Source organism: Myodes glareolus, chromosome 22 (genome assembly GCF_982192425.1).
Source record: "Myodes glareolus chromosome 22, mMyoGla1.1, whole genome shotgun sequence".
In the NCBI taxonomy this organism is placed as follows: domain Eukaryota; kingdom Metazoa; phylum Chordata; class Mammalia; order Rodentia; family Cricetidae; genus Myodes; species Myodes glareolus.
This window is the reverse complement of record NC_142047.1, coordinates 56703765-56774777: the sequence shown is the minus strand read 5'-3', so window position 1 is coordinate 56774777 and position 71013 is coordinate 56703765. Positions and strand designations below refer to the sequence as shown.

The 71013-nt window shown below is 49.6% G+C and overlaps 3 long non-coding RNA genes across 5 annotated transcripts; 2 read left to right on the top strand and 1 right to left on the bottom strand.

Moving 5' to 3' along the window:
* Positions 1-29113: 29113 nt before the first annotated feature.
* On the bottom strand, positions 29114-31694 carry LOC146890235 (uncharacterized). Its single transcript, XR_014998953.1, has 2 exons — positions 31584-31694; positions 29114-29549 (listed from the first exon to the last, which is right to left on the bottom strand). It is a non-coding gene; the product is annotated as an uncharacterized LOC146890235 (long non-coding RNA).
* Positions 31695-31804: 110 nt separating this feature from the next.
* Positions 31805-49026, top strand: LOC125410548 (uncharacterized). 3 transcript variants are annotated; one of them, XR_014999115.2, is made up of 5 exons: positions 31805-31979; positions 32176-32454; positions 47082-47218; positions 47866-47918; positions 48775-49026. It is a non-coding gene; the product is annotated as an uncharacterized LOC125410548 (long non-coding RNA). The 3 variants fall into 3 exon arrangements; XR_014999116.2 differs by lacking the exon at positions 32176-32454 and having other exon boundaries at positions 31820-31979; XR_014999118.2 differs by lacking the exons at positions 31805-31979; positions 32176-32454 and adding an exon at positions 44207-44506.
* A 7926-nt stretch (positions 49027-56952) lies between these two features.
* Positions 56953-60071, top strand: LOC148118618 (uncharacterized). The gene is made up of 2 exons (XR_015736040.1): positions 56953-59351; positions 59453-60071. It is a non-coding gene; the product is annotated as an uncharacterized LOC148118618 (long non-coding RNA).
* Positions 60072-71013: the final 10942 nt, after the last annotated feature.

Here is a 71013-nt window from a genome sequence, read left to right as displayed (position 1 = left end):
ATGGAGTCACGGGAGAGAGCCTCAGGCCACAGGCGAGGCATCTCTGGTCTGTGAACAGGATGGCGCCTGCCTGGAAGGACGAGGGTGTTGGTGACAGAATTCGCCCCGTGTTTTTTTTCCCACGAGGTCCCAGGTAAAAACGTCCTGGAGCAGGTGGAGCGTGAAGAGGAGGAAAGAGGGCCCAGAGCTGCCAAGTTCAGTCACAGGCTAGAGCTGTGGGACCCAGAAGAACACAGAGCCTGAGGTCCCAGCAGGCCTGAGGCAGCGGAGGGTGGGAACCAGGGTGGCCAGGCAGGAAATGCCCCAGTCTCTCCGGTTGCAGGAGAAGGAAAGTCTGGCTGTTCTGAAGGGGAACTTAGAGACCAGGGGCCGGATGTGAGCAGGGACCAGGGGAGGGAGGAACAATGGCCATTCTTCTGCCACAAGCTGACCTTCCCCGAAACAGGAAGGGCCTGCCAGGAGGGGAGGGTCAGGCTGAAGGACAGGAAGGAAGGGGCCTGAGGAAAGCCAAAGGCCTGTGGTCTGTGTTTGGAATTTTCAGGCCCCTGTCTGCAGGTCCCAAACAGTCAGCAAGCTCAGCTCACACTAGGGGGTGTGACTTTCCCAGGCCCTGCAGCCTCCACCTCTCCCTCTCTGGGCCTCCTCAGGAACCTCAGTATGAGTCTTCCTAGGCTGCCCAGGGCCAGGGTCTTGCACGCTGAGTGAGTGTTTGTTACAGGTCCGTGAAACCTACCATCTTCATACACAGAGAGGAGTTTCCAGAAAAAATAAAGGAAGATCGCCAAAGTAATCAAGGCGCACCGACCTCCTCCTCCCTCAAAAAGGCGCCTATCTCCAAAACAATCGAGGCCGCCCGGTTAAACAACACTTGTTCAGTACAGAGGAAGGGTAGCGTGCCGGATAGCTGGGCTTTCCAAAGAAAACACTCCCAGTTGTCCGGCAGGCAACAATGAACAACAACAATAAAAAACCTGAATGACATTCACATGGGAGGGTGGGGAGTCTGGGCCAGGCCCCCAGGATCCTCAGCTGACAGTGAAGGACTCCCAGGATAGACATCCTGTCCAGCACATTCAGGTCCTCAGCCAAGGAGCCGTCGTTCTCTTGGTCAGCACGCAAGGACACAACAACCAGGTGCTTCTGCAAGCCAGAGGCAAGGCCTTTGCTGGGAACAGCATCAGCGGGCACTGTGGTCTCGGGCTCGTCGCCTTGGACCATGAAGAATAAGCACCTCGTGTTGTTTAAGCTACTGGGCTCCAGGGATATTTGTTATAGCCTTCTTAGCAGACTGGCAAATTATACATCAGGTCCAAAAGATGAGAGTCGGGACTACCACATCTTCTCAAGGATGTCGAGAGTAGGAAGATCATTATGGTCAGCTGGGGAAGCGGGGGTGGGATCAGGGTGGGAGAGGATAGTTAACTAAGTTAGGGTGCAGCTGATAGGAGAGATCACTTCTAATGTCTTGTAGCGTGGTAAGGGGACCATGGTTGAAAACAATGTGTTGAACATTTAAAGATAGCTTAAAAAGAGGGTTTGGAAAAGAATCCTATTGCACAGAAATAAAAAATACTTTGTGTGATAAGTGGGCCCGTGGCCTGGCGTGTCATTACACCATACATACAGGTACAGCCACATGCTATGTCTCATAAATACACACAGTAAGTATGTCAATTCAATAAATATTAAAGGGGGTGTGAAGTCTCTGGGGCCCAAAAGCCCTAACGGTGTCGGAAGCGTGCCTGCCCAGTGACAGTGACCACTCTCTGAAGGCCACACTCGACATCCTGATAGCTTACAGATCCTAAGTCTTTCTTCTACCAACTTCCAGGGCTTCTCGCGGAAGTGGGGAGCCTGGGTCCTCCCCTCCTCCGTGTCTTCACCTGGGATCCCTCCACTACAGGCTAAAACCAGTGTTACCCCTTCCGGAGCCGTCACTTTGCCCACTGTGGGTCATCAGTATCCACAGCAGGGGGAGGTCAGCTCCTCAGAAACAGGGTCGCATGTGCCTGCAAAGACCCACGGATGACGTCAGACAGGCAGGGCTGCAGCAGGCCCACAGCAAAGGGAAGTGGGAAGCGGCAGTTCCTGGAAGGTACTGGGGCTTTTCGTGGGGAAGTGGCTGCTCTGTGGACCAAACCAGCAAGCTTGTCACCACGGGCTGAGGAGTCCATGGGGCTCTCTCTGTCCCCTGCCTTGGGGATAACCAACCCTGGCCACTTCCCCACAGTGATTCACCTTCTTGAGGGCCCTCAGGAGTCCACACTGTCCTTACCGCTGCTCCTCCTGTGCCCTTACCTGTGCCGGGTGCCTTCTTAGGCTTCCAAAGCTTTGTGCATAGTCTTGTATTCCCTGTACCTTTCTTGAGACAGTGTCTTAGGTAGCCTAGGGTGGCCTTGAATTTCTGGTCCTCTTGACTTTACTCCCTGGTGCTAGGACAATCTTGCTCCAGGTTTACAAAGTGAAGGGATGAAACCCAGAGCTTCTTGCATGCTAAGTCACCCGTCCACCCACTGAGATACACTTGCTGTTTTCTTCCCTGTCCATTTATGTATTTATTTATTTATTTAGTGAAAAAATTAAGACGCTTATTTTAGACAAGTTGCAAGAATAACAAAAGGCACAGCATGTCCAGTCTACTGTGATGTGTAAGGGGCCTTCTCGTCCCTGCCTCTGGTGTGGCTTTTGGCTGGTAGGTTATGGTTAGATGGAACCATCAGTGACCATCAGTGCTGCAGCCTAAGAAGCTTTAGTCACGGTCGCATAGGAGACTCATCTTCACATCTGGCCGGGTGTGCAGGGCCGTCTGTTTCGTTTACTGTGGCAGTTTCTGTAGCCTTTTAAGATCTAGAGAGATCTGTAGCTGGTCTTGAAATTTCACAGCACGGATGCTGGGGTGAGTCAGCATCTTCAAGGAGAGGGAGAATAGTCTCGGACCCAAAGCAGGAAGGGATGGGTGTGAGGGGCTCACGGGGGACTTGCAGGTCAAGTTCAGAGGAACATTGCTGGGGATCAGAGCGAAGGTTCCTTATGAAGATGGCCGGGCAGGGTTAGGACCTTGTTCACCTGTTAAGTCTGGAGCATCTACAGGTCAGCAGACAGCAGTTGGGTGAGCATTTAAGGGCAAAGTGGTGCCCACGGAGGCACAGTGGCTGTGACTGTCCCTCTCTCATGGGTAGGAGATGCTGGCAGCCTCCACCACACAGGTGCCGTGAGTTTGGAGAGGAGGCTCTGGGCGCAGCCTCTGCTCACAAGGAGGTGATGAAGCAGACAGAGACAGCGGGTGAGTCACAGAAGGGCCTTCCCTCAAGCCGCTCCGCGTCTATCCTCCCGGTCTCACGCACGTGTCTTCCAGCTGGCCTTATTGACCTGTATAGTCTATAAACATTCCGCCTTCCCATGAGAGAAAGGCTGACAGGCAGGTGTGCTTGTAGGCTTTCCTTTGGGAAGGTGCCGACACAGACATGGAAGCCCCACCAGACTGTATCTCCACACCAGGCTTCTACAGGTTTCCGTAAGCCTCACCCCCACCCCGTTGCCTCTGCCTGTCCTGTGTTTCCTCCTGGGGGTCTCAGCTTCCCCCTGAAGGATGAACCCTTGTAAGGAGACTCAAGATAGTGAGGACCCACGAAGGGCCTGTGGCTACATTTCAGGTTTCCTGTTTGCCCTTCCTACTTCCTCTGTCTGAGTTGTGGGTACCACCGTCTTGGACCGTGAGGATGAGGATGCTCCTTGGGAGGGCAGTACAATGCATAGGAAGTCCATTATGGATTCATCTCTAGGGTCCCCCACTCAGGACAGTGTGGACTGATGGGTGAATGGTACTTTGACTTTCCAGAGAACCCCCCGGAAGCCATGATGGCATGAGCTTCCAGGCTTTGGCTTTGATGATGTCTGTGTAGCTGGATCTTGGCAACTTAGCGCTGCTTGAATTCAGCCATCTTCAAGGTAGCTCTGTTTGGGGACAGAGCTGTTGTCAGGTCGGGTCTAATGTATAGACAACCCAACACAGAAAACAAACAAACAAACAAATAAATAAAGCGCCGTGGATGTTTACATCTCTCACAGAGATGGAAAGGAAGCAGCTCAGTCCTCTAAAGCTTTAGTCTCCTCCAACATACTGTCCCACCCTGCATAGGAGAGATCTCATCCTAGTGTCCCAAGATGGTTGCACCCTTGCTTTTTTTTTTAAAAAAATATTTGTTTATTTATTTATTATATATACAATATTCTGTCTGTGTGTATGCCTGCAGGCCAGAAAAGGGCACCAGAACCCATTACAGATGGTTGTGAACCACCATGTGGTTGCTGGGAATTGAACTCAGGACTTTTGGAAGAACAGGCAATGCTCTTAACCTCTGAGCCATCTCTCCAGCCCTGCACCCTTGCTTTAGACAGAGGAAGGGACATGGAGTCACAGACTGCCTCAATGGACCTCCACTAACTAGAACCTTCTACGTAGCTGCAAAGGAGGATGAGGATGCATCTCCATTCTGCATGGCCGTGTGCCCAGATGAACACGCTGCTACCATGGAGACCACTGTGCAGGCTGCATCAGACCACCTGAAGCCTTCCCCATAGCCATGCCTTGGGGTAACAGGAGGGTTACTAATATATCCGACAGGGAGACTTAAGGAAGGACAGATTTATTTTGCTCATGGCTTCCGTTCCTGGTCTCTGGATGCCTCGATGGACTTGAACAGAACACCGTGGTGGTGGACATGTGTGGCAGAAGAACGGTTTGTGGTTGACCAGGAAGTGGGCGGGGGAGGAGAGAGAGAGGGAGAGGGAGAAGGAGAGAGAGAACTCTTGACTACCCCCACCTGACGACTTACTTCCCCATTCCCTGAGTTTCCAGAACTTCCCCCAAATGGCAGTCCAAGCTGGGGAGCAGGCTTTCAGACCCTGAGTCTGGGCGACTTTATATAGTCAAGCCATAGCACCCTCCTTCTGTGGTATGGGAAGGTGGTCAGAACCCTCCAACCCAGCACTCTCTCGGGGGGAGGTCGGTATCCACTGGAGCTTCTACTAGAAGTGGGGTAGGGAGGTGGCATCTCAGAGGGACTGTTTACTGGGACGGAATGGCAGGGGGCTGTCCTCCATGCAAGCATGAGTGTGCACACACAGGCTGGGGAGGGGGAGCAAGGCAAAACTGAGCAAACAAACAAAATCCAAGTCACCCGAAGGCCGAGAACCATTTCTCATGACCTAAAGGCCAAGGTGAGGCTCCAGAGACCATAGCACGTTTATCAGCTGAACCGTGGGTCCATCATGGCATGGGCCATGCCGGTTGCAGAGTGATTGAAGGTTGCATTTACCCTAAGGTGGGAATTCAAAGTCTTGTCTCAGAAGCACAAGTCTCACGGGCGTGTCAGAGGCAGGTGATGGCTCTCCAGACAACTACTTCAAAACTACTTGTAGGGGTGTTTATTAAAGCCAAGGGGCTGGAGAGATAGCTCAGAGGTTAAGAGCACTGGCCACACCTCCAAAGGTCTTGAGTTCAATTACCAGCAACCCCATGAAGGCTCACAACCATCTGTAATGAGATATGGTGCCCTCTTCTGGCCTGCAGGGACATATGCAGGCAGACCGCTGTATACTTAATAAAAACAAATAAATCTTTAAGAACGGCCAGCTGAGAGTTTCCCACTATTCTCATTCTTTGGGTCCTGAGGATATGAACCAGAGACTTGGTCGGCCAGGTTCCTGGCAAGGCTGGCCAGGAGGACAGTACAAGGATCCTTAGGCTGTTCATTCCCCTGCTGTCTCTGGACTCTGGTGAATTAGCCCAGACTCCAGTGGCCAGTGTCGCGGGGGGAGGCAGAGGAAGTGGGGAAGACACAGCTGCCACTTGGCGAATGCATCTCAGCCCTTGAAAATGAAGTCCTTGTGTTTTTTTTCGAATTGATCTGATGACCTTGGGGCCCAGACTCTTCCTGTTATGGCCATCGATGCTGTCAAATGTCCCCGGCGTGCATGAGTCCAGGAGGGATGGCTGGACTCTCAGCGGCCCTCCCATCCCACCTCTGATGGACCAGTGCACAGTCCACCACAGCGGTGGTCTCTAGAAGCAGGCAGAGCAGACGTGGTGAAGATGAAGACTGTTTGGCTGGGAGGATCGGTCTTACAGTACCATCATCTCCTTAGGGCACCGCCACAGCCCTTCCGTCACCTTCGTCTGGGCCACCATGCAATCCTGATGACTGTGATCTGCCTGCTGTGCTCTGCATGCCTTCTCGTCTTCTCTCTTGCCAAGTTCTGGAGAGGGGACTGGTGGAGTTCAAACCCTCTGCTGGCATAGTACCGAGGCAGCACGCTTTGAAACGCTGAATGATAAAGCGCCATTTCCACACCTTCATGACCTCAGCGAGTGGCCTCATGGTCTTGTGTATTGGTTTCTTCTGTGTTGCCGTGACCAAAATATCCAGCCGAAAAATTTCAGGGAAGAGTGGTTTGATTTAGTTCTGGAAGATTCTGGCTCACTGCAGTGTGACAGTTTTGGTGGCCTTCTTAGTGACAGGCTCCTTGGCTGCTCCTCATATTTCTGTGGACCATGAGAATTCACCAGACTAGGAGCACGGCTGTATTGTAAAATGTTCAATTTTACATTGACTAGAAGCACTAGTCAAACTGCTTCTGTCAGTTAAACCTCAACTTCTCAAGGCCCCAAAGCCCCCAAAGGTGCATAGCTTGGGTAGGTAGGGTGAGGGAGCTTCAAAGGAGTGGGCTTCATGCCTGTTAAGAGTTGGCATGTTCATTGGGAGTGAGTCTGGTGGTACCCAGGGAGGCCGAGATCTCCCTTTACAATTGCAATGCTGGGAAACCTGGAGCAGGGAATAAATGATGGGTGGAATAGACCTGGGCATCTCGAGAAGAGTGTGACCCAGAAGGAGGGCATGGCCAGCCGCAGTAGGGAGCAAGGCCCAGCACCTGAGAGGAAGAGCCTTTCCTAGCAATGTGTACCTACCTTATGTGCTAATTGATATTCAGACTTCCCAGTTACTGAGCCGTTGCTGAGGGCCACTGATGGCTAGACATCTCTCCTTGGCCTGACTCTTTCATAGTATCAAATCTCCATCTGTTCACAGTTTGCTCCATAACCAGCCTCCTCTGGTCTGTCTGGGCTCTTTGGGGCCTCATTTCTTTCCTTTCTTGATCTCTCTCTCTCTCTCTCTCTCTCTCTCTCTCTCTCTCTCTTTGTCTCTATGCCTCCTATATTTCTTTCTTTTTCTTTTTTAGAGACAGGGTTTCTTTATGTAGCCCTGGCTGGCCTGGAACTCACTCTGTAGACCAGGCTGGCCTCAAACACACAGAGATCCACCTGTCTCTGTCTCCTGAGTTCTGGGATTAAAGGCGTGCGTCATCACACCTAACTCTTCTTTTTCTAATCCTGCCCCCTCTGTGTGTGTGTGTGTGTGTGTGTGTGTTTGTGTGTGCACGCACATAGAACACACACAAGTATGAGTGTGCCCTGGCATTCGTGTGGAGGTCAGAGAACAACCTTGAGTGTTGGTCCTGACCGTCTACCTTCTGTGAGGCAGAATTCCTTTATTATTTGTCACTGTGGACACCAGGCTAGTTGGCTGTGAACTTCTTGGAATTCTGCCTCCATCTCCCATCTCCCGGCAGAAGTACTCTGAATCCAGATACACACCGCCGACCCCAGTTTTATCTTATGCCTGGAGATCCAGGAAATGGGTGTATGTAGCTATCAGTTCATGTCCATCTTATCTGAGGGACAGTCAGGGGCAGTCATGGCCATAGCATGGATCGTGGGAAGGTGTCTGAGTTAGGATGACTACAACCCAATCTTACGAAGGCATTTTCTGAATGGAGGCTCCCTCCTCTCAGATGACTTTAGCGTGTGTCAAGCTGAAATAAAACTGCCCTGCACTGAGGAAGAGGGGAAGTCCCCAAACTGCTTTATAGTCTCCGTTTTCCAGTACCTCAGACCCAGGTGGGTGTTTGGCCTGTACTTACCCAGGTGACCAGTTGCCATGGTTTTCCATATAACTTTCCATGCAATGATCTGCTCATAAAAGATGTGGGCTGTTCCTGCCAAGGACACTGAGGTGAGAGGAGAAGCCAGAGAAGCCAGAGACCAGTTAGGAGGGGGAACAGGTCTGGGCTGTGGAGCTCAAGGTGGCAATGCCTGGGGTCAAGGGGGTTCAGGGAGCAATGAAAGCAGCTGCCATGCAGTTTGAGAACCTGGTCCACAGCAGTTAGAGACCCGCCGTTGTCTGCTTGGGGGAGCTTTCAGGTTTGCTGGTAAAGGCTACGCTTTGGGGTGAGAACAGCTCAGGAAACAAGCGTGTTAGATCAGGGCCAACACCTTGCTGAATAACAGCCACCAGGCTAACACTGGACGAAGTGGGCCAACACCAGGGCTGAGTCCATCCTTGGTGGAAAATGAATTCTCGGGGAGGAACCATGTCATTGGAGCAAGTTCCTTATGTTCCCTCAGCTGGTAGGAGCAGCCAGATGTTTTTCCATGTAGACTCCCAGTCCTTAAAGGCCCAGGGTTTGCCAGCCACGTCCCAGGCTTTCCGTAGGGACATTTTCTTGGCAGTGCCATCCAGAGTGGAAACAAGAAGTTCCCTAAAGTGTTGTTTGGTGCAAAGGTGATGTTCAATGGTGTCCAGTAGAGGCGCATGTCATATTCATGCCTGGGTGAGGAAGCCATGTTGGCTCCTGTGACTTCCTAGTTCCTCTCTCTGATTCTCTCTCTTTGTGTGTGTGTGTGTGTGTGTGTGGTATGTATGTGTATGTGTATATGTGTATGTATGTGTGAGTGTGTGTATGTGTATGTATGTGTGTATGTGTATATATGTGTGTGTATGTGTGTATGTATGTGTGTGTATGTATGTGTGTGTGTTCATGCGTGTGTGTGTGGTGTGTGTATGCAAGCATGTGTGTGGAGGTCAGAGGACAACATCAAGGGTTATTCCTCAGACACCATCAACTTTTTCTAGGCACAAGGCCTCTCACTGACTGGAACTCACCATGTAAGAAAGGCTACTGCTGCCTAGGAACCCCCCGGGATCTGTCTGACTCTCCTTCCCAGTGCTGGAATTGTAATCGTGAGTCATAAAGTCTGTTTTTAGATGGTTTGGGGGATCACACTGGAGACCTCTTGCCTACCCGCAAGCTCCTTACTAACTAAACTAGCTCCCGAACCCTGTGACTCATTCTTAGTGGAGCTGGCAGATGGAGAAGGAAGAAAAATCCCCTTTCCTGATAGGTCTTTGCTGTTGGCCCCTTAAATCTCCCAAGAAAGAAAGGAAATCCAAAAGTCTCAGTGAACAAATATATTCTAGGGTGTTGAGATTTCATGATTCATCCTGGCCCTGAGATGCCTGGGCTGGAGGGTCTGAATCAGGGGCAATTTATTCTGTCTCTTGGAATCTCAACTTTCTTGCTTGGGAAATGGGAATGTTGAAAACTTCGTGTCTATGCCCAGGTCTTCGTCACCGCACCTTTCCCGCCATGACTGTGTTTACTCAAACTGTGAGCCAGAGCCAACCCTTCCTTCTTGAAGCTGCCTTTGTCAGGTCTCTGGTTGCATCCATGAGATTAATACAACATGGTTTTCTTTTTTGACTTCTAGAACATACATTGAAGGGCTAGAGCAGAGGAAGAAGCATGAAGATGTGGACTGGTTTCAGATTAAATCATCCACAATCCATTTGACCCACACCAAAGCAGAGTTGGAGCCTACACTGTGAATTCTGAGAAGGGTGGTGGTGGCTGAGATGGAGAAAGGCCAGGAAACGATAGGTGCAGAGGCTTTAAAAACAAGAATAAAACCAACCTAACCCCGAATCTATGAATTATCATCACAGGACACAGGGGATGTCTGTGGTAAAATGGCCCTCTCCTGGCGAACAAATGGCTGCAGTTTGTGGAGTTTTAATAAAGCAGTTTCCTTCTAAGCATCTTCCTATTACTGACCTTTCAAACTGATGTGGGAGAATTGTCTGTATTCTGTCAATCATGTTTTAAATAAACTCTGATTGGCCAGGCAGGAAGTATAGGCGGGAAAACCAGACAGGAAGTCGAAATGATGCAATGAGAACAGGAGAATTCTGGGAAGGAGGAAGTTGTCTGTGGTAAAATGGACCTCGCCTGGCAAATAAACTGCTGAAGTTTGTGGAGTTTTAATAAAGCAGTTACCTTCTAAGCATCTTCTTATTACTGACCTTTCAAACAGTTCGGAAGAACTCCGTTATGTGGTTGGCCCACACTGTCCCAGCTGCACAGTTCATTTTGAGAATAAATTCAGAGTGGATCAAAACTTTCCTCACCTCGGAGGTCGTTCAAATCTATAAACCCCCAAACAACGTGTGGCTTTTAGAAATGTTCTACTGGGACTGGGAGATGGCTCCCCGGGCAAAGGAAGTGCTTGCTGCACAAACATTGTTTGGATCCCCAGAAGCTGTGTAAACGGAACAGGGCACCACATGACTGGAGTCCCGGAACTCCTACAGAAGAATGGCTCTCTGGAAGGTCGTGGCCCAGCTAGCTTGCCTTTCTCAGGGACGAACAGCGGGAAGTCTGACAGTGATGAGTGACACCTGTGATTGCCACACGTGTGCTGTGGTGAGTGTGTTCCCTCCCTCACACACAAATGTTGCATACACACATCGTACACACACGCCAAAGCTGAAAAAGTGTGGCAGCTGAACGGAACATTATACAGCCGTGAGTAGGAGTGAGGAGGATCAACATGCATTAATGTGAATTACATTATAACACACGGCACGCCATCTAATAATGCCAAGCAAAGTAACGAGCAAAACATTTATTATTTCTGAAACAGGGTCTCTCTGTGTAACTCTTACTGTCCTAGAACTCACTCTGTAGACCAGGCTGGCCTGGAATTTACAGAGCTCTGCCTGCCTCTGCCTCTGGAGTGCTGGGATTAAAGGTGTGTGCCACAATACCCAAATCACCTAAAATATTTTAAGAGGTGACCCATATGTGTGTGTGTGTGTGTGTGTGTGTGTGTATGTACACATAGACATGCCTCATACATGAACAAAGTTCTCTAAAAGGAACAGAAAGCAATTCTGAGGACAAATTCCTTCCATTCTGTCTTCCTTGGAAATTCTGTGAGGTGGTAAGAATTTCAAGACTCAATGCCACTGTTCATAATTTTTTGTTTCTTACATGAAGTGTTTTTGCTACATCCAAGCAATGTTTTTTAAACCCTGCCATTTTATTTTTCTCTAAATTGTCAATTGGTCATTTCAAAGTAAAAACACAAACAAACAAAAACAACAAAAACCACATCCAAAGAGTAGCTGTGTAACTGACGGCAGCGTGACTCCCCCATGGACGGCACGACCTACTCAGGGTGTCTAATATGATGCTAAGGGTCTGTGCTCTCTTCCTGTGCCAAACAGGACAAGTCCTACAAGGGCAGTGTGTGGGGGTGAGGGTTACAGGCTGTGCTTGGCACAGACTGAGATTTTCTTTTTAAAGTGAAGTCCACCAAAAAAAAAAAAAAAATGCTGACTCAGTCGCTTCTGTTTTGGGGTGCTGGGCACAGGACTTGAAAGACAAGAAGGGTTCCCGTCAAATCCAGGAGAACGTCTGTAAGCAAGAACGGAGGGTGACTAGAAATTGTTAACTTACGGTGCAATAGTGCCATGCCTATGAAGAGGAAGTTACAGTTTGTGTTCTATGTCTGTGATCAAATATCTGACTGAAACACCATAAGGGAACACAAGCTTATTCTGGCTCAGTTTTTGGGAATTCCGCTCTGTCATAGCCAGGAAGGCCACGAGGGAACAGTTTTCTCCATGACCGTGGGCGGAAGATGATGACAGCAGACAGGAAGCTGAGCGAGGCTCTCAGGACGGGAAGGCTGGTATCACCCCAAGGTCCATCCCTACGACCCACTTCGTTACCGGGACTCACCTTTGAAAGGTTCTGCAGGATTCAAAGCAGCACAGGCTGAGGACGGCAAGAACATTTCAGATTCACACGTGACAGACGAATAGCCAGGCTCTCTCTGCAGGCGAGCGTATGCCCCTCACATCTGATGACCTGGGAGGGAGGACAAGCAAACTCTCTTCATATATCTGGGGATTTGTTTAAGCATGCAGACAGTTATACAAAATCTACCCTGTTCCCATACTTTAAAAAAACACATACTCATATTTTTATATATTCATATATTTTAACGCAAGATTGAAAAACATAGACTAAAAATTGGCAGATGACAAAGATGACTGAATTAATCATTATGGAATATGTTTAAATGGATTATTTTGGTTCTGCCTGAATGACTAACAAAGCAAAGACACATTGAATTTATAATTATTTTATATTTCACTAAGTTGATTTTTCCTTTATTACTTTATGATCAAAAATTCTGTCATGATAATGAACATTTCCACATGATTTTATTGCATTTATAGAAATGATCTAAAGAATTTTTAAAAATGTAAATGCTTTTGAACTATGCAAATTTTGAATATATTTTCATAAAAATAATGTAAAAAGTCATAAAAGCATCCAAAAGCCCCAGGAGCAGGTGTGCCAATAACCTCACTGATAGAGCGCTTGCCTTGTGTGTGTGTGTGAAGCCCTGGTATTCAGTTTCTAACACTGTTAAAAATATATACCCTGGGGCTCGCAGGTGGCTCAGTGGGTAAAAGTGCTTGTTGTACAAGTCCGGATACCTGATCTTAATCCCTGGAACCCATGGAGAGGTAAAAGGAGAGACAATTTCACAAACAGTTCTCTAGTACACACACACACTCTCACACACTAACACTCACACACTCTCACACACTAACACATGCACACACTCACACTCACACTCACACATACACACCATGTCACAAAAGACCTCTCCCCCCACTCATGCCATGCACACGCACATAAATAAAAAATTTAAGCTATATGTATATATAAAAGCATTTTTTCAAAGCAAATCTTTATAAAATATGAAATTGAAGTGGGAGGCAAGACTACAAATTAGAATTCATAGATGTCAAGTGGCAAATGAAAACTGTTTAGGCACACCTGAGTTTTAAATTTAGTTTTGTGAGAATTAAATAAATCTCGCTAAATATCCTGCAATCAGCTCACACTTCCAGCGTTCCTCTCCCACCTGGCTGCCAAGGCAGGACCCGGATCTACAACCTGTGAGTTACGTTTAAATCCTCACGGAGAACAGTTCAAGGACAACGGGGTTGCTTGAGTACTGTACACTGTTCCCCGCTGTCACGTAGAGAGGCTGCAGGAGCCCCCTTGCTCCTTGAGCATCCCCATGAGCAGAAGTCTGAAGAGGAAGGGCAGCACGCAGGCTGAGGGGCGGGTCCGCTGGCACGGGCCATGCAAGACTCATCTGTTCATCTACGGCGTGGAACAAAAGCTGCATCGTGCTGCTTCTGGCCTTCCTCTTGCTTGTGCTGGTCCAGCCTTCCCTCATCCCGGAATGCCAGCTCCTCTGACGGTAAATGTAGGACAATATTCAGACTTTCCACGACTTTGGAATCACCCCCCAGCCACCTCTGCCCATAAAAGAAAAACATTGAGAAGAAATGATTCCCTGGGCCTGGGAGGTGGTACTTAATGAAGTGGGTGTTCATGCCTTGCCTGCACCAAACTTGGATCCCATGTAACTACAGGGTTCTGTGGACACTGCTGAAGTTTTGTGTGTGTGTGTGTGTGTGTGTGTGTGTGTGTGTGTGTGTGTGTGTGTGTCTGTGTCTGTGTGTGTGTGTGTGTTTTGAGTGTGGAGTTGTCTGATCCACAAGGTGCATGGTGATAGTACCCTCAGCTCAGGTCTTCTGATAGGCTGACAGTGTCAGGAATAATGTCCCAGTGAAGACTTCCCACTAGGTGACTCTTTTTGACTTCTGGTAGCTGATTTGTCCTGGCTCAGCCAGGGCTTGGGTCTGAACCAGTACCCTCCGTGGTTCAGAAGGATCTGTTCCAGAGGCATGGCCTGTTCCAGAGGCGTGGCCTGTTCCACGGCTTATTCTGTCCTGTCTGGTTCTTGGGTCATGCAGAAGTCTGAAGGCTGTGCCATCGGCCCAGAGGCAGTGTGTCCTTCGGTATCCAGCTAAATCCTCGGATGCAGGCCCCCAGCACGCTCACTCATCCCTCAGGGAGACTGCTGCCCCTATCTGGTGGCCTAGTCTTGGTCCTGATGAAGTCTGAGCCATGCTGAACTTGCCTTCCTGCCTGTGTCCCTGTCCTTCCTCTTCTTTCTTTTCTCTACATCCTGTGTCATCCATCCATCTATCAGTCAGCTCACCTGATAACCTTCCTGGACTCTTGTGACTGTGGCTGGCACAGGCGCTTCTTGCCTTTGCTCAATGGAGAGATGGGGCAAGAGAAATAGACCTGAGGCCCTGGAATCTGGTTCCTAAGAACCTGACGCGGTGAGATAGATTCTCATATACAATGAGTGCACACTCAAAATGTAAAATATTATTTTAAAAAGGGTCAATGGGCTGCAGAGATGGGACAGCTCAGTTCTCAGCACCCACACTGGGCAGCTCACAACCGCTTGTAACTCCAGATCCAAGAGATCTGATGCTGTCTTCTGGCCTCTGGACCGGCGCTCACATGCATGTGTGCATGATGCCTGCACGTACACATAATTTAGAAAAGTCAGGCTGAGGGGATGGTTAGCTGGGTAAAGGGCTTGACATGCAAGCCTAAGGGTCCAAATTCAGATCCCTGGCATCAGTGTGAAAATCTAGGCAGGGTGGTGCACACCTGTAACTCCTGCCTCGGAGGAGTGGAGAAAGATGGATTCCTAGAGCTGGCTGACTAACCCGGCCTAGCTGATCAGAGAGCAGCAAATTCTGTGAGAGACTATGCTGTATGTATGTATATATGTATGTATGTATGTATGTCAAGAAAGGAATATGCCCAGCATTGCCCTCTGACTTCCACAAGCACATGCACAGGCATGCACAACCACTCAAATGCGTATATACATACAAACATCACACACACACACAACTGTGGCTGATGGTGAGGCACATCAGGTTTCTGTCCATTGTCACTGTGATGCCACCAGATAGCATTATACGCTACCTGCAGGGAGGAAGGCTGTCCCAAGGTCTCTGTGTATGAGTGTGGCCATGACACGGTTCACTGATCTCCATAAATGGAGCCTGCTACCCAGGAGAACTAGGTGAGTCTAAAATCACCTCCAGAATGTATTTAAATCGCTCTGGGGCAGGATCGTTCCCAAGGACATCCGCACCTCTGGTTTTGCAGATGTTTTGATTGGATTTGACTTTTAAACGGCCTTAGCCAAAAACATCTCCCGGAGACAGCAGGTTTATTTCCATCCCACGTTTCACGGGGAGAATGATTGCTCAAGTCTGTGCAGCACTGCATGCTGGGACTCCATCTCCCTGAGTGCGTGCGATCTGCTTCCATTAGCGAGGGCGGCAGCCGAGGCAGACAGATTGAGGGTGAGGGGAAGGTGGACCCCCACGACTGCACCCTGGTGGAGCGAGAGGCTGATGCGCTTTAGCAGTCGGAGACGGTGCTTTGTAAGCCATATGCTGCCCGAGAGCGCATTTACGTGGAGACACACAGCATCTTGTTATCAGAAGAGGCCAGACACAACACTTGACTGCGGGAGATGGCAGACTCAGGGAGGGCAACGTCTTCCCCAGCCGTGCACTGTCGTCCGTTATTTAGTCTTGCAGATATTCCTACTAGAAGGTCATGGTGGGGGAATAAGACTGTGTCTCACGTCCTGAACCAATGAACTGCGGCAGGACTTAGGGGGAGGCTCTCACTGTGCCACAGCAGCAAAATATTTGGCTTTCTGGTATTTGGTGAGGTTATTTCTCAGGTAGGGCTAGAAGTTCTCCCTGATGCACCCTCAAGAGCTTCTCTGGGCTTGAAAGCCAGACTTGGTGGCACGTGCTTATAGTCCCAGCATTTCAGAGCTGAAAACAAGCAGGTCCCTGGGTCTCACTGGCCAGCCAGCCTTGCCACTTTGGTGAGTGCCAACCAGGTCCTAATGAGAAACCCTGTTACAAAAAACAGGCAGATATTATCTGATGAGTGATGCGCACGTGTGCACTTGTGCACACACACACAGAGACACACACACAAACACAGAAACACACACACAAACAGATACACACACAGACACACAAACCACACACACACACACACACACACACACACACATACACACTGCTTTGATGACAAATGTACTACAAAGATGAAGTGCTGGGGACAGTTTCCAAGCCCCACCTGTGAAAAGGTTTATCTGAGACAAGGTGGCTGAGAGGGATCCAGAAGCCAGGGCTGTCTGCACAGGTTGGCATGACGCGCTTTTGTACCAGGGAAGGCTGTCTCTCCCAGGGACTTGAGACCTGCAGATGAAGGTGTGTCTGGGGTTGGGGCTCAAGCAGAGCTGTTTGCATATCCTACACCTGGGTCAGCCTTTGTGACGCTGAGTTCACTGGCCTTACAAGTTACGTGAAGCTGAGTTCCATCCCTGGTTACCTGGCAGGTGCTTCTGGGAGCTGGCTTTTCAGCTGCTAAGCACCTGCTGGGGTCCAGGAAGGGGAGCAGGTCGGGGAGGGTGGGAGTCTTTTATCTGTCTCTGGTCACAGCTACCTCAAGCCATATGGACAAGGTCTTATCCTTTACAAAATTCTCATTGGCGGGATGATTAAGGATCTTGTGTGCAAGAGAGAGCCCTTTAGGAGGAGGTGGTGGAGTTTCTACCCACCAGGTCAATCTCCTATTGACCCCTAAAAGATGGAGTCTTGTGTTTGGGCTGACCGTCATTCACTGGGCAGGCATACTGTGAATCCTAATGGGAGAGCTGGATCAGAGGTCACTTTTTAAAATAGGAACTTATTTAATGCGTATGGGTGTTCTGCCTGCATGTATGTCAGTGTACCACACGTGTGCAGAGTCCTCGGAGGCCGTCGGATCCCCTGGAACTGGAGTTCCAGAAAGTTATGAGTGCAGGAAATTTAACCCGTGTCTTCTGGAAGAGCCGCACGTTCTCTTAACTGCCGAGCCAGGAGGTTCAGTTCCTGGACCAGAAGTTTTTGTCATCCGTTCTGAACCCGAGACTCAGAGCGGTTAGAGAGAGGGTGGCTGCAAACCGTGTCTTCAACGCCAACATGAGGCGTCTCTATTTCCCACCTCTGTGGAGAAAGTGAGATTTTGAAGTAGGAGGGCATAGTCTGGCTCTGATGCTCACTGTGGTCTGGGCAAGATTGCTTAACACCGATGCCCTTCAGTTCCTTCCTCTCACGAGGGGACCAAGGAAATTTTGCAGGGCTCTTGGGATGCGAGATGGGATAGCTGGGTGCCTGGCATGTGACAAGCAGTCCATTAGCTCGTTACTGTTTGGGGGTTTGACTCTGAGTAAAGCAACACATCGTAAAGGTCCCATGAGAGTATCTAAGGGGTGATTCACACTTGTTAATGGAAGCTTCCAGAAATAGAAAGCAGAGGCCCTTCCAGCAACTGCCTGGGACTTTGGTTTCCCACTCCACCCTGAGTTATATATATACCAGTGAGTCTCAGAGGGTGAGTGAGGGATGTAGGGCCGAGCTATGGTGTCCTGGAGAAATTGCTTAGCCTTTTGCCCAGCCCATAGGACTGCTCAAAATGTCGGAGGACTGTGCCAAACATTTTTTTACTTAAGAACCATTTATCTGGAACCAACTGACTGACATCCCCGAGAACTTTGGATCAGGAGTCAAAACCCAGAACCGGTCTTGATTTTTCCATATGATCTCATAGGTGGGTCACTAGAATACTCTGCGCCGGCTCTACAGTAGCAGGAGGGTAGGGCACGGAGCAGAGCGCCCAGCACAGAGTGTTGTGCACTGTCCAAGAAGAGCAGGGAGGGAGCAGAGAGGGGATGATTCAGTCGTAAGACCTGCCCCAGCAGGTACGTGAGCCACAGCAATCCACATGCCTGACGTTTCTGAGAGTGGGGAGCAAACCAGGCCCTCTGAATACAGAGCGCATACTCCAGGTAGAATCAGATAGACTATTTCTCAGTAGTAAACAGAAAAAAAAAACCAGGATAAATTTACAAAATCTTTTAGGTTCTTTACAACATGCTGATGAGACTTAAAAAAAAAATAAAACTATTGAAGCTTTTTTTTTTCCTGTCTGCGGTCATGGTAAAGTACATCCATCACGAAACCTTCCCCTTTAACTGTTGTAGGTGTGGTGTGCAGCTCTGTGATGGGAACACACACCCTATGGCTCTGCATGCTCACCACAGAATGAACGTCTTCATCTGTCTGTGCTGAAACTCAGAAACTGTGCGCTGATGTTTCCTGCGGCTGCGGCAGCACACCTGGCCGACTTGACAGAAGGGAGGGAGGCTTGGCTGTGGCTCACAGTTCAGGGGACACAGTCCATGGCAGTGGGGAGGCAGGGACAGTGGGGGAGTAAATCTTGCTTCCTGCTGCCAACCTGGAAAGAGAGAGCTCAGGTCAGGAAATGGAGCCCTCCCCCACAGTGACCCACTTTCCTCCAGGCATACCTCAGAAAGTTTCTACAATCCCCCCCACCCCAAAACAGCACCGTCTACTGGAGACCCAGTGTTCAAACACATTGACCTTGGGACCACATTATCAGCCCCCACGGGATACTACCTACTGAAGCCAGTGGTAACTGAAGTCTTTCCTATACGTCCCTACTCCAACAATATATTAGCGTTTGAAGATGCTATTTCCTTGATATAAGATCTCTGTTTGGCCTTTCAGACTTAAGAACGGCACAGAGGCACACGTGGAAATATCTTTGGAATATTCCTTCATGCCTTAATTTTTTGACTTCGGTGAAATAAGCAATAGACTGTTTATAAAAGCCCACTTGTGAAGAAGAAAGCCTTGGATGGGACGTGGGAGCCCTCCTGAGTCGTTGACAGTTGTTCTTCACTGGAAACCTCCATGCAAACAAAGAAACATGGCAGCATTGTTCATCGTGGATGTGAGAAGTGGCTCCCTTCCAAGGCGGCTGAGGGAGACTCAGCTCTGCGGGTCCCCGTGCCCAGGCTCTTGCTTCTTCCTCGGCTGCTCTTGACACAGCTGTGTGGAGGTCTGGTAAGTGTCACAGGACAGCCAGGGCTGGTCACCCGTCCTTTATGTCCCTATGTGACGTCTGCAGGGACAATGACTTCACTCACAGGCGAGTGCTGTGTGGAGGGGTAGGAAGACCCTCACGTCAGGTAGGATCACCAACTTTCTCCAAATCCAGCCTGTGGCCTCCAGCCTGCAGAGTTCCACAGAGACGCAGTGTGGTGGGACAGTAGGAAGACACAGACCCCTTGAGAGAAACAGAAAGTGGACACCCCAGAAGGGTGGGCATGACAGAAAGTGGCTACCCCAGAAGGGTGGGCACGCTTTCACATCTATCTTTTCCCTTTAGGATAGGGTGTCAAGGCACCCTACTTTAAGTTTTATATGCTGTTCCCCTGAGATGACCGAGGCTGCCAGCCAGCCCTGCTGTGTCACTGTGCGCCTCCATTTTATCCACCAATAAGACAGGGTTAATCACTTCTGGCCCGGCTGCCAAGCTCCAGCGAGAAAATGGATGTAAAGTAACTTGTAAGTCAGAGGTGCTTTCCATTTGGCACGTGACTGGTCTTGTGGTGTCCTTCAGGGTGGGCCCCTGGTCGGGTTGAGACCCAGCCTCTGGTGGGGTGCCGTGGCAGTGGGAACGTGAAGGGTCGGGACCACCTAAGCCTCTGGTGGTGAGGTAGCACCTCCTATAGATGCTGCTATTTTCCCGGGGCTATCACTGTTTACACCAGGATTTCCATGAGGCGTGAAGACCACTAGGCACCGTGGCCCAGAAGGACCGCTGGCAATAATCACAATGACCATCAGTTATGTGGCCTGTGTGCTCTCCCAAGCTCTCAGTTTCTTCAGGTATCAAATGGCTGACGGTCATGGGGTTGCCTCAAGCCCCAAAGAGATACATATGCAATAACAGAGATACTCTGACCACGCTTTGGGGGTGCCTAGAAAGGTGCTGGCATGGTGGCTCGTGGAGAAATCAGTTCCTCAGGGCGCACCACGCTTCTGCTGCATTCTATAACCCACGCTGATGGCACTCCTGATTTTTCTTTGGCTTCTGTCGTCTGCTCTCACTGATCTGTGAGGTCTTCGCTTTCTTGCTGCTACATGGGGACTCTGAGCATCTCTCCTCTGCAGCCCCGTAAAGGCAGGCCTTAGAGATAGCCTCTTGGAAGGACGCTGCTGTCTGAAGTCGCTCCTGTTTCTTGATTTATTGCTGTGGCCACGTTTGTTCTTTGTGAGTCCTTCCGCCTCAGCATCCCGGAGGATAGGTCCTTGGCAGGATGATTCCCAGCCCAGCAACCTTGGCGCTGACTGCTTTGAATCCATGTTTACTGATGTCACCAAGTTGATCAATGGGACCGATGGCTCTCCCTTCAGAACAAGGACATTTGACCAACTGCTTCTGATGCAGCTTGAGAATGGTGTGGGTCATGTGAGCTGTATTTAAATAAGCAGGTCTTCACAGAGGAGGGACCCATCTACACAGCATTGTTCCCAGAGAAACCAGGGAAAGAGCAACCTGGACAGATGGGCAGATGGCAACAGGAGCTGTGTGTACCTTTTGGTTCTCTCTCTCTCTCTCTCTCTCTCTCTCTCTCTCTCTCTCTCTCTCTCTCTCTCTCTCTCTTGCAGGTGTTATTCCTAAGGTGATATCCATCTTGGTTTTGCTTGTTTGCTTATTTTTGTTTGTTTGTGATGGTCTCTCATTAGCCTTTAGTTCACTGATTTAGCTAGACTGTCTGGCCAGGAACACCCCACCCCCTCTGCCTGCCCATGGATATGTCTGTCTCTGCTCTCAGAGCCACAACCATAACCCTGCGGTACCACAGTCAGTGGGTCAACCTCAGGCCCTCATGCCAGCTGACTGATCCATCTCCCCAGCCTAGACTGGATTCTCCGGGGTCCCCTCTAGCCCCCAGTCTGAGTCTGGGTCCTTCTGTAGATTCATCCTTGTAGCTTCTGAGGGAACATGGCTCCAGCAGGAAACAGTGGGAAGTGTGCCTTTTAATCCCATCTTAAAGTCTGGCGTCCCTGCAGGCCCAGCTTATTTTACATCTTATGTTGGAAGCAAAGCCTTGGGATGGCAGAAGTCAAGGCTGGAAGAGTGCTGAGCTCCTCAGCCAGAACATTCTGACTGACCCTGGGTAACTTGTCCTTCTCACAGGCAAGAAGCCATCCCGGGTCCCCTCTGTAGAAGGTCATAGAACTGGATGAAAAGATGATTTAATCTGGGGAGTATTTTGATGTCTTGGGTCAGTCGTCTCAGAAAGGTTGAAGACTCAGGGAGAGCTCTGCTTCTGGATTCAGTCAGCACAGGGTCTGAGAGTCATGACAGGAAGACTGACAGGCAGTGGGACTGTGGCCGGTGCCTGTACCACCATTGGCCACTTTCTTTTTCTTGTTTGTTTCTTAGAATGCTACCACCAACTTCTTCCTTCCTTTTTTTTTTTTTTAATACATTCTTTAACTCTTTTAAAATGTTTTGTCTGCATGTACATTGCATGCATGCTGTGCCCATTGAAGCCAGAAGAGGGCATAAAATCTCCTTGAACTCAAGTTACAGCTTGTTATGAGCTACCCTGTGGGTTCTGGGAATCCAGCCTGGGTCCTCTGGGAAAAAAAGTCAATGGTCTTCACTGCTGAGCCATCTCTCCAGTACTTATGGACCATTTTCTACCCATGGGGAGTGTGAATAGACACCACTTTGCCCTGACAGCTGTCACGATCACCACATGGGACGAAACCAAAGAAAAGGCATTATCAAACTTAACCTTTGCCACAGCCAAGTGAACTGGGTTTAGAGAAGGGCCAACTGGAGAGTGAGCTGTTTCGGGTCCAGTTTCCAGGCTTGGTTAGAGCCCAGTCCTTCTGGGTCTTTCCTGGGTTTTCTCCAAAGTTCTTTCTCACTGTCTCCAACACACTGACACCTTCTCTTAACGCCTGTTCCACTCGGAGATTTCTGAGGACAATAGTTGTTGCCTTGACTTGCACTTTTGATCTTTGTGGTTCTGGCTACCCCAAATCAACTAGAGTTCACAAATATCCCATGGAAAGTTCCAGAGACAAACAGTTCATATGTTTTTAAGTTGCATGGTGCTCTGAATGGCATGATGAAATCCTGGGCTGTCCCACGCCACCCCACTTGGCACACACATCATCCCTGCATACAGTGTTCCCACACAGGACATCGGCTACCCATTAGCCATTCAGTAGCCATCTTGGGTATCAGATCAATGGCTGCTGTTTTACAGTGTTTGTGCTGAAGCTGATTTTAGCTAGTAGCCCAGCTCTACAGCAAAGTACCTGTGCCACTGTCTTGTTTTGTTCCTTTTGTGGGCTTGTCCCCTTTGTGCACACGAAGAAAGAAGAGGAGCGCACATGAAGGAATTTGAAAGAGAGTATTGTTATATTTGTCTTGTTTTGCTATCAGCATTTGCTGTTAGCCCCTACAGTGGCAAGGATGTGAACATAAGAAAGGGCCTACTCGATACAAGGTTTGGTATGAGTCAAGGCTTTAAGTGTTCACTGGGAATGTTGAGACATGTACCTTTCCTCTGGTTTGACTCTGAAATGTCCCCCCACTAGCTCACATCTTAAGTGCGGGGTCCCCAGCTTGTGGTAGAGTTTGGACAGTTGTGGAGACTTTAGGAAGCGGGGCCTGGCTGACAGAAATTGGCCTCTCTGAGTTCATATCTGCTTCATGGTCAAGCTGTCATGTGAACACACGCAGACAGATTGGGACACTCCCTCTGCCACGTCTCCACCAACGTGATGGGCTGAAGTCCCTCTGAAACCATGAGCCGAAATAAGCCTCTCTCCTGTAAAATGTTACCATTAGGTCCGTTACCATAGCGACAAGGGAAGTAACACACAAGCCTTGTAGATGAGGGGACAATGGTAATGTGTCCTTACTCTCGGCTCTCCTAAAGCCAGGATTTCCTTTTAGGACCCTGTTTGGGGACAACCTTCTATGACATTCTAGCTCAGTACAGTGTGAAGTGTCCTGGATACCATGGTGTGCTGAGGCTGGGCCACCTGTACACATGAGCATCTTAGGACAGTTAGAAGCATGATGTGGCTGGATGTGACTTTAGGTTCTTAATGGGAGGAGGGCGAGAGACTAAGCCTTATGACCCTCCCAGGCTCCCCCGGGAGAGATGATATTACCTCTTCCTCTGTCCTTGTTGCACTGCCCTGAGTGTGTCTGCATTTCTCTTGCCCACCAAAAATCTCTTTGAGGACCTCAAATAAGCCCAGCATGAGAATGCTATGCTTGTTCATGTTTTTTTTTCAAATTAACATCTCAATATTTATTGCACAGAAGATTAAAAAGAGATACACCATGCAAGATGTTCTTAAATGTGTGTGATTCAAGACTGAACCTCATCTTGGATCATAGAGCAAGGAAGGCCTCACATCCCCTTTTCAGGTGCCTTCTGCTGTTGGTTGGAACAGGGAAGGTCATGGCTAACCGAGCGTGGAGGCTGAGGGGTTAATTTCCATTCTATCGCCGCTCCGGCCGCTATGTGTGCCAAACATCCTTCAAACATCACCTGCAAATTACTGGAGCTTTAAATCGAAATGTCACCCGGCTTTTCATTTGCACTTGCTGTGTGTGCCCCCTGGGGACAGATCGTCCCGTGGTTCCAAGAGATGATAGCCTTGTCCATAACTCTCCGGTGGGTGACGTCATCCGCCCAACATCTGCCGCACGACACCGGCCAGCGGGTAAGAAGGGCTTGGATCTTGTCCTCACATGATGTCATTTGGTTCCCAGCGCCTGGAACTCGGCATCAAAACACAACCCAAACAAAAAGGAATTTGTCCCTCCAAGCTTGGGGTGGCCTCAGGGTTCTTGGTGAATGGGACGAACCAGATGCCCAGGAGACTCACCCTCAGGGCTTGTCCTCTGAAACTCACAGCTCAGCTAGGGCCTTTCAGTGGAGAAGCCAGCATGGTGGGAGGAGGCCACCCTTGCAGTAAGGCTCAGTTCACGTTCTGTGTCTCTGCAGGATGGGGTTGTGCCTCCATTTCTATCCAGCCTGTGGGAGGCGGTCAGTTTAAGCCAACAGCCTTTTGCATTACCCAACAAGACGGTGTGCTCAACATTCAGCTGCCTGAAGGACAGAGTAGCCATACTGCACAGAGCCGCCTGCTTAGCTCATAACTTAAGACGAGCCCAGGCCATCCTTACACACATTGGATGCTGTGCAGTTTGCTGGCTTAGAAAACATACACAGGGGCTGGGGAGACGGCTCAGTCGGTGAGGCGGTTGCTGCATGAACATGAGGACCGGAGTTCAATCCCCGGCACCTACATAGAAGCTGGCGAGGGTGACTGTATCTGTAAGACTGGTCCTGGGGATAAAACGGTAACAGGCTGAGAGAGAAGGAGCCCTGAGGCTTACTGGCCCGTGATTCTAACTGAAGCAGTGAGGCCCAGGTTCAGTGAGAGGCTGTGTTTCAAAAGAGAAAGTAGAAAGCAATTGAGGGTGACATTTGACATTGATCTCTGGTCTCTAGACACAGCTCCTCACACGTATGCAAGTATACACACATAACTGCACACACGCACACAGAGAGAGACAGAGACAGAGAGAGACACAGAGAGCCCAAGCAGACAGGAGTCCTCAGTCACTGCCAAGGTTATTTCATAGCTTCCTTGGAAAGGCTTAACAGTCTCTGCAGGGAGCTGAAAAGGAATCAGCCACAGGTCACTCGCTGAAGGCTGAAGACATGAGAGCTTCCCTGGAGCCAGGAAAAGTGCTCAGGGCAGGTGGTCTGAGAGTCATGGCTAGTGCCTGGCAGGGGCAACAGGAGGCTTCAGGTTAGTGAAGAATCACACTGGTTTCTTGGACTCTCTGGTGGATCTCTGTCCCATGGGGTCTTGTGATGTGCAAACTGCTAACTCAAACATTCAAGGGGTGTGACGGCGAGTCTAACCTCACCAGCCAGGGCTCTCCGGGGGCTGCACAGAGGAAGTGGAAAGGGCCCTGCCAGACCTGCTGATGCCTTTCTCTTCCATGCAGGCTGACTATTCCTCTGAGCCCTGGGTGGAGTGCAGAGCAGAGCCAGGCTCCAGGCTTCATGTGTCCACAGACCTGTTTGTTCTGGCATCTTTGCAGTACTGGGCCCCTCCAAGCATGCACAAGAGGCTTCCCCCAAGCATGGCCCACCGGGGCTGAAAAGCATGCACATAATATTTCCCAGCCAAGTACTAACCAGGTCCGACCTTGCTTAGCTTCCGAGATCAGACGAGATCGGGCGCGTTCAGGGTGGTATGGCCGTAGAAGTGTACAGTGTTTCCATGGTGTGTTCCCTTGGGGCCAATGAAGTCACATATCCAGAATGTTCCAGAACAATTACTCAGCTTGTCACTCATCCAGGCACCACTATAATAATAATGATGATGATAATAAGAATAATAATACCCAGCAACAACCAAGATTTTTGCCATGTGTGATGGCTCAGGATTTTAACCCCACTCTTCGGGAGGTAGAGGCGAGCAGATCTCTGAGTTCGAGGCCAGCCTGATCAACAGATCACGTTCCAGGACAGCCAGGGATACACATAGAGAAACCGTGTGTCAGAGAAACATCTTCCCATCAAAACTGAAAAAAAATAGACAGCACTATTTTTCCCCTTCCTAATTCTTTCATGGTCCTTCCCACATCCCTTCCCACTCAACTTCATGTGTCCCCTCTACCTTAAAAACAAACAAAAACGAGACAACAGGAAAAGCAAGAAACACCCCCCCACACACATAAAACCAAAATAAACAAAAGACCAAGAAGACAAAAATATCCAAACAAAATGAGCCAAAAATTTAATGACAATGATCACTGACTTTATTTTGCGTTGGCCAGTTACTCCTAGTGTATATCAACCCGGAGTGTGGTTGATAGGCCCAGTGAGACTCCATTGGTGAGACAACATTTTTCTTTGCCAACAGGTGTTGCTTGCAGGTATCTTGGTTAGGGTTTGGAGCCCATGTCCCCATCTGCCCCTCAGCGCTGGGACCCCATCTCGCCTGAACCTGTGCCAGCCTTGCGTGTGTTGCTCCTGCCTGTCTCTGTGAATTCACGTGCACATCAGTGCCGTTGCGGCTGGGAGACCTGGTGTCATCCATCACCTCTGGCTCTTAAAACTTTCTCCTCTTACCCACCAATCCTTGAGTCTCGAGGGGAGGGCGTTGATGACGACATCCCACTTAGGGCTGCGTGCTCCGCAGTCTATCACTCTCCGCACACTGCCCAGTTGTGGGTCTGTGTTCCTTTCCATCTCCGGCAAGAAGCTTCTCTGACGAGACTGAACAAGGCCCTGATTTATGGTTATATCTGTATGGCGTTAGCAGTTGTTTTGTTGCTATATTCCTTTATCAAGATGGTAACATTGGGTTTCCTTTTAACCTCGTGACCTATCTAGTCTCAGATAGACCACTCTAGCAATGTCAGGTAGGGCTCTATTAGCAATTCTGGCATCGCCTAGCCAGCTCCAAGGTCCCACAGCTGTGCAGGTACTGGAAGTCTACAGACAAATAGTCAGACCAGGGTCCTATAGCTCTATGTCACTATATAATCTATGCATATGTGCTGTGTGGCTGCGTGAATCTCTGTCTCATGTGCTAAGCCCTTTTAAAAGTGGGCCTGACCTGCCTCCTCTCTCTCTCTCTCTCTCTCTCTCTCTCTCTCTCTCTCCTTCTCTCTCTCTCTCTCTCCCTTTCCTCTGCTGCTCCCATCTCGAGAGGTCAGTCTCCCTCCCTCCCTTCTCCTTTCCCATTCCCTTCCCCAATTAAAAAAAAAAAAACCTCCACGTGAGCTCTGTCGCATGATGGTCTCTCTCTTTCTCTCCTACTATCATTTTTTTTAAAAAAATTATACCAGGTTCCATCTCATGGAGTGGTCCTTGAATCCAAGTGGAAGATGGTTGGTTACTCCTTTAACATCTGTGCCACTAATGCACCAGCATGTCTTGCAGGCAGGGCATTGTTGTAGGTCATTGGGGTTGTAATGGGAAGGTATGATGATTGCTTTTCCTTCCTGGTAGTATGCAGTGCACCTTCTAGGACCATGAGTGCCAGTTTAGTTAGAAACCAGCTCACCCTCTTTGGGTTCAAGGACATATCTAATTGTCTTCAGTAATAGGGCCATACCTTTAGGTTGTAGAGAATAATCAACAGACTTGGCAATAGCTGGTGATGTTTGGGGGCTCCATGGAACCTCTTTGGCCAGTGGCTCAACAAGATGTGACCTATTCCTAGTCTTGGAAGTTTTCCATGGTGTCATAGGGTATCGAGCTGGAGCGTTGTCTCTCTTATCGTCCATTGACTTCATGGACGATTTAGAACCCTTTTCATATATGTATAGATTTAGGAAGCATCTACAGTAGTAGGTTTCCATATGGTCTTTCAAATGACTTTTAGTGTTGGCTGTCCCTCCCCTGTTCCCTTCCTTATCCTTCTCTTTATCTGATTCCCTTTGATCTTATTCTAACTTCCCCTTTGTCTCTCCATAACAATATAGTCTATTTCACTTTTTCTTGGGAGGTCTTCTCCTCTCCACTAGTCCCTTACTAGGTACCTAACCTCTGGAGTTATTCAGATTATAGCACACATTATCAAAATCTTGAAAGATAACATCTATATAGAAAAGATCACATACAATGTTTGTTTTTTGGAGTCTGGGTTACTCGGCTCAGGATAATTTATCTACAAATTTCATGATTTCATTCTTCTTAACAGCAAAATAGTATTTCATGGTGCAAATGTACCATAATAGTATTTCTTGGTGCAAATGTACCACATCTTTGTTACCCATCCATCAGCTGATGGACAGTTAGGCTGTTTCCAGATATTATTAATAATGCAGCAATAAGCAAGGATCAGCAAACAGTAGGAGATGGAGTCGTTTGGGCATATGCCTAACAGCGGTGTAGTATAGCTGGATCTTGAGGTAGACTGTTCCCAGCTTCCTGAGGAACCACTACATCAATTTCTATCATGACTGCACACGTTTTCACTCCCTTGTACAGTGGGCAAGTGTTCACACTTGCTCCATGTACTTGCCAGCAAGACTGCCATTTGTTTTGTTTATCCTGGCCTTTCTGATGGGTGCCAGATAAAATCTCAAAGTAGTTTTGATTTGCACTTCCCTGATGAATGTTAAACTTATTCTTGAAAGTTTTCTCAACCATTTGTATTTCATCTTTTGAGAACTCTACTCAGCTCTGAAACCTATTTTTAAATTTTTTTTTGGGGGGGGCTGTTTGTCTGGTTTTTTAGTTGTTTATATAGTTTTAGTTCTTTATATATAATTTAGACATATATCAGATGTGTAATTGGTAAAGATAGGTATCCATTCTGTGGGCTGCATTTTCAGGAGCCACCCTTCATACTCTTGACCAGGAGCCTTAATAGAAGGAAGCTCAGTCTGTGACGCTCTCAGTCACTTTGGGGATTCTCGCCACAGGAGAAAATAAACTCCCCCATGCTTAGGGTCACCCTCAAGGTCCTATGAGATGCTCACCTACTCTTCTCCTCGCCAGAGTCTAGGACACTCTTGAGTCACGATGTGCCCTCACCTTTCCCCAGGGCCTTTGCTCTGCTCTTTTCCTGGAGGATGTGTCCCCCCACCTACCCTGGTCCCCTTCACCTGCCACCATCTTACTTTGTCCAATGATCTCTGTGCTGTTTCTCTGAGGCGGGTGCCAGGTCCTCGAGTTCCATGCACACTTGGCTGCCTCCCATGATGTCACAGTCTGCTGTAGAGCAGCCCAAGGGCACTCTCCCTGAAGTCCTCGAGATCATGAGGGCTGGACGTGTAGCCTGCCCAGACTGAGAACTTCTGCCATGATGTCTGAGTGGCATCCACTCACTCTGGCATGAGCATACAGTGGAATTTTCTAGAAGTAATGTGGTATGGTTCAGCAGACTGAGACTAGAAGCAGAAGCCATTTTTTTTCAATGTGCAAAACAAGGCCACTCTTTTTACTAACTGTTTTTATTTTGGGAAATGTTACTTTCTCCCCAAATAGATAACATATGCTAACAAGTTTCAGGTTCATGATTGCTATTTTTAATGATTTAGAGAAAAAAAAAGAAAGACAAGAAAGAAATCAGAGTAAGGGGATCTGAAAGAAGGTCTCATGTATTCCAGGTTAGCCTCGAACTTCATAGGTAGCCAAGGCTGGCCTTGAGTTCCACATTTCCTCCTCTACCTTCTATAGTGCCGAGGTTACAGACCTTCGGCTGGCTCAGCAAACTTTTCTTTCAACTTTGAGTTTAAATTGTCTGGCAGTAAGTAGTGACAAACGCGGTTACTGTTAAGGGTGAACAGATCTCCGGACACCAAGAAGCTTGGAAACCCTGCTATTCAGTGTTGTTGAACTCGTTCGATCCAGGATCTCCATCTCCATCACTTCGGGCCGATGGAGACTGTCAGCTTCTCTGGGCAGTCATGCTCCATGAGAAATGTGCTGGACTCTGTGGCTGGTGACAGGCAGAGCAGAACAGACACAGCGTCACAGCAGACAGTGGTTGGGAACAGCTCTGTGACCTTGGCTCCCACCCCCACCCCAGCCTTCTGGGTCGTAGCTTCCTCAGTCTGAACAATATGATCACAGTGAATTTTTTGCTCTGAATTTGTCTCAGGGTAGAACTGTGGGGAAGGCTTGACGCGACGTCTCAATGTCACTGACTGCCACTACGGCTGTATTCTTTTCCCCTTTCTGTTGAACTAGGGTGACACCTATGCCGTGAACACGCTAGGAAGTGCTCTGGCGCTGTGCTGTATCCTCAGTCCCCTTCTTTACTCTTTACTTTTGATACGGGGTCTCATTAAGTTGCCCAGGTTGTCTGTGAATGTAATAATCCTCTTGCTTCAGTCCTCTGAGTAACTTCTATGACAGGCCTGCGCAACTATGCTGAATGTAGTTCTGTCTTAATTAAGCATACCAAAAATTAGGGCTAGGGAGATGGCTTTGTTGGTAAAGTATCTGTTCCCATGCAAGCAAGGGGACCTGAGTCTGATTCCCAGCATCAAGGCAGAAAGAATCCTAGTGAGGTGGTGTGTGCTTATAAGCCTGGCCCTGGAGGCAGGGATGGGAGGATCCCTGGGTGTTTGGCTGGTTAGGCTAGGCGGATAACCTAGCTCCATGTTTAGTGATTCTGTCTCAGAGAATTAAGGTGAAGAGAAGAAGAGAGATTGGGGAAGACATCTGATCCATCTGATCTGATGTCAATCTCTCTAGCTTACACACACACACACACACACACACACACACACCCATACACACACAGTGATATACAATAGGAAAGGGAACTTGGACTATGTGGACATGAGAAATAGAGAATTTATCTTCTCAGACAGTGAGTGGAGATTAGGGTGGTCAGCAGAGGCAACCTGTCTGCATCTTTGCAGGTGAGCTTTCCATAGTCACGTGGGGTTGGCCGTGGGGGCCTCACATCGGTCAGCATGTGAGTTATAGTCAGGATCTAGAAGAAGGTTCATTCTGGCTTGACCATGCTCAGATACAAGGAGCAGGAAAAAATCTTCAGGGGACTCAGTTGTTGATGGCAGGGCCAGGCTCAGGGGACAGTGTACTGTCCGCTGTATTCAAAAGGCAAGAAGTTTAAGATAATTCTACTTCATCCCTCACTGGCTAGTCTGGGCAGCTACTGCTCTGCCTGATGAATGAAACCTAGAGTCATGTTTATCGTTGGTGTATCTGTTGTTTAGTCTTATTCTCTTGCTGGGACAGATATCATAACCAAAAGCCACTTAGGGAAGCTTCCCTGTCACAGTCCACCCTTGGGGAGAGTCAGAGCCGGAGCTCAAGCCGGAGCCAGCCTGAAGCAGAAATCACGCAGGGACGCGGCTTTCCGGCCCCCTGGCTGGCTCGTGCTTAGCTGGCTTTCTCATACAGCCTTGTCCCATCTGCATGAGACATGTTGTCACCCACAGTGGGCTAGGCCCTCTTAGATCAGTTCATAATCAAGACGATCTTGCACAGACCTACGTAATCTGAGCATTGAGGCTTCTCCTTTCGGGTCTCTCTAAGCTGTGTCAAGTAGACCGTGAGCCAGGACAGTGGCTGATGAGTGTTGTCTACCTGGGTGCATCAGGAGGACAATAGGAACGTAGGGACCAGGGAAGTGCATTTCCCAGAAGCCTGCCTTGGAGTCACCGTTGTACCCCCTGTCTGTCCAAGGGCCCTTACCTCCCAAGTCAAGTTCACAAGAGCCCCTGTCCCCAACCTGAAAGGTCAGACGTTCATTTGAGAAGCACCGCCCAGGTGTTCCCGTATAGTCTGTAGAACGGTCTGACGTGAAAACACAAACTGAGATGAACTCTGTGTTCCACTATCCAGGTGAGAGGTTTGGGGTTGGGCATGGGAGGATTTGAACTCAGGCCCAGGTATGACTTCAAGGCTACTGCTCTTTGCACCTTCTAAGCCCCACCCCCTCCCGCCCTGACTCCCTAAGGCGTGGACAGATTGTCTCCCCTGTCTGAAGTCATCTCACCTGGAGGAGGTCAGGTCAAGTTGATCTCATGGAAGTCTTTTTTTGGGTCAACTCTCATTGTAAATATTTTCTGTCTGATTTTGCAATGCTGAGCCATGAGCTACCAGGACTGCCGAGTAGAGATAAGCTTGTGGGAGGGAACCGCCCACCTCACCCAATGTTGCCATGGCAATTACTGAGTGATTCTAGGCCTTCATTGGTCATACACCAGAGGTGAAGGCCAAGTGCTGTGCTGCAGCTTAGGTCAGGTTCATTTTTTTTCCATGATCTCAGGAGGTAAATGAGGAGCTAAAGGCAAATAAATCCTAGACAGGAGTGGTGTATGGTGTGGCGGGCTCTCGGGCCCCACCCTCACCCAGCAGAGGGCCCTGGTGGTCTCTGGGAAGATGAACAGGGGTGAGTCATCCACATTGAGGAGGCAGTAACAAAGGCTAGCTCCCCAGGAATCCCACTTTATTCCCTAGACAGCACTAGGAAAAGAGAGGTTCAGATTGTGGGTAGGAGGGGCTGGGGGAGAGGCAGGTGGATTCTCCCCTGGGCAGGGGTCTCAGGGTCCACTCTGGACTAGCCTCTTCTGACCCGCCTTCTCTAGATAAGCAGAGGGTCCTGAAGAGGACGATAGGAATGACAACCCCAAGATGACCATAGTGTGCTTCTCTGGAGGAAGACAGAGCTTGAAGAAGGCTGTGTGCAAGGCCAGAAGTGGACAAGGGGCTGTCCTTGAGTCAGGGCTTGCTGGAACAAGAAGAGCAAATAGATTGTTTTGGAAGGTTGTGCAGTACCCGCCCACGGCCTGCACGAAGTACCCAGTACCCATGAGTCTTCTGCCAGGATCTTGGCTGTCGGCACTTTCCACATCCCTGAGAAACAGGTCAGCAACACAGGTGGCTCTCAATCTCCACAGGGCACCTGTTTGGATGTCTGGCTGGGGTTCCTGAGCCATGACTGGCCCATCCTGCTCCTAGGCCTCTGTGGGTCTAGGGAACTCCATGACATTTCCGGCTTTTCATGTCTTGAGATGTTGCTTGCTTCCAAGTCCAGATAGAAAGGCCTGTTCTTCTATCTGCCACCCCACATTGTGCTTCTCAGCTTTTCTACTTAATGAGCTTCCCAGAGGTTCTCGGAAGTGGAAAGCAGTGGGCCCCCGCCATGCTATGCCAACCGGATATTACTGTCCAGCGTCACCTATATCTGTCTGCCTCCCCCAAAGCCTTTGAAAACATGTCAGTTTCTGTATTCCGTATTTCACAGACAGTGGTTTGATAGTCATTAGGTTCCCCCAAATCACCATAATTCCTTACTATTATCCAACACTCAGTACACACTGAAGATCCTCAGGCAGCCGTGACTGTCTAATCCTCCTCAGGAGATGGAGGCAAGCGTTTGAGCCCAGCCTGGACTGTATTGTTTGACTCTCTCTCTCTCTTTCTCTCTTTCTCTCTCTCTCTCTCTCTCTCTCTCTCTCTCTCTCTCTCTCTCTCACACACACACACACACACACACACACACACACACACATGTACACACAAAGACTTGGGATGTAGCTCAGTGGCAGGACATCCTTTGAACATGGACAAATGATTGCACATCACAAACCTGAGCAGAACAAAACCCAATTGTCCCAATCATTTCTCATGACTGTTTTTTTGGGAGCGAGTTCATGGTCGGATTCCACTGAAGACTTGGGTCAGTTTTCCTGGGCCACTCCTTGTGTGTGGCTCTGGCCTCTCATCTAAGCGCTTATAATTCTGCTTTATGGTTTATTTGTTCAGCAAGCCAGTTTGGAGACTCTACCCTGAGCTAGGCCTCGCCTAACATCTGGGAGTCCAAAGATGGCTGAGAACTACTTTGTTGGCCAGAAGAGCATTTTATTATAAGGGCCCTTAATTGTACCCAGTGTCGAATAGGTTTGCCACTCCTCCGGAACGGAGCATGGGCTTTCTGAAGCACGAATAACCCCTGCGGTCTACAAGGTGGTGTCTCACGCTTCTGAACTTGATAGCGTGACTTCCTGAGTGGGATCACAGAGCAAATTTTGTCTCTGCCGCTTAAAACCACAGGCCTTAAGAGTTTGAACCCCTTGGAGCCTGGAAGTCACTGCTGGAACTGGAGGCATTGTATACAGAGCCAGAGGGTAGACCAGATGACCTTTGACACCCACCTTGATGCTGTAATTTGGACACTCAGGACCTGGCTTACAGTAGACATTACCTTTGCCCTCCGTTTCTTTCCTAGGCTTATTGATATTTCTGCTCGAAGTCCATCAACTGGCATGGCCCAGTGGGGATTTATATGGCATGAAGGCAGGGCACGGTTTCTAGCCGTTACATTTTACAACTTGGCTGGGGTAGGAGGCCTGCCCTCCTCTCTCCGGTTTGGTGCGTCATTGAGTGAGGCGGTTGAAGCAGGGCAGGGAAGGGCAGGGCAGGGCAGAGAAGGGCAGGATGCCACTGCTCTTGCCCCATGCTTTGCTTTCTCAGCTTACTCTCAACCTTGTCATCTTTTGGTTAATTTTCATAGACATAATCTCCATGTTATACTGTGAAGGGCAAGCAAAAAATCTATATGCTATATTGTGAAGGGCAAGCAAAATTTGGCTTTGTGGCTTATTTGTCCAATGAGGTTATTTTATTTTTTTTGAGACTCTACCTTGGGTTAGACCTTGCCCAAGAGCTAGGAGCCCAAGATGTACCCTGTGGCTAGAAGAATTACCACTGAATTACAGAGGCACACCATTATTATATATATTATCATTATATATATATTATTATTATTATATATTGTTATTATAACACCAGTGTTATAGAGGACAGAAGAGTATCCATTTCACACAGCTAGGGAACCAGGGTGCTGCCCGGAAGAGGTGGCTTCTACCCCATATCTTGAAGCGTACACAGGAGTTTCCTAAAAGAGGGAAGAACATGGTCGACATATCCCCAGAGACAGGTCAGGTAATACAAACCTTACAAATGATTCTTATAAAATAATACGCCATGGATGTTAAATAATCTGTTCAATGGGAAGATGTAGAATGGCCATCATAGACTCTCAGGGGAGACACCCAGTGTCCCCACCTTATTCTGGGGCCCAGATAACACTCACCTTCCATTATATAAGACACGCTCTTGCATCAGACATGGAAGGAGCTGTGTGTGTACTACTGCTTGCATGTGAAGGTCAGGGATCAGCATTCAGGAGTTGGTGGTCTCGCTTTCCAAAGTGTATCTCAGGGACTGAATCCAGGTTGTTAGGCTTAGAGGCAAGTCTTTATCTATAAGACATCCCCACGGTCCAACACTGTATCTTAAATTCTTACAAACCCTACTTCAGAGGAGGAGGTGGTGTTAGGGACACAGAGCTTCTAGCTAGTGGGGAGGGGGTCCGGTGAGGGAAAGCAATCTGCCAAAGAGTAGTTGTTCGAGCACACTGTGTTGAGGAGAAAGCCAGCTTTTCTTAGCCCTGCCTCTGGTGACTGGCAGGTGTGCTTACGGCATCTTCCTTCAGCCTAGTAGAGTCTCGGCTTCCCTGTCTATTTACATTAGAGGACAAAGTCTGGGCTTTAAAGGTGTAAGGGCCTGCAAAGGAAACCAGGAAGCCGTAGGGCTTGTTTTTCTCATGTGCACTCTCTAGTTGTGCAGGATTGAAGGTTGAAAGGGGACTGGGAGAGGAGAGATGAGGAGGGGCAGGAGAGGGGAATGGGATTTATAGGGCGTGGGAACAGGAGGGCTCTTTGGGGGAATAAAGGCACCAGAGAGATGGCGGGGCAGTGGAGGGGCAGACAGGGACAAAATGTAAGCTGAATGTGGCAGCATGCGCCTGTAATCCCAATACTTAGGATGCAGGAGCAGGAGGATCAACTCAAGGTCATCCTTGGCAACAAAGAGTTCAGGGACAGCCTGAGCTACATGTGTCAAACAAATAAAGCGAAGAGCAGAATATAGTGATGTAAACACACCCAGATGTCACAGTGAAAGTCATTTCTTGCTTGCTAGCTTAGAAAAAGTCAATCAAAGTCAATCATGGGGACTGGGGAGACGGCTCAGCAGTTAAAGCACTTGCTGCCTTAGACCACCGTTTGAGTCCCCAGAACCCAGGTCAATGCCAGGTTGACGTGGACAGAGACAAGAGTTCTTCAGAGCAAGCTGGTGAGTAGGGACCCCAGCTCAAACCCCAGACACAGGGCCGGACGAGCACAGGCAGGCAGGAGCCATCGCCTCTGGAGAGCAGCAGGGGCTGATAGCTGAGTGGCTGGGGTAGCATCTGTGAGAGCCACACAAGTGCACAGCACACCATGACGTAGCCTCTTTCACCCAGACTGCCCCGTCCTGGTGGCCCAAGGTCAAAGCCTGTGACATCTGTGTCTGTGCCCTGTGCCTTCCTGCCACATCCCTGGCTGCCCCGATGAAGCAGGGGAGGAAACGGCAGATGTCTCTCCTCCACACGACATTGAGGGCAGCGCTCAGCGTCTCCTGGGGCTCTCTCGGCCTCCGACAAATGGCTGTTACAGGGACGGGATAATGGTGATATACGCAGGACCTGCCAGTTGGTTAGGCCAGTGGCTTTAATGGCTATCTTGGAGGTGACATTCCATTAGGGGTGATTGAACTTAATTTTAATGGCAGGATGACTTAATGTTTCATCTTCCCTCCCAGGCTCCAAGGTCAGTCAGAAAACTTTTTTCCCCACCAAGGAATTATGCTACAAAATCTTCACAATGAGACAGTTTGGTAATGCTAACAAACCGAACCACGGGTAATTGCACACACAGGCTTGCTTGTCCACCTAGGCCTTGGCCTATAGCCTCGGGGTTGAACGTGAACTCCACCGCTGGCTGTGAGGCTTAAGGTGACTTACGTGGCCACCCTGGGCTTCCGTTTCCTTATCTCTGGAGCTGGGTGGTGAATCTATAGAGCTGTGAACTGTTGGCCTGGCCCAGGGTTGCTGTGAGTGTCACATGATTTGGGGGTGTGTGAATCACGCGGCACTCTGCCCCAAACAGGAAAGAGAAGAGGAAAAGGCTGTTGCTATGTCCTTGTAACTTTTCTCACAGCTGCAATGATGGCAGGTTTATTTTAGCTCAGGGTTTTAGGACATTTTAGGCCGCTGTGGTGGGGAAGGCATGGTGGCAGGAGACTTGTGTTAGCGGGAGATGGAGGTGGAGACAAGGATGAGACGGGAAACAGTAGGCTAGGGCTGTGGTCCTCAGGGCCTATTCCCTGGTGACCTATCTCCATCAGCTGGGACCCACCTCTTAAAGGTTCTGTACCCTTCTCACAACAGCCCTGATAGCTGGGAACCCGGTGTTCAAAACAGGAGCCCCTGACAGACATCTTATATTTAAACGCCAGTGTTAGAGTTTGGTTGTGACTTCCTGTCTGGGGCTGCCATGTGATCAATCCCTTCCTGCTCCCCTTAACCCTGCAGCCCTACTGTTTGCTCTTCCATGATGGACTGGGCCCCCTGTGCGTGAAAAGATGGTTGAGTGGGGTGAGGGGTACAGGAAGGAGCAGGCTGAGGCCGATGTGTAAAGCACACTAGGGTCCTTTCAGAGGCCCAGAGGCCCAGAGGAAGTCGGGCTCGTGGACATCAGAGCTGGGGTCAGGACTTGGCACTTGCAAGCCAGGTGGGACTGGGATGGAGTTTTAGAAGTTACTCATTTCAGGGTGAGAGAATTTCTCAGTCACTGGGAGCGAGAAAAGCCAAGATATGTGAGTCGAGGTGGAGGACATAGTCACATGATCAGAGACCAGGGAAGCCTGGACAAAGAATAACACCCTGAGGAAACAGTCTGATGGGTGTAAGTCAGTCTATAGGTGTAAGTCAGCAGCCTACGAGGCCAAGAGAGATGGAGAGGCTGGGGCTGCTGGGGTCAGCTGTGGGCAGCTTGTGTGGGGGTGTGTAGAAAGGTCTTTTGGGGGACACGGAGATCCAGAAAGGAAGGGTCTCTGGTGTTGAATGAGTCAACAGTAGTTGTGGCTCTAAGGAATTCTGTGAAATACTGTTTCCCTTCTCAGCTGGGAGCTCCTTCGCTCACGATAGATTCAAAGCCTCTACAAGGCCAAGTGCATGAAGATACCCAATCAGAACTCCCAGCCCTGGGCCGTGGGCAGCCACTGAGTCCCTCGGTGGTGATTAATCTTGATCATCAACTTGACAGGATCTAGAGTCACCATGGAAACAAGGCTCTGAGCATGTCCGTGAAGGATTAGAGTAGATTTCTTGAGGTGTGAGGACCCACTTTGTATGTGGGTGGCACCATTGGGCTGGGACAGGGGTCTCAGACTAAATAAAAGGAGAGAGCGAGCTGAGCTCCAGCACCTGTCTGTCTCTGCTTCCTGATTACGGTTGCCATGTGACCAATCCCCTCCTGCTCCCCCAGCCCCCTACCCCCACCATCTTTTCCTCCATGATGGACTGTGTCCCCTGGAACTGTGAGCCAACCGAACCTTTCCTTCTCTAAGTTGCTTTGCCAGGCATTTTGTCCCAGTGCCATACACAATGACGGCATGGGACCTGTGGTCTGTAGGCTGTGTATGCAGGCTTAGCACGTGGGTTAGTTATTGCCATACACTCTCATTCTGTTTCCTTTGATTCTCCTGGGCCTCCTCAAACTCAGGACTAAGACTAAGCGGTCAGGTTGAAAGAATACGTAGTGAAATCCCCAGCATTTTTATATCCTAAGTTGTCCTGTCCCTCTGATAATTGGTCATCATGGTCACCATGGTCACCATGTCTATATTAAGCTTGGGCATTTCGATGGGGGCCCTTGGAGAGGGAAGGAGGAAGGCTGGGCTGCAGGTGACCTTTGGCCCTCTGTGGTGCTGTTTGATCTATTTGAAGAAGTGAACGTTGGACCCATTATTCTTTAATACTCGACCGACTCCACTCCTCTCCTGAGCAGACTGTTGAGTCCCTTGACAAGCACTTGATAACTTCTGGGTTGCACAAGAAAAGCCACAGATAAGGAAGTAGAGCAGCGTGGGGACTACAAGGTCCTGGTGGAAAGATTGCTAGCTGGCCTAAGGTCTTTATTTCTGGCACATTCCGCGGTAGCTAGTACTTCCACGACGGCCCCAGAGGCTCTTGCTTCTTAGAACTCAGATGGTGAGTCCCCTCCCACACGGACGAGGGCTGACCCCAGTAAGCAAGATACTCTGGAAATGACCACGTGTGACCTCTGAGTCACGTCGGCATGGTGTCTTCCACTCTGTGTGCTTGGGTCACTGCGGAGGAAGCTAGCTGATACCTTAGCAGGACAGTCCAATGTAGGAGGGACTTGAAGTCCCTTGCCAGGGGCTAGCGCCAACCTGTCAGATGGGCAACTGTGAAGGCCTCTTGGGTGTGGATCCTCCAGATCCAATCGAGCCTTGAGATGAGGGTCTCCTTGCCTCACAGCAGCACACGGAGAGTCTGGGTCTGCACTGCCCAGCCATGCTGCTCGAGGGGGCACAACTCAGCCTGGACGCAGCCGCAGTTCTCCCCTCCGGGGCCTTCACTCCACTTGTGCTGCGTCTACTGTCTGCCCCGTGATGAGGGTGTGAGCAAGCAGTAACACAGAGGCACTCAATGCCTGGCCGTCCCCTCCACCTGAGTCATCGCAGGGACCTGGGGTGCTCATTCCCAGGCTCTGAAGTGCCCACCGGAGCAGCGTAGAAGCTGGCGTAGCCCCAGGGCCCTTTGGCAGTGGATATTCACTATGGGCACTTGGCAGAGCGGGGCAGCAGGCTGTCAGGAGGATACACATCAGCACATGGGCTTCCGGAGTCTCATTGCCTCTATCTGAGGCGCTGGTCTTTGACTCCGTGACAAATGCCTGAGACAATTAGAAAGGAGTTTATTTTGAGTCATGGTTTCATGGATGAAAGTCCACAGCCTCTGCTTTCGGCTGTGTGCGTAGGGTCAGCATAGTGACAGAAGGATAGAGCGGAGGGACATTGCTCACCTCGTGACAAGCAGGAAGCAGAGAGAAGACAGGGGACACATCCCAGGGACGGATGTCCTCCAATAGACCCCACCTCTTACTTTCTACCACCATCCAACAGTACCATCAAATTATAGACCCATGAAGGGATCAATCACTGATTAGGTCAGAGTCTTTGAATTTCTTCCCCAAAGCCCATCGGCTGGTGTAGTAGTTACTTCTCATTGTTGCAACAAAGTACCTAGAAAAGCGACCTAAAGCAGGATGGGTTTAGTTGGGCTCACCGTGCAGGGGCACCATGGAGGGGAAGCCATGGCAGTGGGAGCTTGAGACAGCTGGTCAGCTCATATCTGCAGTCAGGAAGCTGGGAGAGATGAATGCTGGTACTCAGCTCACCCTCCCCTTTCAATGCGTCTTCTTGTGGCTGTTGTTATTGCTGCTATTATTGTTATTATCACTATAATTGTCATTGTGCGTGCCCACTCCCAAACATGCTCACATGTAATGCACCCGCCCCTCCATGGTACATGTGGAGGTCTGAGGACAGACTCACGGAGCCGGTTTTTTCTCCTGTCAGCGTCGCCTGTGTTCTTGGGCTTGAACTCTGTGCTCAGAGTCGCACAGGAAGTGCCTTTCCACACAGGGACCATCTCACCATCCCTTGTCTTTTCTTTTCATGTAGTCCAGGACCTCAGCCCTGACAATGTGCCACTCATATTTGGGGTGACTCTTCCTACCTTGGTTAACACACTCTAGATAATCCCTCACAGGTCGGCCCAGAGTTTGTCTCCTAGGTAAATCCAGATCTATCAGGCTGACAATCAATATTAGCTATCACTGCTGGCCACCGAGCCCCCAAGACATGCTCTTTCAAGTGTATCTCAGGCTGAAACTGTTGCATGGGGCTTCCCTTTCTTGGGGATTTTTTTTTTTGGGGGGTGGTTTTATTTAAGACCCGTGAGAATCAGGTCTCAACCGTCACAAGCGAGGGTCCTCGAGTTGCAGGCTTCCCCGTCGGAGAGATGGATGGACTAGCGGACCATGATAACTAGCAGAGCCGTACTATGCTCGAGAGCTACTGGATGGTCACGGTGCGACGACGTGACCTGACACCCAGCAGGTGCTGTGTGTGCATCAGTTGAACCTGAATGGTAGGCGTCGCTTACCCTCTGCTCTGACTGGAGGACTGGCAGGTGAGGGTTTCCTAGGATTCTGACTCAGTTGCCAGTTGCGCAGGGCAAGTGGAGCAGGTCTCAGGGGTGAGCGCCAGGGCTGACGGGGAACTTGGGACTTGTGCCCTGAGGTGAAAGAGGGGAGACTGGCATCCCACAGTGGGGATTTGCAGGCACGTCCTGGCCGACGTCACCAGCGGTGTATTCTGGGCTTAGAAGGATTTAGCTCCCTTTTTTTGGTTCAGGGTGCTGAGGAGGCAGAAGGGGCCTGGGTGGACACAGGTGAACTCCACCTGAAGGAGGACATTGCTAGTTTCAGGGCAGGACGTGGTTCTCGGGAGGGGCTTGCTCCCTGTCTCAGGAGCTCTTCCGTCTCAGCCCCATGAGACAGGGCCTCATGTGCGGAACCGATTGTTCCTCTTGGAGTGGCTCTGGTCCCTGCGGAGGCTGTGTTCTACTGTGGCCCTGGAGTAGAATGTCAAGTGTGTCGGGCGAGGGACTGTCCTGCCCTCCAGCAGGCTCACCGTGACTTCTGTGTGCGGTCTGGCTGCTCTAAATGGCAAGGTCTTCCTTGATAGAATGAACATTTAACATTTTCAAAAGATCAGGGAAACATCACAGAGCCCTGGCGCTCCTAGGAAGGGCGTGAGTCACAGGTGCCAGAGGGCCACTCGTCTCGTCCTTTTCTTGGTCATTGAGCTTGTGAGTCACACCCGGGTCATTTCTTCTGAAGTTCTTAATTGAAAAAAAAAAAAAGTGTGGCCTTGTAGAAGTGCAAGCCGAGATACTGTCATGGAAGGATTCCAGATGTTCCCTGGGCAGAGAGATGGCTCTGTGATGTCACCGTCACGCTGAACCTGTACTTCTTTGTCATGAAGGCTTTCCAAGGGGGCAGCAATGCTGCCAGGGTCTCTGGGATGGTGGTCCTTGCTTAGCTTCTGCAGTGCAGGCTGGGACTGGAGACGGAACACCAAGGCCTCGGTCAACTGCGACAAACTCACTGTCTCCAGATCAGTTCACTACAAGAGCCCTGGACCTGGCGTGTCGTCAAACCGACTCAGCTTGCTGCCTCCAAGAGAGCTCAGACTGGTGGGAACTGGAGCTCCGGGGAGGCCTGGTGCCTGTTTCCTACACCCCATGTTTCTAAGCTCTCTCCCGTTAAGTCAGCAGCAATGGTCCACATGTTCTTCCCCGAGGCAGCTGCTTGCTAACGCCCAACATGTACTCTGAGTTGATAGCATTGTAAGAATCCCGGGAGACGCTACAAGCTCACAGGCCTGCCTGGACAGTGGCTCTTTTCTTTCTGTGAATTTCAGATGGGGCATTCTCTTGTTTCTTTTGCAGAGGGAGAAGCAAAGCTCTGACCAGAGGGCCCTTGGGTAAAATGTCTACGTTCTGGGGCTGAGAGAGCCACAGAAGATGGAAGGAAGCCGTTATAACGCAGGGGAAAACTCAGCCCACAAAGAAGGCAGGTCAGAGTGGACTCAGCCATCACACTGGCAGTTGGAAAGGAATCGTCTAGGGCTTGAGGTCTTGTGTTTCCTCAGCCAATCACAGGGACCTGCTATCTGTTAAAGCTGGTTTGAATAAACAGTCCTGCTAGTGGCTAGTATCATTTGGAAGTGGGCACGGACCATTCTTGCAGAACAGCCGTCCTTCTGCGGGCCTTGTGTCTTGCAAACAAGCAGAAGTTGGTCCGTGTGTGGGGAGCCTTCTGGATCTCTTGGGCCTCCCTGTCTGCGTGGTTTTCCTTGACCTAAGCCTCCTTTCTCCAGGTCCAGTTGTGGAGTCCAGGGACTGGTACTGGACAAGAAGAGTAAGGCTCTGCTTACCGTGAGCAACTGGCGGGGGGGGGGGGGGCTTAATTTAGTTCAGTTTTGGTTTTGAACCAATAACTTATCTTTTTAGTTTTACAGCTCAAAATGATAGGAAACATGGATAGTATCTTTGCTCCTATCAGCTCTGTCTGATAGGGTTCCTTGTGGTAGGATTTTGGATACCTTTATTAAATATAGGTAAGACACGTGTGTGCGTGCGTGCTTGAGAGAGAGAGAGAGAGAGAGAGAGAGAGAGAGAGAGAGCTCGCTCGCTCTTTTCTTCTCTTTCCTCTCTTTGACAGAAATGGAGAGACTCACTGGCTCTTAGGATAATGGGGGGAGGCTCAGTTTCACAGCGCTCAGAGAAGCGCAAGTGAAGACCATAATGGAGTCACCAGTGCCAAGGCGAGCGTTCTGTGAAGAATGCTGCAGGACTTTGCTCTTTTCCTGAGCCGCCTATCCTGGGCATCTTTCAAATCAGCACAGCACATAAAGATGTCCTCACTCATCTTTACAACCTTCGAGTATCTTATTTACGGCCACGCAATAAATTGATCTTACCCAGTGCCGGTTGCCCGTAGGTGTTTGGTTTGCTTCCTATCTTTTCCTACCGCAAACTGTAAACCAGGGCAGATCTTCCATGCTGCTGCTGCAACCGGAGGACAAATTCCAGTAAGCAGGATAATTAGGCCAAAGGGGAAGAGTGTTTATATTTTGATAAGGTTTCCAGATACCCCAGGGGGAGTCATATGCTATGCCCAGACCTCTGTCCTCTCACCCCTTGGACTCATCACAGCTTAGGTTTGTATTATACGTCCTCAGTAAGATGGAGCTCTGTTTCAGTGTGTGTGTGTGTGTGTGTGTGTCTGTCTGTCTGTCTGACTGACTGACTGTCTGTTTTTTTCTTCTTTACTATGAGCTGCCCCAATATCCTTTGCCCATCTCAACAAAACTTGCGTAGTAGTCTTTGGACTTTTTCTTAACATTTTCTGGGTCCTCTTTAAATGTTATGGAAGGTTGGGCTCTCAATGGTGTGAGCTGATCCACAGTGTTCTTTGTTGGGGGCTGTTGCTTATGTTTGTGTGTGTATGTATTTAACCAATCAGGTGGCATAGTATAACAATAGTGCATGCATGTGTGTGTGTGTGTGTGCAAGTGTGTGTGCGTGTGTGTGTGTGTGTGCTCATGTGCGTGTGGAGGATAAAAGTCAATGAAAGATGTCTTCCCCAACTGCTCCTGGCTTTATTTTTTCAGGCAGGATCCCTCACTGAACCTGCAGATTACAGATTTGGCGGCCCTGGTTGGTCAGCAAGCTCTACGGTTCTGTCTTTCTCTAACCATCTCCTACCAGCACCTGGGCTGCAGGCGTTCATCACTGCGCCATTTATGTGGGTTCTGAGGATCCAAACTCAGTCTTGCACAGTAAACACTTTACCCTCTGAGTCATCTCCTCAGCCCCTCCCACATCCTTCTCATTCATCCATTTTCTGCCAGACACTGAGGCTGATGCTGTCTCTTAGCCATTGTGAGCAGTGTCCTGGGTATTGTTGCTTGTTTCATTTTTTGCATAAAACCAACCAACCTCTCTCTCTCTCTCTCTCTCTCTCTCTCTCTCTCTCTCTCTCTCTCTCTGGGTGGGTGTGCGTGCGCATGCGTGTGCATGTGCATGTGGTTGACGTGAGGAGTCTTTCTTGATTGTTTTCTATGTTATCTGTGGAAACAGGGCGTCTGACTGAACCCAGAGCTCTGGCTGGCCACCTTCCTTGTGGAATCACATATATCTTCCTCTGCTTCCTACGTGCTGGGAATACAGAGAAGCTGCCAGGCCCACTGGGTCTTTCATGGGTTCTAGATCTAAGCTCTGGTCCTTACGTTTGCATGGCAAGGGCTTTATCTCCCGAGCACCCTCTTCAGCCCTTACCTGTGCCTTCAAACTGAGTTTATATGAACATCGAGATCACATTGAGCTTTAAACGAAGATGGATGGCCGGCCCGACTGATTCTCTGCTGAGAGTATGTGTGCCTTCCCACCCTTCTGCTGCTCCTCTGAGTGTTTGGAAACTGGTTTTCACGTTTTGATCAGGGGTTGAGGGAAGGTGAAGTCCCCACAGGTTCTCCAGCTAGAGCAGCGTGCGTGCTCATCACCAGAGAGGGACGCGGGCCAGTGGTAGGGTGTGGCTTGACTGACCATGAAGGAACACTCCACTCCCGCATATGAATGAGAGTTTTGGATTATAAATAGGGCCTCTGTGCTCCTGCCCCTTTCTTCTTTTCTCCCCCCTCCCCTTCTCCCTTCTTTCCCTTCTCTTCCTGTCCCTCTCACTGACAGTTCTTGAACTTGAACTTAGAACCTTGTGCACTCTTCCTGTTGTCCGTCTTCAGGCGGCGACGTTCAGTGTCTGGGGATTATAAGGTGCGCTGACCAGTATTTACTAACTGTTGTACGTGCTGGGGGGAGACTAAGCCCTCTGCACACCACCTCACACTGGAAGCCCCCAACAGCTCCAGCCTTCACAAGTACCGGAGGGTCAGGTGTGAAATTTCAGAGGCAGCTTGTCTACAGTTTCGTGTGATGTCCAGCCCTCAGCAGTCACTTTGGGATAAAGAGTCATGTGCAGATTTCTCGAGTAGAAGCTTCTCCAAGGAGCCTGCTCAGAGAGTGGGGACAGGGGGAGCAGAAGGAGCCAGAGTTCTCAGGAGTCTCTTCCACAAGATCCCATAGGCAGCGCTGCCTGCAGCACCGTGTGCCTCTGCGGTCACACATCCACATCCAGGAGGGCCCCGAACTTGGGTTAATTCTCTGCTTTTGTATTTATATTTTACCATCTCCTAAAACAACATGGGGTGGACTTCAGATCCAATAGCCGAAACTTTCCTCTGCTTAAGAAAAAAAAAAAGGAAAAGAAAAAAGAACCAGGCTGAGGCCTAGCTCAGTCAGTAGAGTGCTTGCCCACCATGCAGGAAGCAGCCCTGGGCTTCATTCCCAGCACCGAGGAAACCAGACTCAGTGGGCCTTATCCATAATCTCAGCTCTCGGAGACAGGGGAATCAGAAGGCCAAGCTTATTATTGGCTACACAGTGAGTGAGAGGCCAGCCTGGGTGACATGTCACTCTGATTCAAATTAAGTAAATAATACAAATCGATGACCATTCTTCCCGCAGATATGACCCTGGATGTGTGCATACCCAGTCAGGTGTGCCCAGAGTAAAGCAAGCTGTGGGTGCAGAGAAAAATTGCTCCCTGATTAGTTTACTGTAATCACCTGGAGCTGTCCCAGCCTCGCCAGCATCTGTCTCACCTGCAGAATTGCTCTCCCTGCCCAGTGAGTCTATCTCCCAGCTGAATGTGAAGGTCTTCACTTGGAAAGTTTGGACCCTGTGCGAGGCACGTGAGACATAGGTCTTTCCCACCGGCAGCAACCAGGGCTCCACGAGGGCTCCCCCTGTCCCCTCTCTTTTTGCAGTCTGCAAGGCCCATTGCTTGCCTAGCGTGTCTGAAACATGACGACTATTTCATGGGGTTCAGTTTCCTGGAAGTGGGGGGAACAGTCATCCATGTGGTTCATCCGGAGCATTGAGTACCGGCCAACCCGCCAGCCTCTGTGGTCAGCCTCCTCTCCTGGGAAGCAGAGGAAAGAAAGAGGCTTGTTCTCTTTTTTATTTCCCCGAAGAGTGCATCTCAAAAGCACTGGGAGAAACTGCTGGGAAGGAGCGTCATTGCTCACTCGAGATGCTGAGCAGAGCCTGAAGGAAGAGGGAGTGGGCACTTGGCCATCAGAGCCAACCCAAAGGAATCGTCAAAGGAGGAAGACTTGGAGGATCCAGGAGGAGAGCGGAGGCAAAGACCATTCTTCTGTCTTAGCCAGTTCCACACCTCGGGCCCTTACTGAAACATTCCGTGTATGTTCCATGTATACATACATTCCGTGTATGTATCCTCTGAGAACCACAGCTGGTTCTGGCAGGAGAGAGGTGGTCAGAGGATGTCACCACAATGACGACAGTGAGGAACAATCAGAGGAAGGAGAACAGGGCTCGGGCCATGCTCACGCGAAGCTAAATTTGAAGATGGTTTTCTGAACATCTCCCTTCCGTCTGCATATCGTTCATGTCCTGACTGAGAAAAAGCACTCTGGGTCCACTGGGGAAATTTATTTTAATAGATTTTCAAGGAAGAGGTCCTGCTTACATGTGCAAAATAGACTCATATTACTATTGGCAAGTGTGTGTGTGTGTGTGTGTGGTGTGTATGTGCATATGTATGTGTGTGTGTGTATGTGCTTGTATGCACGCACGCGTGTGAAGACCAGACGTTAACCTAGGGTGTTGGCCCAAAGGCACCACCCACTTGACAGGGATTCCGGCACCCCACATCATCTTCCCCAGCTTCTCCTCCTGGGTTCTGAGGCTCAGACTCAGGCCTCTGTGATCGTAAAGCCAGCACACTGCCAACAGAACTGTGTCCCCAGCCCAACAACTCCTCTGTTTATAAATTACCATTTTATTGTACTTAAATTCGCTAGGAAGTCTCCACTTTCCCTTTCAATGGGGCTCTTGTGGGTTGTCCTAAAACAAATCTGTTTGCAGAGCTGCAGCCGATGAGACCCTGACACCAAGCACAACCCGGAGACCCCCACACTCTGTTTGTCTCTGTCTCTCCCTCCCTCTGGGTCTTAACCGACCACCGGCTCTCATCGCTCCCTGCACAGTCACAGAAACCGAAGGTGAGAGGCTTCTGTTATAACCTTCATAGTAAAAGGCTATTTCGTGGCTCAGAATGGTTTGTCCAAAAAAATGGCGCTCACTCCCTGAGTGTAAATACTTCCTTTTGCCTGATGGACCCAGACATCCACAATGTAATACAACTGGATCGGTTAACTATCCATGCATTATAAGTCAGGGCAATAGAGAAAAAATGCTTTAGTGAATCGACCCCATTACCATTTAAGGTTAAATTGAGTCTTTAGAAAAAAATAATAAATAAGATAGCTTTATATCTTTATAGCTTTATAACAGTAGAAGATACTGTTTCTAAAGACGGCTTCTCGGTATTACCAGATTCTTTCAGTAAAACTGAACCTGGAACTCACTGGTTGGCTTGATTTGCTGGCCCCTGAGCCCTGTCTCTTTCTCCCACTGCTAGGATTGTGAGCACGTGCCCCCTGCACCTCTGCACCCCGTGCACTGCTGGGGATCCAAACCCAGACCCTTGGGCTTGCATAGCAAGCCTTTTGCATACTGAGCCATCTCAGGCCCCACCATTGAAGTTTTGGCTTCAGCTTCTCCTTGCAGTACCTGTCGCCAGCTCCTGTCCCATGTGAAGCACCACAAGGGTGATTTCCTACAGATCTTCGTCTGCTTCTGTTTATAGGTCTCTAGCTGCCTGACGGACGCCAATATTCAGACGCCACAGGGACACCGATGGTGAGCGTGTGTGTCAACACGCCTGAGACAGACGTTTGTCTTCCTGGTGGCTCCGACGGTGACTCTGTCTTGTCCTCTGCCTTTTCTTTGATGCTCGGGTCTTTGGAGCACTGTGGATGACATCTGGCTTAGCAGATGTGAGCTCTGGGTCTCTGGGTGACTCTCACTTCTTCCTGGCATTGTCCCTAAAGGTATTTGGCGTGCTCCCCTTCCTCTGCACCAAGGATCTAAGCACTGTCCGCTGGAAAAGCCATCAAGCATGTTTGCATACGCCTGTCTTTAATTTTTCTGCACGATTGCTCTGTTTGCTGCACTGACCCACACACTGCACAGAAGGCTGCTCGCTCGCTCCCGAGTTGAACCAGTTTCTCAGACCCCACATAGAGGACTGCCTACTTGATTTGGAAGACCCAGTGAAAAGTAGCCATGGGACCTCTTGTTCAAAAATTAAAGTCTCAAATTGGTGACATCAGAGTGTTGGATTAGAAGTGCCTCCAAGTCACTGCCTAGGTCACAACCCTGTGTGTCCAGCTCTTCCTGTCTCTGTAACGTAGGAGTGGCCCCTAGGCAAGCTCTTTGGCTTAGCCTTTATTTGTTTCCTCACTATTTTTAGCTTGTAAAGTGAATGAGGTCATTCTGCAAGCCTCCATGTTCCACTGACTTCTGACTCCTATTGTTGGGACTGAAAAGTCTGCCGTTGAGTGAACCTGCCGTCTCTTTTCATCTTTCTTTCTCCTCTGCTTTTCTGTTTTGATTTTTTTTGCCACTGGCAGCTTTTCTCTTACAATGTGTTCAGATTTTCATGTTTTCCTTTGATAACAATGCTTCCCTAATTTCTTTTTTCTCCCTGTTCTAGGAAGTTCTCAGGCAGCAGCTTTGGAAACACTGCCCCCGATCCCTGCCTCCTCTCTTGAGTTCCTGGGTAAAGCACACCGAGTTTCCCTTCCACCTCAGGGATCTCGCTGCTTTTTTGTGCTTCATTCCAGGGCGTCTTCCGAGCCAGCCTATGTTCTCTTAAGTGTTCAGATCTGACCTTTTACCTATATATCAAATGTTCAGTTGGCACATATTTCACTTCTAGAAATTATATATGGTCCCTTTAAAAACATTTCTGGTGTTTTTAAATGAATTTAATAATTTTCTTGTAACATTTTGTTTTACATGTGTTGTAGATATACGATCATGTCGGGGTGTGTATGGGTGGCTAGACATGTATGTAATCTGAGCATGTGCTTGTGGAGGCCAGCAGTCCATGTCAGGTGTCCTTTTTGACTGATCTCCACCGTAGTTTTTTAGTCAGGGTATCTCAGTGAATCTGGTGCTCTTTCTTTCAGCTAGGCTGGCCGGTCAATGAGTTCCCACGATCCACTTACCTTGGCCTTCCTTGACCCAGCACTGGCGTTACTTATGTGAGTGACCTCACCCAACTTTTATGTGGCTTCTTGGGATCCAAACTCAAGGCCTCATGCTGTGGTGGGCACTTTACCGGCTCAACCCCCTTTTCCCATAATTTTAATCCCCCCCTTTACAATTCTAATTATTTTGATCACAATTCACAACCTCTTTCCGATAGCTGGATGATCACATGATGTATTTGATGGTTCTGGGGATTCCTTTCAGTCCTGCTGCTCTCTTTGATGACTTAGGGGATGGGATAGGCTTTGTGGGAGCTGGGTGACTGCTCTACCACTGAACTACACCCTGGTGCTTGCTGACTTGTTTATCGTGGAGTCGTGTTTTGTAGATTTGGGTTAAGAGCTAATATTTCAGAAATGGCTCACCTTGGGAATCTTGTGTGCAGAGGTTGAGAACTGGTTTCTACGGCGAGTTTTTTCATTTGCTACCAACTGCCTTGTGGCGTTACCAGATTGAGACTCTTCGTTAACTGGCTTGGGGTTTCTAAACTGTACAAATGAGTAAATTTAAGCTTCAAACCCTTTCACTTCAGCACTTCCCATCCAATCCCCAAAGCCAAAGGGCAGATATTTCCTCTGGTACTCACCGTGATCTGTGCTCACTACCTGCAAGGACACCCTTCATGCCAACTGCGCCTTCAGGGTACATTTATTATCCTGATGCTAGAGCTGGTTCTTTTACAGCCAGAGGTTTCTATTTCCCCCACAGCAGGTCCGCAGATGACAATTCTCCTGAATGTCTGATCCCGCTGCGATGGGGTATTTTGAGATCTGCCTAGCTGCTGCAGACTTCTTAGGGAGTCAACCAGAGGCCCTGTTTAAGCTCGTGGCACATCTGCTGGTCTGATCAGGAAATGTCACCTCTCTTTGTGTGCAGCTTTCGTAGAGATGAAACTTGGCTTCTCTTCTGCAAAGGAAACAGCCCGCGCACCCTTGCTAAAAATGGCGGGGCGCAGTGGCCGTACTAATTCAGCACAAAATGCGAGACGTTACAAAAACAAACACTTCGGGTTTTGTGGACACGGAGGGTGTTGCTCATCGGTGACAAGAAAGCAGAAGGAGGGGACATTTCGGTTCCCTGTACTTTGCCCTGCCTCTGCCTCCAGCTATGCCCGCAGCCCACTCTGCTGTTCCTCTCTGTGCTCTTGAGTTTCCCGCCCTTCAATGTGTGCTTTACCAGGAAAGGAGAACACCTTCACCCGAAGGACAGTGGGGAAGTGGGGAGGTCGGGCTGCAGAGGGCTGCACAGCTGAGTCGGCAGGGAAGGCAGCTGGCGGCCACTTCCTGCCTCACCCTGCAGGAAGGAGGTACCCAGGAAAAGGACGTTAGCATTGTAACCACTGTCGATAGTTCCTGTTCCCCTCCAGGGACTGCAAGACCTCCTGGTGTGGACTCCTTCTTTATTCCAGAGAGGTGACATCTAAGCACATAGACACGATTGAAGAGGATCATCTGCAATGCGTTGTTCATCCCCTTATCTTGGGGGAGTGATGTGGGGTGTTGTGTGTGTGTGTGTGTGTGTGTGTGTGTGTGTGTGTGTGTGTATACACTAACTAAAGAGTGTGCATGTAGAGGTCAGAGATTCACATCATGTCTGAATATCTTTCTCTATTGCTCTCTTCCTTATTTTTTTAAGACAGCATCTCTCTCTGAACTGGGACTTACCAATTGGCGAAACTGGCTGACCAGCATGCCCCAGCGATCTGATTCTGCCTCCCTGGTACTGGCAAGCAGTAGGCCATTTTTGTAGTCCTGACCTTGCATTCTGACAGATTCCCTCCTTGGCTTGGTCAGGAAAACCTGATTGACTCTCCTAAGATTTCATCTTGGCAATAGTACAACCCTTCTGGAAGGGTCTTGAAAGGCTCGGCCACAGTACTGTGATGTCCATCAGTTGTGTGGTCACGAGAGTAAATGCTGTTCTTGAGGGTCCTCCCCTGCTTCTGTGGTGTGTGTCAGGGAGATGAAATAGGAGACTCATGGGTGGGATTAACTATGGGGCTGTGTAAAGCGCTCTACAGATCCTGACAGTACCCTGCTCTTCCCGCCGTCCTGTGCTTCAAGAAGCCCAGGCTCCAAAGATCCCCTTCAGATACGTGCACTGACCTGGGCTGGCAAAAACCTTTCTTTGGGGCTCCGCAGTTCCTCACCCCTAAAGGGCAATACATTGCCAGTAGCTTTTCAGTCTCCTGCTGGATTTGACATCTGCCCTGGGCTGGGAGCTGAATGTCTTGACTTAATCTACTGGGATCAAGGAAAGTCCTGAAGTCAGAAGGAGTACTCTAACTGTATTTCTGCACTCTAAAGTGCAGATTCCAGCCTGTGTGGTTTAGCAAATAAGTGTCTCACACTGAGTTGTGAACACAAAGCTCTGTGCTTTGGGTTCGCCCCGTCACACTGGAGTGTGATCTGCACGGGTGCTGTGTGTTCATCGTGACATCCTCAGGATCTGGTGGAGTCCAGGACCCAGGGCAAACGTCCGCAGTTGGCAGAGGAGTGAGCACGCCAGCAGCTTTGGATGAATGAATGGAACAAAGTTAGTCTGGAAACCAAAAGCTGATGCCACTAATGAAGCTGCTCACTCCACTTAATCAAGACATGCCCCTCGGGATTCCACGTCCATCTCTTCCCCTAAGCCAATTTAATTCACTGTTTTGTCTCAAAATAATGTTTCTGAAAAAAACCTTTCTTCCGCAGGCCTCTGTGTGTCTCCTGTAGTCTTATGAACGCATCCACCAAGAAATTGCAATTGAAAGGAGGCAGATCACATGATCTGCACCCCCCTCGATTCTTGAGTTCACTGGTTCCCACCAACAGATACTTCTCTACAAACTGTCAGAACTTGGTGAAGCCCTGCTGTCGGAGGCCTCTCTGTAACACTCTCTTGCGTAGGCATTTGGTCGTGGACAACATCAGCAAAGATACCCCTCCAGGCTTACCACACGAGTGCATGGTTTTCATCCTCCAACGGCCCATACTTGGCGCCAACCAGCCAGTTCCTCATTTACCCTGGGGCTCGGGCTCACTTCTGTATTTTAATACTTGCCAGTCATGCTGTCTTCACCAAAGCCATCAGTGGGAGATGACACAGTTCCCGCTGACCCTTTGGGGGCCTTGGGCAGATGTGGCACGGACCACCAATACCTCAGAGATGATGTTGGGGTGCTGCGACAATCAGCAGACCAGGATTCAACGGGAAATCCAAAGGCTGATGCTTGCTCATCTAGGACGCTCGACATCTCACTCCTGGTACCCTCCCGAGGATTTCCAGGCGTAGCCGAACAAGTCTTTTAATTCTCAGACTCTGCCCGATCAGATTAGACAACTGTACTTATCTATAGTTGTAACAAAGTTCTGGGCTCGTCCTCTTTGTCCCTGGCAATCACGCTTCTGTTTTCTCCATTTGAGTTTTGCTGTTCTGGGAGCCTCAAGTATAAGATGATGGCAGTCCACTTCTTCCTGGCTCTCTAAGAGGACCCTTTCCTTGACAGAAGAGATTTCCACACTGCAAAGTTTAGGAAGGTGCTGGGGGGTCTAAGGTCAGCAGGATGAACAAACAGATCCTGCATCTGGTCCCAAGGAGTGTGTGTGTGTGTGTGTGTGTGTACAATGTGCATGTTTGTGGGTATGTGTGTGTATATGTGTGCGCATGTGTGATGTATGGTGTGTATGTTTGTGTGTGCGTGTTTGTGTGTATACATGTGTGTGTACGTGTATGTGTATTGTGATGTGTGTTATGTATGCTTGTGGAGAGCAGAGGTTAACACTGAGTCCTTGTGTTTGGGGTTAACCGAAAACACTCCCGTGTATTTATATAGGCACTGGGGATCTGAACTCTGGTCTTTGCGCTTCTTCTACAACAAGCTCCTCATCTCCTGAGCCAGCCTCTCCGTACCACAGTGAATATTTCTACACCCCCCTGCTCCCACAGGGGATTAAAGATGAATCACAGTACATTGAGTTAGTTAATCTTTTGTTGGATCCAATCTCTCCATCTGACAGGGTCATAGGTATGAGACCCTGGGAACGGTGCAGGACATCGAAGGTATCTGAGGAGTGTGTGGAGAGGTCAGAGGCTCCCCTCGTGTATGGCTGTCTTTCTCTACTGCTCTGGGTTGATTTTAAGACAGCATTGCTCACTAAACTGGGACTCACCAGTTTGATGAAGGTGTGGGCCATTTTTACAGTTCTGACCCCTGGCCACCCATCTCCAGCTCCTTTCTCATAGACACTCACCTTCTTGGGCCACACAGTTTCTCCTCGCAACCCCCATTGGGATGCAGGGACAGGGGGTAGGCATCTCTGTGGGACAGAGCTTGGCGAACCTCAGCCACTGTGTCAGGCAAGCAGGATGTCACCAGTAAGCCAAAAGTTCGTGGAAGTGGTTTGGGTAGGGTATGGTTTGTGTTTTCTGGGTTAGTTGAGCCCAGGTTGATCTGTTGCCCAGGTGGTGGAGGAGGACTTCTGGGGAAACCAAGGCACTCAGTACTCCCTGGCCCGCAGATGCCTGGTGACAAAACTGGTCACTGCAGGCTATGACAGACTGGACTGACTGGGGGCCCTCCTCACCTTCAGCTCGTACCCTGTGAAAAGCAGGGTGTCTGAGGAGATAACACTGGGGACGGGTGCCATCTGTGCCCATGCTCTGCTTGTTCCTACCCTTGACTTTGCTCCAGGGTCCCACCCGGAGCTGATAGCTGAAAGGAGCCATAAGTAAACAACAGATACATGGTCTGGTTTGTAAACATGAGTTTCCACAATAGAAATATAATACCCCCCTATGTTCAGGGGTACTTTTTGGCCCTTAGAATCTAATAGACCTAATAGCACATTTTGCCTGTTGCATCGTTTAGGGAAACATTAGGTACAAGCCATGCCATCAGAGCCATGGCATGGTGTGCGTGCCTTGTCTAGATAGGAGGATGCTCAAGAATCCAGGCTCCTTCTATATTGTGGCTCTGCATTCCCTATACCTTTAGAGACCTCTGCCTAGAGGTGGGGCCTGATAGAGGTGGTCCGTATTGCCATCTTATCTCAGACTGATAGAGAGATAGACCCTCATGACAGGTTTGCACTATATAAAGGGCTATGTGGGTGTGCCTGGACACTTAGCCTCGTTGCCATGACAGTGTCATGAGCCTCCATAGCCTCAGCCTCTGCATCCGTCCAGTGGAGGACATGGATGGAGTCTGCTGCTGGGGGTTCCTGGGAGCTCCAGTGCTGCTGCACGGAGGCCCTGGTGACCCACAGTCAATGCTGTAGGTGTGACATTCAAGGCTGTGACCAACGCCAGGGAGAGAGAGAGGGGGGCTCTCGCCATCTGGAGCCAGGGGAGCCCAGACACATCCCATCCCAACTGCTTTCTGTGTCCACGCCTCGCTTCTGCCTAAATAGGCCTCATAATGGCCATTATGCAATACGCATTCTGTGCTTTGATTATTATGCTAATGCAAGCCTATTTCATAGTGATTACAGTGCGATATGTGTTATCTATTGTGATTATTATGTATATGCAAATGAATAGCTCACTCAGACACGTGTCTCATAGGCTCAGTCTTGCTGGGGCAGTGACCCAAGCTTTGCCCTCATTGTTTGCCATTGTTCAAAATATCTTTTGTTATGAAAGTAATATAGGTCATGGCAAAAATGGCCAACACACAGACGGCAATAAAGTGGGATTTAGAGGCCACCTCCCTGCCCTCCATCCTGCTCGGATAAGTAACCATTGTGAACAGTCTGGCTAAATCTTTCCAGAAATATTCCATGCTCAGACACAAGCTATATAAATGCCTCTACTTTGCACAAAAGCAAATCGCACTGAAATGTTATTTTGACTTCTTTTTCTTTTCCACTATTTTGGTGTCTGGTCTAATTCGGTATTTTTAACAGCCACGCAGAAACCCACGATGGGGATGGCTGCTCTCTCTCTCTCCCCCCAGAAGTGAGGACGTTTAAGGATCATTACCAAGGTACCAGATTTCTCCTTTCTTCTGTGGGCCAAACGGGTGCTCCCCGAACCTGCCCCCACCCTATCTCAGGAACATACAAACCGCAGAACCATGGAAAGAGCTCCTTTGCCTCTTGTCAGACCCTTGTTGTGGCTCCAAAAAGTGGACAAGCTTGGTGTCAAAGCCCCTGTATATTCGAAAGGTTCCTCATGGAAGGAACAAAGCAAGGGGGTCACACAGCCCTATCCTGTGCTTGTAGCCTCAGCTCCCTGGAGGGACAGGGCACCAGAGATACTTGGTTCCCCTTCAAGGACATGGTTGCCGTTCTTTCTGGGGTGCAGTCTATTCAGGTTTAGACTCCCAACATGGCAAACATCCATGGCTTGTGCAACATCAAAAGGCTTTAGGCAGATACTATTACTATTTTTTCTAGTGTGTGTGTGTGGGGACTCTCCTGTTCTGTTGAAGGAAATAATTCAGTAGTGATGGTTTGAATAAGAATGGCCTGCTATAGGTTCATATATCTGAATACTTAGTCACCAGGGAGTCAAACTATTTGAAAGGATTAGGACCAGGAGGTGTGTCCTTGTTGGATGAAGTGTGTTACTGGGGGTGGGCTTTGAGGTTTCAAAAGCCTATGTCTGGCCCAGATGCTTGAGCTCTCTTCCTCCCTCCCCCTCTTTCTTCCTCCCTCCCTCCCTCCCTCCCTTCCTCCCTTCCTCCCTTCCTTCTTTCTTCCCTTTATTCTCTCTCTCTCTCTCTCTCTCTCTCTCATGCTTACTGCCATGCTCTCTGCTATGATGATAATGAACTAAACCTCTGAAACTATAAGCAAGTCTACAATTAAATGCTTTGCTTAAGAGTTGCCTTGGTCATGGTGTCTCTTCACAGCAATAGGACAATGACTAAGACTTCAGTCAAGAGACACAATCAATGTAAGAAGTTTATTTCAAACACTTCAGAGGGAGGGGGAAAGAGAAGAGGGAGAGGGGGGGTGGGCTGCCTGCCCTTCCCGTCTCGTGGACCTAAAAGAAGTTTTGAGTGGATAAGGGGCAATGGCCTGCTCATGACAAGGTGAACTTCTTTCCTCCCCAAATCAGGCCGAACGGAGTGTCTTTCTACAGTAGCTTTCCTCCTCGTGACCTCCACAAGAAGAGGCTGTCAAAATCCCAATGCAAGTGATATTGCATTGATGCCAGGACTTCTGAGGATGCAGACACTTATTGTCCACGTGTCCCTGGTGCTCTGGTCTCATATGCGGCAAGAAGCAGCCATCAAAGCTTCTCCTTAGCGCTGAAGGAGCGTTCTGTCAGGAGACATAGCTCCCAAGACGCCGCTGTGCCCAAGTCCATGCCAGCTCCTTGTCTGCAAAGGCGAATCTGCCATGCTCCGAGCCATAGGAGCCCTAGGGTTTCAGTCCTGAAGACAACTGTCCAACTTTTAACTATTTGCGGGCCACCTTCCGATATCCTGTTTAGCATCTCTGCCTACCACCTAAACATCCATCAGTATGTTTGGAAGACCACAAGGAGATGGCTCGTTGGGAAGAGTACCTGCTGACCAAGAATGAAGACTCGAGCTCAAGCTTCTAGCAGCCGTGTAAAAAGCGAGGCATGGTTGCACACTTGTCTATAAGCCCAGGTCTATCTGTGGCGTGAGACGATGGGATCTAGATCAGCGAGAGACCCTGTCTCAAGAGAATAAAGAGGAGAGTGACAGAACAGGACACGGACAGTCCCCTCCTTGGTGTGTGCACTAGCTCTCCCTCTCCCGCCTCTCTTCCTCTCACTGCTCTCGCCCTCCTCTCCCCCCACACGACAAAATGAGAACGATTTGCACACATAAAACCATCATGTGTCTTAGATCTGTCGTCACCCTGAAGAGCGTCTTGGAGTCATAGGGGGGGGGCAGTTAGGCTTCATTCTGACACTCTTGACAACACACGCGACCCTCTCCCAGAGCGGGTGTCCGTTGATGGACCTCCTAAAGCCAGTACTTCTGTCCCACTTTGGGAATGGCTGCCCTTGAACCTTCTGCTTCTCTCGGAGGACACACGCTCTGTGCGTGATTTAAGAGGAGATGCTGGCGACTTCCGGAACACGTCAGACTTGTGCAAGTGAACTCTGTCTCTGAGCTGAGGCTTCATGAGCACAGGATGCTATTTTTGGCCACGATGATCCTCATGGAATGTTTTTCTCTTTTTCTGGAAGGAAAATAAAATGTCTCCACTCCCAATTACCTCTGTGGAGAAGTCGTAAAGAGCAAGGAAGTGTCCGGGGACTCTCGCTCCTGCAGATGTAGGGATCCTTTTATTGCCTAATATGCTCTGGGCCAGGCTCACACCGGTCCTATTTTTAGACGTTTGGGTTGACTTGGTGAATTTGGCCTCTTTTTCAACAGATCGTATTAACGAACTGCAGATGGGCCGTAATTGATTCCTTTCTGTCACAGTTATTTCTCAGGCAGGCCGAACGCACTCAATGTCTCCTTGGTGCGTAGTTACCTAGTTTCTAAAAATCCCTGCTAGGTCTGTGAACAGGTTTCCTTTTTGGCTTGGGCAGCAGAGGACAGATTATGTGAGATGGATCCAGAAGTACTTGGATATGCATTTGGCGTCTTTGGCAGTCCTAGTGGAAATTTGGGGATCTTGGTGGCTTTGCAATTACTTACAACGAGGAGATGCTGACACCTAACACCTTGGTGGGCGGAGGCCGGGCTGTGTTACAGGATCCCACTGGGCCACATTTCCACGTGGGGTCAGCAGTCTCGTAAGCACTTCACCCACGTGTGTCCTCCTTCTTGGCTACACTGTCAAGCATTGCTGTACATCTTAGAGCCAGAATGTATTTTAAAATTTTATTTCTTGTGTATGTGTGTAGAAGGAGGAGGTGTGCACGCACGCACACACATACACCTGCACGCACGCACGCATGCATACCCACACAGCATGCCCTGCACACACACAGGTGTGTGCATGTACCACAATGCTTGTGTGATGGTCAGAGGATAACTTATGGGGGTTCTTTCTCTTTTCCCTGTGTGTGGACTCCTAGGATTGGACTCAGGTTACCAGGCTTGGTGGCAGGCAGCTCTACCCTCCCTTCTCTCTTGCCAGCCCAGAACATGTCTTTATTATGTTTGTTTCAGCATCTTTTCTTTTGACTCCACGTGAGGCTGAGGCCAACACTGCAGTAGGTGGTGGTGGGTTACCCTGTGTTCTCACACAGAAACCCAGAATGTGAACTTGGGGGTACAGACAGGCAAGGTGCTATCCTTCCAGATCTTAGCACCACGAAGGTTGTAACCCAGTGCTTGCTGCCTTCCTTATTTTTATTGATTCCTTTATTATTTTTCTGTGTAAGTCTGTGGGTGTGTACATGTGCAGGTTCATGAGCCTAAGTGTACACAGAGGCCCGAGGAAGATGTCAGAGGTCCCTCTTATTCCCACAGGACTGGGTCTCTTCTTGAACCCAGGTCTGGGCTGGTGACTGACAAGCCTCCAGAATTCTCGTATCTCTTCCCCCAACATCACCGCTATTACAGGCATGCAGAGGTGGCAACACATGATTTTTATTAATACATGGGTACTGGGGATTTGAACTCAGGTCCTCCTACTTGCACAACAAGCTCTATTTCCCACTGAGCAAGGTCCTTAACCCCTGGCTGCCTTCTTTTACAGAGGAAGTAGCCGGCATCTAACTGTCCTGACTGATACAGACAGTCAACGTAGAACACACTTGGCTCATGCTCAGAATCCAAACCAGCATCTTCCTGGGGCCTGGGGAGGGGATGACTCTCGGTGGAGTCTGCTGAATCCTTTAGATCCTGCTGTGTTGATTCAAATCCTCTCCATCACAGACAGGGATGTGTCCAGACTCCATCCAACCTGGCACACTTCCAAGACGCCAGTTTTCCCTCAGAAGCAGAAGGCTCCCTGGCCCCTGAATGCATTTGGTTGCCTCCTTCCAAGAGCAGACATTTTGAACCAAGAAACAATGTGCATGTTTACCTGTGTAAACATACACTCTGAAGACTGCAGCTTCCACACAGAACAGCGACCTCATTCTTGGGTCAGGAAGGCTTCCTTGTTATCATGGGTGCCCTGTGGTGTCTGTGTTCTCTCCACATGGAGCTCATAGACTGACTTTCCCTTTTGCCCCATATACAACAGATACCAAGGGTGGGTGACTTCAACCCTTCGGAGCTGAGAACACCAGTGACCCAGTCCGCACTGAGATGTCACTCAGAAAAAGCCAAGACTCAAGATCCTTGCTCCATCCTCTTTCATGACATCTCCTAGCCAACCCCTTGGGCAAAGCATATTTATGATGATTTCTGATGGCCTAGAGGTGAGAAGACAGAGGACGGAGCCCTGGCTGCTCTCCAGGGATGCAGAGCTAAGATGTCTCTCCGCACCGCTCAAGCCTTGCTGGTTCAGCTATGGTGGTGACTTCTGCCTAAGCACACCCAGGAGGGTCAAGCAGTGAGTGACTGTTTCCATTCATTTTGAACTCGATCACCGGTGTGCCTCGTGGTGACTTCTAGACAGATGGTCTGCTTTCCTGCAATTCACTCAAGATCCAGCTTCTTGCAGGTTCCTAGGCAGGCCACCCAGTCACTTGGATTGGGTAGAGTGGGTAGATCTCTCATCTCTGTTAGATGAGACTATGCAATGTTTGTATAAACTAAATAAGCAACACCTCCCACTCATGTGAGCTATTATTTTAAATATTTGCAGATGGCTATAATTAATAAAATGCATATTTGTTTCAGTACACAGCTAAATTCATTATAGCTCATCATCTATGTACTTTTTAAAAATTTTGCATGTGGATGATGTGTGTGTGTGTGTGTGTGTGTATGTGTGTGTGTGTGTTCCAAGACACATGTGTGAAGGTCAGAGGACAGTCTTGGCATTGGTCCTTGTCTTTCACCTCATTAAAAACAGGGTCTCAGTGCTGCTATGGATGCTGGAGCAGCTGACCTGTGAGTTTCCGGGGATTCTCCCGCCTCCATTTTCATAGGAACTAAGACTGCAAAACACATGCTACCGTGTCCAGTTTTATGTGGGTGCTGGAGATCCGAACTCCAGTCCTTGGGGTAGTGCAGCAAGCATTTTATCCCCCGGACATCTCTTCTGCTCGGTCTAGAGGAATATTACAGCAATAGCCATTGACAATTGGGAGTCTGCCGTATTTGGGGCGGGTCATAAGAAGATTCCCATAGCTGAGACTGTGGGAGCCATTCATATAGAAGAAAGTCACAGTGGAAGCTATGCAGAATTCAAGGCACATCTCCAAGTGGCGGTGTAGTCAAGGGTACAGAGCAATTCGGCCAGTTCTCATAGAAGGACTCAGAACCATGGCATGGAATGAAACACTCATTCAGTTGGCTGAGTCTTTAGACTGAAACTTAACCAAAATTCATGTTTATGTTCTTTAGTCCCTGCTTGTTTTCTTTCTTTCTTTTTCTTTTTTTCTTTCTTTCTTTCTTTCTTTCTTTTTTTTTTTTTTTTGCTTTGTGATGCTGGGGCTGAAGGCCAGGGGCCTCAAGTGTGCTGGTAAGTGCCCTCCCCCTGAGTCCCATCCTCGGTTTCCCAGTCTGCAGTTGACTAAATGGAGGGTTTGACTAAATGTTTGTGGGTCTGTCTGTCCGGTGGGAAAGGTGACACCTCTATTCTAATGTTAGCAAAAGTCCCAGACTCCTCTCAGCAGAGGGAAGAGGCCACACTCGCTGGGGGTTAGGACACCCCGAATTCTACCTCTTTGTCCCTCGCAGCCTTTCCTCTCTGTCATATCCCGACCTGTGTCTGAGCTTTCTGACAGATTTTAGGCTTTGTGGGGTCCACGCCTTCATGTGTCTCGTTAGATAACAGCTTCACATCCGGGGGTCTTGCCTAGAATGTGCCCCAAAGAGTTCAGTCAACAGGACGGTTGTTTAACCTTGCAGGTTGCAGACAGAAACACGTGACGGGGCACGTGTTAGGTCGTGTTTCCCCTTCGCGTGGATTTTCTGGGTGATCTGAGAACTAAGAGAAATGCCTATTTCCCTTCTCCCTGGTTATAGAAATGACAACCACTCGCTGTGAAAATAAAACGAAGTGGAAAGGACAAGGAGCGAACGCGTCCTTCTGAGGCCCTATTCCCGTGTCCGGCCCTACTCTGGTCTCCCAAGAGATGACCTCTCTGCGGTCCCACTGCCTGCCTCTCTGTACGTCCAGCGTGGGAGGCGGGGCAGGAAGAGCTCAGGAGAGCCTCCCTGAGTTACTACCGCAGGGATGGCTCCTCCCGGCTTCCGTCCCTGCAGGCAGGAGGATCCAAGCCTGTGTGTGGCCTGGAAACACTCTTGCCTTTTGTTCGTTTTGCCCATGGGACCCTACTTTGCAAGTTTGTCATCAGCCCATCCCCTCTGCCACTGCTCATAACGTGGCCCCCTTTTCACCTAAACACCTTTCAATGGACTGTTTGGATGATCTCGCGCTTCCTGTCCAGACCGTCGTGGGAACAGACACATCCGCAGTGACACGAATAGTCCTTCCGGCACGTTCTAGGTCACAGTCTGCTTTTTAACACTGATTGTTTCCGTGACACGACCCTTGTAGATTTCAGTGCTGAGAGCTGAAGCTTGCCCTCCTGTACCACGTGAGCGTGCTACCGCTGAGCAACACCCCTCCTGACTATTATTTTCCCTCTTTAAAATTTATTTTGTGTATGTGTATTTATAAAAAGTGTGTGTGTGGCCACATCAAGTCTCTTCTCTCCCTTCACCGTGAGGGTCCTGGGGATGACATCAGCTTATCGAGCTCGGCTGTTCCCCACCTTCCCACCTGTCTTCCTCTTTTTATTATTTTCATTTAGACATCGGGTCTGACTAAGTTGCCCAGGCTGAGCTCAAGGTTTTGATCCCCTGTGAGCTTCCTGAGTGGCTGCCATTACTCTAGGACTCCTTCCTTCCATGCCAGCAAATACAATCGCATACTTTCATTATTTTGACCAATAGCATTTTCCAGTTGGATTTGATTAACCCCTACAGATTGAATCTGCACAACTCTTACTGGGTGTAGGGTGTATCCCTCACTCTCATGTGAGGGGCGGCGCAAGGCCGCTAATATGGCGGGATCAAAGGTGCCAGGGAGGAGCGCCTAGCTAAGAGCGTGAAGTGCAAGGAAGACAGAGGGGCTTCTGGGAGCAGGGGTGTTGCTGTGGTAAGCCGCAGAGGAGACTTCAGCATTGGGGACTGAGAGGGAGGACATTCTAGGCGGAACTGCCTGGCCTGGAGCGGAACACCTGTGGTGCTCATCTGAGCGTCGTGGAGTCCTGTTAGTGGGCGGGGCTGTGAGCATTCTTCTGGGAGCTCTTTATTCATCCCGTGCGCGCCCAGCAGCGCTCTGGAATGACTGTCATTTTCCATTTCCCCTCTAGATCGTTATTTCCAGGAGGCTGGCTTGGTTCCCTCACATCCTGTCCCACACCCATATGGCGGGGATTCCAAGTAGATGCTGGTGGGGTGAGTCTGAGCAGACGACCTGTGGCTCGGCAGACATCCCCTGGCGGAGCTTTGCAGGAAGCTCTTTGCAACCCACTCCTCCTGCTGACACCCCCCCCCCACGCTCTGGTCTCTGAGTTTGGCATGGCAGCATCCCTTTGAGATGATTTGGGGGTCGGGAAGCTGTCCCCATCATGGGAGGGATAACTGGGGAGAAGAACCCAGGGCTCCGATTTCCCTGCTCCTATTCACCCCAACAGCAGTCGTTTCTCAGAGCAGACTAAAGACCAGAGATGAACTCCGCTAATATCACAACCCAGGGAGCTTTTCTCTTTCCACAGCTCCCTCCTTGGCCAGGTCACCCAAGCACACTCCGAAAGTCGTCACTTCATTTTGAGACAGTATCCCTCACCGGCCCAGAACTCGCCAAGTAGGGTCGGCTGACTGGTGAGCAAGCCCCCAGGAATCCTGCCTCTGCCTCTCCAGCCCTTGGGTTACAAGCGAAGGTCACCATACATGGCTTTTTACACGGGTTCTAAAATCAAATTAGGTCTTCATGCTTGCATGACAAATGCTTTACTGACCAAGTCTCAGTCCCTGCTTTTGTTTTGCGTGTCTGTTCTTTGTTTGGTTCTGAGACAGAGTCTCACTCTGTCCCGGCTGGCCTGGGACCCCTGCGTGGTCCAGTCTGCCCTCAAATGTGCAGCATTCTCCTGCCTCGACCTCCTGAGTTTTGCAGTTACAACGTGAAGTTGCAGTACCTGAGCACTGGTTGGTCTTTTGCTTTTTTCTGTGAGGAGAAACCCGGCACGAGGGCTCGCCCAGCACACTAGTCTTTCCTGTGTTTTACTTGGAACTCCTGTGAGGAGTGTCCATCCCTTTGTACACGAGGATTTGCTACTCTCACGTGCACCGCAGAGTCCCTTGGATGAACGCAGCAGATATCAGACATAAATCTGGGAAAGGGGAGTTGGGGAGGGATGGAGTTTACTGGGCTTTCAAAACAATTCCCCAAGCCCGAATTCTTCATTCCTGAACCCTGAAAGAAATGTTAAACAAACTTGGAGCATCTGGTTTACAGTCTGAACTCAGTCATCCTGTTGGACTCCTGAGCCACACTCTGCAGGTCATGGAGGCAGCAAAGCGAACCAGGACAGGCAGGGAGTGGGGGGGGGACCTCGGTGTGTCCTGTTACAACCATCTTGTAAACATTTAGGAGAACCTGCTGGCTGTTGGAAACCCAGACTCTAAATACTGTTTACTTCTGAATAATTTGTAAATCCTTTCCCAGCTCAAATAACCATAAACTCCTGCAAAGCACTTTATAAATACTCATTAGAGTCTTACAAGAATCCTTTGAGGCCTGCGTGATTATCTCCATTTGGCAGGTGAGTAAACTGAGTCACGAAAGTTGAAAGATCTGCTCAAAGTCGTGCCAGGGGCAGGGGCAGGGCCTGAGCTGGAGCTCAGACTTCCAGGCTCCTCAGAGGGTGAGCTGTTCCATAGAATGTGCTGGATCAGACATAGCTAGTCTCCTATGGCCAGATCCCCACAGAGTCACTGGGTTCTGTGGGAAACCCTTCACTGGGTTCCCTGGGATTGACTGAGGTCCTCTGGCTTCCAGGAACCCACACTTCAAGGTCAAAGACTCCGCTTTGAAGAAGCAGCTGAGCAGATGCCAATCATCTGCCTGCAGCTTTCTCTCCTCAGCTGCACGCTCCAGGGCCTAGCTAGAGCGGCCTGTGGAAAGATTCACATTGAGAAGAGAGACCGTGGGCTCAGCTTTTCTGTGGGTAGAACAACTCAGAACAATCTGTTAGCCGATTCCAGTAAACACCCAGCACTCTTATTCACTTGTTTTTCTTTTTGAAAAGTTTTGTTTTTATGGATGTCCTTGCGTGTGTCTCTGAGTGGGTATGTGCATGTGAGAACAGGTGCCCAGAGGCTAGAAGAGGGCGTCAGGTCACCTAGAGCTGCAATCGTCGGTGGTTGTGAACCATGAAATGTGGGTGCTGGGAACTGAACTCTGGTCCTCTGCAAGAGCAACAAGAGCCCTTAACTGCTAAGCTATCTCCCCAGCCCCCCGACTTTCTTACATGGAGCTCTGCTACTCACGTGAAATGGAAGAGGATATCTGCTTCCTTAGCCTCTGTTCCAGTAGACTTTAAGCATAGAACCCAAGTTCCCCTGGGTGGAAAGCCCTCCTGTACCTCTGGGTGGTGTGTGTGGGGGGGTGACAACAAGAAGCAGCATAGGAATTCACTGATCCCAGGGGGATGGGGTGGAGGTGTCAGCATGCTATTCTGGCTAGCAAGGGTTCTGTGGGAACACAGGGTGACTCCTGAGTCAAGGTCTCAGAGATCCATCTTGTTCCCAGGTTGCTCCTGCCCATGACCCTGGCTGTAGTGCCTCAGTCTGCCCCAGCCTGCTTGGCTTACTTACTCATTATCAGAAAGTCCTGAGTTGAGTTGTGAGTTTACAGCAACCATTTCAACTTACTCCTGTGGTGGTTTGAAAGAAAGTGGGCCCCCCAAAAGGATGGCACTATTAGGAGGTGTGGCTTTGTTGGAGGAAGTGTGTCACTGTGGAGGAGGGCTTTGAAGTCTCATCTATGTTCAAGACACACCCAATGTCTCAGTTCACTTCCTGTTGCCTTTGGAACAAGATGTAGAATTCTCCAGCACCATGTCTGTTTGCACCCTGCCATAACACCCAGCTGCCCTGTTCCCCACTGTGATGTGATAGCAATGGACTAAACCTCTAAAACTGTAAGCCTCCTCCTCAATGAAATGTTTTCCTTTATAAGAGTTGCTGTGGTCATGGTGTCTCTTCACAGCAATAGAAACCCTAACTAAGATAATCCCCTTTCTGGTGTTAGTCATGAGTCAGAATAGCTGCTGGTTTATGTAGATAGAAGTGGTAACCAGACGGAGCACAAAGTTGGGTTCCTTCCCCTTTCTCTCATCCTACTACCTGGAGAGTCTCAGAGCCAGACGCGGAGCTGACAACTGCATCATCAGAATGGCTGGAGAGGCTGGAGGGTACTTAAGAAAGGTCTGGGAGGTGCTTGCCGGCTTCCCATCACATTATGACTGTGTACGCATCACAACGGTATCACCGTCCCAGACACCGGAACTTCATGGTTATGGCCAAGTCAGCAAGAGCATGCTTCATCCCCGCCTCTCCCAGGCCCCTCTTAGCACCTTGGTTCCCATCCAGGTTCCTTCCTCACCTTGGACTTGAAGTGGAGCCCCAACTTCTGCATCAGTCATTACAAAGTGAGGCCCTGCCCCTTGTTGACCGCCGCACTGCAGAGGCAGGAATGGTGCCAGACATGGTATTGGACACTAACTAAGGGAACAGGATCCGTACCTTTGCCAGTGGCTTCAGATGAAGCATCTCATAGAGATGCCGAAAGATGACGTCCTTAATTCCAGGAGATGGCATGGTGGGAAAGATACTTCATTTTGCGAGAGTGGGGAGTAAAGGGTTTATTATGCTTACATGTCCACATCACAACCCATCACTGAGAAAAGTCAGGAGAGGAACTCAAGGCAGGAGACGGGAGGCAGGAACTGAAAGCAGAGACCACGGAGGCATGTTGCTCATTGGTTTGCTTTGATAAAGCTCTTTCCACGTAAGCGTGAGGACCTGAATTTGGATCCCCAGAGCCCACATAAAGTAGGACATAGCAGTTCACACTTCTGTAAGACCAGCGCTCCTATCATGAGATGGGAGGTGAAGAAAGAGGAGATCTGTCCAGAGAGCTTCAGAAACTCATGGGACAGCCTGTGCAGTGGTAGATAAGAGACCCGGCAGGGAAGGACGGGCACCTGCCGTTGTCCTCTGACCTTCCACACATGCCATAGCATTTGGTCTGGTCTTCCCAATGTCCTGTGAAGAGGATGCTATGGGCGACACCTAATTTGCCTACAAGATACTAAAGGGAGGTGACTTATCTCAGTCACCAGCCCCAGGGGTTACACTTTGAGCTCATATTTTCTGTCAGTTTTCGACAGTATCAGCATAGGCTCATGCTAGGTGATTCCCAGGAGGCAGCGTGTGTACAGTGACATTCCATGAAAAAAAAAAAAAAACAAAATGGTAAAGGTGCAGAATTTCTGGGTTCCCACCTGGGGAGTCTAGCTTAGTCAACGTTGCCTGAAAAGAGGCTGAGACTGGCTGATCTGCCAGCATCCCAAGGGAGGCTAAGACTTGCCCTGCAGTAGGCATCTGGCAACATAGTAGACTAAGCTCGGGGAGAGCCCACTATGCCCACCCTGTATACTCGACAGGGAAAGAAGGCCCACCGATCATGATGCTCCTTCCTGCTAAGCTGACCTGGCTTCAGAGAGCTCAGTATAAGCAGCCAAGGCCAATCAGTGGGTGGTGGCTTCAAGACAGTATCAGCCGTCACCCCCCCCCCCAGCCTAGAGAATCCAGGAAGTAGATGCCTACTAAGTATTCCGGAGTGGCTTTCCCAGAGTTCTCCCTGGCCACAATCCCAGTAGGATCCCCAATTTTTCCAGTGACTCAGTTTCCTCACTAGTATATAAAAAAGGGGGGGACAGGTCTACAGTTCTAAACTTGCCTGTAAAACACATGGAGAGCCTTGAAATAAAAGTGGTATTTAGGGTGAGTTCAAAGTGTTATGTAATTATTTTATTGCCCCTTTTATTCCTGAGATTTTTCTATTTGCTCAGCTTACAAACCCGGGCCAAAGCCATAAAACGACTTTTATGCGAGCGCCTCTCGCACTCATCATGTGGCAACTTTGTATCGCTTTGGCTGCGAAAGACCTTAGGGTGGAGACAGACCCAACAGGAACTTCAGCCACGTCTGCCCAGTGAAGGTCGTTACTGTACCTTGAAACCACTGCGGACCACTTATATTTTTCCGCCTCCAAACGGTCACCTTCTGCCCCGTGATTGGGTTAGCCTGAGCATGGTGGATTGAGACACAGTCTCACTATGTGGTCCAGGTTGGCCTTGAGCTCACTAAACAGCAAGGCTACATATTCTCCTGTCCTGGCATTAGAGGCATACCCTCACTCCTTTTTTAGGTTTTGCATTTCTTTGAAAAAGGGTCTCATGTGGTCCCAGCTGGTTTTGAACTTGATAGGAAGCTAAGAATGACTTTGAACTTGGGTTTCTCCTGCCTGTGGCTCCCAAGGGATTCCAGGTGTGCACCAGCCTGCCCAGTTTTCCCCAATATTCTCAGAGATGCAGACCTGGGTCTTCCTACCGTTACCCAAAGTCACAGAATGCACGAAGTTTGAAGTTGGAAGAGGCCTCATTGGCTGGTATAACAGCCCAGTAGGTCAGAGTCCCTGTTACAGTGAACTGGGGTACAGTGGCAGAGGCTTTGTTAGCTAGGCCCCTTCCCCCTGCTTTGCGGGGACCTCTGACTTTATGTTTGGGTGCATCAGGCTGGGGACTGTTAAGACCAGCTGAAATGCTGGCTGTGCTCAGCCCCACCAAGCCCCTGCTTCCAACGCCAGCCTTGAAATGCAGAAGTGGGGAAGGCTGGGGGAACTCTGTCATCCCAAGAAACAGAAGTCAGGACCACGGGGTCATTTCTATTCTGATTCTTTCTTATTTTACAAACCAGGCCGAGTGGTGTCCTGCTGAGATAGTCTCTGCTTGTGGTTAACTTGCAGGACTGGGAGTTTTCTGGGCAGCAGTCTGGCTGCTTTTCTGATCCTCACCCTACTTCCGGTCAAAACAAGAACCTTCTGACCCCATGGAAACGGAGGCAAGGAAGGCCTCGGCTGTCCCATCAGGAGCTTGGAGAGTGCAATCCTGTCCCCAAGGCCACCAAGCAGATCAGGCACTCAGTGCCAACCCGCAAACCCTACTGTGTGTTCAGTCTGTGGGACCAGGGAACTCAGACTAGATCTCAGGTTTGAGACACTTATAGACACTTTGGGAGGCGGGAGAGTTCACCTGGACAAGACCACTGTAAGCTTCATCTCCAGGAATCTCATTTCTAGGGCACTGGAGAGTTACAGAGGTCATCTAGGGCCTTTGGGGGCACCACTAATATTCCACCTCAGAGATGGACCCTCTCTGCCTGGCATGCGTCTCCTGCCATAACCACTGCAGCAGAGCCTTCGGGCCATGCCAGAGTACATGGCAACCTGTCTCTCCTCTTGCCCCACGATATCCTCCTGGTCCAGGCTTCTGGGCTCCCTCATCAGGATCTTGTCAACTTCTTCCTGTCTCTGCACCAAGGAGGTTGCCACATCTGGGCCTGATGGTGCCCTCTCTAACTACCTAGGAGGCTGAAGCAGAGGACCAAAACTTCAAGACCTGCCTGGGCTGCACATGAGTTCAAGGTCATCCTGGATGACTTAGACCCTGTCTCCTTGGCAAAACCCCAACCTGGCCTCAGAGTCAGTCCCTGATGCAACAGACCCTTCCTGTGAACCCCTTCAGCCATCAGTGATACCGTAGTTCTCTCAGCTTTGAAAATTCTTGTCTCTGCTACATGTCTGGTACCCGTTACAAACGTCCCCTCTCCCCCCCCCCCCCCCCGCAATGGCCTATAAGCCCCCTGAGAACGGGATCCGGCCTCCATGCCCTGTAAGTTCTTCATATTGCTATGCATATAAGAAGAATGTGTCTCTATTCAGGGATGACCTTTGCCAGTCAAGGCTTCTCTCTGCCCTGCAGAGACTGTCATTGTGCCAGCCATGGTTATCAGAAAGCCACCCTGGTGGAGTCTGGGGACTGTCTACGACAGGCAGGAGTTTTGCCCCTGACTCTTAGACTGACTATAGGAACCGGGGGTGGGGGGCTGATGAATTTCTCCAGGACAGCAAATAGAACCTGGAGGAGGGGCAACCCTGGAGCCTGGCAGGTGATTGGGTGGGAACCAGCGGGCTGTGCTCAGGCCCAGCAGAGTAGCCCTAAGGTGACCTCTACTAACAATGACCTCCTCCAGCCTGGGATCCCCCTGCTCTCCAGAGGAGCCAAAGAATACCACCTACACAGGAATGAGTTCTGGGCTAAGCTGTGGGAAACTAGAGCAAAAAGGCCACCCAAATCAGTTTTCCTTGCAACGGACCGTGCTTCTGAGGCTGTTTTTCCCAGAGGATTTTCACAGAGCGATGAAACTGGAGCAAAGAAAGAAAAACAAACAAACAGCATCAACCTCAACACACATACACATGCTCGAGCACACATGTGTGTGCTCACATGCATGCGTGTTCCCACACACACGCACACATGAAGTGCCCAAGCACACAAATGCACGTGCTCGCCCCTTAGCTCTGACATGCATGAACACTAAAGCTGTCCACCTAGCTTCCTGTCCTCCTTGCCTGGTCAGGTTTCTCTGGCTGACCCCTCCAGTCTCCGAATCCCATTCCCAGTCCCGTTGTCCACCCTAATTTTCACGGTGTTTCCCAGGATTAATGGTTAACACCTTCATTTTCTTGTCACCGTCCGTTATCAAAGGGTGCTCCGAGCAAAGATTAACTCTGCTCACCAGAACCGTATTAATTATCTACAGGCTTTGGTAAGCTCCCCCTGAGGGCAGCTTCACCCCACGGCAGCTGACCTCCACCAACACCTGGGGCTAGAGATCCGAAAAAGCCAACCTTAGGAACAGAACTGATGAGACACCAAAGGTCACCAACTGTTGAACAGCGGGTGACGCTGGCGTTCTGTGCTTTTTAACCTAGCCACCGTTGCTCCAGGACCCTATAAAAGGACTGGGCTGTGCCTCTTTAAAAAAAAAAAAATGTTTTGCAAGCCAGGCCTAATCTACGGTACATTCTTTGTTGCTGGGAGACTCGTAGTGACTGTACAAGCTGTTCTTTCTGGGAGTCATAGTTCAAAGTGTCCCAACCCAAACACACATGTGTTGTCATTGTGCCTGTCCTTCAGAGTGGGGCTGGGACATCCGACTAAAAAGCCTCTCCTGAGCAAGCAGCCTACGAGCCAGGAGCCACAGCCAGCAGGGTGGCTCTAGACACAGTGATTCCAGGCTCCCACTGCAGTGAGGTGACCTCTTTCTAAAATGAAGGGGTGGCTTCTGTCCAAGGAGCAAAAGAAGAGGAGGAGAGGGAGGAGGGGGAGGAGAGGGAGAAGGAAGAAGAGGGGGAGAAGAGGGAGGAGGAGGGGAAGAGGGAGAGGAGGGGGAAGAAGGGGAGGAGAGGGAGGAGGCTTACTCCCACAAGGTCTCTCCAGGCATGGGGCTGCAGCAGTTAGGCTCAGGATAACAAGTGGACTGTGGCCAGCA